This window comes from Tigriopus californicus, chromosome 5, assembly GCF_007210705.1.
Source record: "Tigriopus californicus strain San Diego chromosome 5, Tcal_SD_v2.1, whole genome shotgun sequence".
NCBI lineage: Eukaryota > Metazoa > Arthropoda > Copepoda > Harpacticoida > Harpacticidae > Tigriopus > Tigriopus californicus.
The window spans coordinates 7058536-7127420 of record NC_081444.1 but is presented as its reverse complement, the minus strand read 5'-3'; the positions used below and the strand labels follow the sequence as shown (position 1 = coordinate 7127420).

Below are 68885 nucleotides of genomic sequence, written 5' to 3'. Positions count from 1 at the left end.
ACGATATTTTTCCTTCCGTTCCTAGTCCATATGTCTACAAGTCCGTGGTAAGTGTATGTAAATTGGTTCCTGTTGTTTCCTTGGCTTTTTGGGGGTCACAAGTGCACCTGAATCGGTTGTTGGCCGTTGGCCGTTGGCCGTTGGTAAATTCATTAATGTTTTAGCGATGCCATTGGGCGAGCTCGCAGTCCAAGATTGTACGATGAACTGGTACCTAAATAATCCCATCATTAAGTTGAATGGGATGTGGTAGAAATTTGTCTTAGGGGGAAAGATGAAAAAGAGGGATTTAAAAACTTGTTTAGCAAGAATACAAGAGTAGTTTGGATGAGCTTGTTGATGGAGAACAATATCGGTGGTCGCATTCCCCAATTTCAAGTAACGACAAACAATTGTAGTTAAAACAACAAATTCCAGTTTTTGACAAGGGACAAATGATAAAAATTTCGATTGTAAAGCTAACATTACGAATGACTGACATTGTGATTGGCTGACAAAAATATTTCGTACCAAAGCCCTAGCGATAAATTTGTTCTGCTTGACGTTGGCCCTCATATTAATGCTGCAATCAGAGTGATTAATTCAATCTAAATCTAAACACTTGTTTCATGATCGTGAACTGCTAATATTCTTTAAACCTCTCCTATTAGTTCGATATGCTAAAATTCTTATTCAATTTCTATTGACCTCAGTATTTGTGCATTGCCAATGTCTTACTCAAAGTAAAAAAATCGACCCGCTTTTACATGAGGGGGGAGTGGCATGGAAACATCCTCAAAGTAAAGCTTTTCGATAATGTGCCCTATTTTTTTTTAACCTTCCTGCTTCATCAATATCAAGCACCATGAGAGAAGGGTCTAGAATACTGTACATTGCAAATCGGAATCGAGAACTGCTCCAAAACTTATGAAATAACATACAATCGAAATTCGATTAACGATGTTTTTGCTGCTTGCCAAATACTATATACTGTATACTTCACAGCAAGCTTTGATTTACCGGTATGCTCGTACGAGCGTATTACAACCTTGATTTGCATGCAAAGACAAATTGCTCACAATAAACGAGCGGCTGACTTCTCTTTATTGGATCAAAGGACTTTAAAAAAGACCCAGATTATCCGTAAGAGGCACAATTGGATGTGCAGGACTGAAATACAAAATCGAATCAATTTCACATGACTAACAAGCAATAGTGTCATGCGGACATTGTGAGTGAAATGAGAGTAAACAAAACTGGTATCATAAGGATGCCAAATTTCATTCGCAATTAACAGTTTTGTTTTCCCCTGTGGCCGCAAAGCTAAGGAATTTACCTGTTGCACTGTCTATTAGTCTAATAAGATATAAAACAAAATGAGCGAATAAATTTCAATTTGTAGATGGCTCTTTTGCTCCACACGTTTGGCAAGGGTAATTTGGAAAATTAGGTGCTATTGAATTTTTTTTCCGAGCTATTATCTGCTGAAGACATACTCTTTGAAGAGAAAGATGCTTTGATAACTCTGAGAATCTCGACAAATCTGCATCCACCCAATGCTCTACGACGTTAATAAGATGGATGGATTTGCGTTGCAAAAGTTGATGAAAGGCGCTGATGATCGATGAAGATTTCAATCGAACCAAGCTCCGACCAGCTTTTACGTGAATCCTCTGAAGAATTGACTTTGGCAAGGCATCCCAAAAATGCAACGCTAATATCTCAAGTGATACTCCCAATTTACATTTTAAGCAAGCAAGAATGTCAAATTACTAATTGCAACTGAGACCGCCTGAGCTAAATCTAGGCCCAACTGAAAAGGTGAGCCAATCTTGCCGTACGGAAATGGCACGCAAACTTATTGTATTCACTTCATTTGACCGAACCTTGACCATGATATTTTGTATGAAATACACGCAGAGGGTATACGTTGTGGGAACAGGAAGCCTTTTGAGTGCAGGGTATCTTTTATCCGGGGAAAATGGCTAATCATCAGACGGATGTACGGTACAGCAGATACGTTGTGGGAACAGGAAGCCTTTTGAGTGCAGGGTATCTTTTATCCGGGGAAAATGGCTAATCATCAGATGACAATTGACTCTTCATGGCCGATTCTGCGTCTGGTTTGTTAAAGGTCAAAGCAGCATTGTTTTATACCATCTCTAATCGCTCAAAAATTATCATCTTTTTGACAAGAATCTATATATTGCTTTGATCGTTTCTTTTATCTCAATTTGCGAGGGAGATCAATCGATAGAAAACGCTTCGTCATTCACACATTTGTTAGCTTCAATGCCATTCCCCGCCACCTAACGCCACAAAGGTTTGGTCAAGATTTCAAAAGATTGAAAGGACCTTTCCTTTTTGCCTCTTGATCGATCAATGAACAAATTTATTGATTAATCCATGCAATCGATCTACCTTCGATCTAGCTTGGATCGACTCCCAAACTACTTGATCATTAGTGTCATCATAAATATGCCGGTTTTAAACCTCTGGGAGGGACTGAAAGCATCTTTGTACACATCTGGTGGCAATTTCATCTAGATTGAAGCGAGTCTTGGACCAGATTGGTTGATACGTATTTCTTTTAATCAGCTTTCATATTTCCAGAATGCGGGGCTTTGTGATGAAAACTCCCGACATGAAACGAAAAATGAAGCGGAATGCCACCCGGTTTGACCAAGATCTTTAATGGTGATGCCTCTCTGTGCGACGATGCCATCCTAAGACACTTGCTTGGTGCTGCTGAGAGTGAAGGCTATTTAGAATCCAGATGCAACGATATGAGAGCAAAGATGGATTAGAGGGCCGATCATCTTTTCATCCGTCTGACACGCGCTCAAGTCTCCACTGCAATGTGATCCTCTGCTTTTGTTTATTAACTTTCACTTGTTTAATGAGACAGAGCTTTAAGACGATATGATAAAGCACGAATACATTTTTGAATTTGAGTTCAACAGGTTTATAAATACCTAAACCGAAAAGTTCCAATACACATAAATTTCTACAATTCCTGTAAGTCTCGATGTGTGTGCAGCAATATGTATTCGATGTTTGGTGTACAGTTTGGGTCATAGCCTTATCCTAACCGTCAAATGGTCATAGAGTTCAGTTCAGTTTCTGCACGAGTAAAATGAAGTTCTTATTATTTAATAGCTCGCATGGGTGTTGCCCTTGGTTTCATTTACGTGTAAGAAAAAAAATTAGATGCTACAGTTTACTTCACTGTCCTCTCCTGTTTAAATTTGCTTTGTGTCTCCTTGATTCCAGGATTTTTTGACCACTCTAGAATGGTTAAAGAGGATAAAACAGCGCCCCAACTTTATAACGCAATTTCTGTTAAATATACGTACATTTACACGTTGCTGAAGGAATAACAATTCTTTCCTGTTTTTGGAAGAGAAGCCGTCTCACTGTATGTATGTAATAAGATTGATATTCTGCTGGCACTAAGTCAACAGCACTGAACTCTTCCGATTCGTTCTTTGCTTATTGTAATGGTCCTTGAAATTTGATTGTTTTTATGTAACGTCAGTAGATTAGTTCCATTTTGTAACAAGAGGCAATTCTTATCGGAGGGTGGTAGGTTGGGAGTGATGAACATCGCCAGGCCAGCAAAGCCAGCCATCACAGTATGCAAACTTTTTCCCGATAGGCAGTAAAAAGGCAGTAACCAGGGCTTGACCCGTTACCGAGAAAAAAACTCCGTTATCATTACCGTTACTTTCCAAAACTCCAATACTTTATCGTTACCGATCCCGGTAATGATGTTGATTCATTTGTTTTCCTCGGAGACAGAATTGATTTTATGAAATTCCCCAATACGATCTTCACATTATTAAGGTTTGACAGAATGGGCATTACAATCATATAAAAAGAGATGAGATAGAATGTAAGTTTCATAATATTCACATTGATTTTCCTTTCTTCTTGACCTTCTAGACAACCAAAAGCTTTTCGTTGTTAGGAAGAAGTTGTCCTCTCTATTTTAAAAGGTTAGAGAATTTAAGGTGGTTGCATCGAAGCGAGGAATTGTGCTACTTAATTTGAAGATTCGTGACGGTTTGAACTAAATTTCCTAACATTTGCTTTCACTTTTTCTACTGGCAGCAGAGGAAAAAGAACGCATTTAGCCTATATGAATCAATGATTAACTTTAAGTTACAAAAAATATTGAATTTTAATACATCGCAAATTAAACGTAATTGATATCTAAATAGAAAAGACTAGTTTAAGCAAACTTCATTGCTTTTCAAATAAATGAGATATAGACGAAACGGTAGCATTTAATCGCTTTAACAAAAGGAGAAGTCTCCTTACGTCATACGTACAAAGACTAATTTGTATGTTAGAATGTCAATCGTACAAATTCATTGAGAAATATGCTCTGCCCTCTGCAAGCAATACCTAGCTTTGAAAAGGCCCAAACTTAAAGATAAGATCCACCTCACCAGTCTCACGATAATCTCGGGGTTTTCACTCTATCTCCGTAAGCCGTCATTTATGGAACTGAATGACGTTGGCTTTTTCAATCAAACTCGATATGCCCTTTTTATAATGTTGGTGGATTAACGATTACATGTGGCTAAGAAGGCATTTGAGGAGTTTATGAGGCGTGGGTATTTAAGATAAAGTAATATCAAGTAAAGGGAAAATTAACTCAATTTACACTCTGTCTAGCCACAGCCACAACACGATTTTTGCTACTTTGTGACCAAAAGTACAGACATTTGGTTGTTTGGTAATGAGAATGTCTTGTTTTTTTACAAGTAGAGACGGCCAAAATATGTATAAACAATTCAATTTTATGCCATAAGTTATAAATGAAAACTGGTCAAAATAGGCACTTTAATATGCATTTAAACCCAAATTATGCGCTTCAATATGCATTTAAACCCAAAATGTGGGCTTGTTGGTTGCGGTTGGTTTTTATTTTGGAAAACAGGCAGAAAGCGGCATGACTCTAGTCTTGATTTTGAGACCAGTCTTTTTGTTTGAAAAAGGTCAAAAAAAAATAACTTCAATTCATTTTGGTTAAAAACTGTTTACAATGCAAATAAAAGTGGAAATAAAATGAAACACGTCAAATATATACAAAAACTGAAAAATAGCCAATTATGCAAAAAAACAATCTGCAACTTTTGCACATTCTTAGTCATTACATGACTCTACCCAATAAGAAGGATTTAGCCTTTTTTGGTAAGTGATTACCAGAAGAGGGCTAAACCATTCATTCTATGTACAGTTACGTAGTGAGATTTGAGAGGGCATAACTTTTGGCCGATTCGTTCAAATTATGCTTTCTCTAATGGTCACAATTATCTTTGGCGAATTGGTTCTTTCCAGAATTTGATTCACGTCCATCCACGCCCATATTCGATCATGTCTCTTGTTATGGAATTCTTCCGATTGCTTTGTTGTTCAATAATATACTGATTATAACTTGAGACGGCTAAAATATGCGTTATCCATTTTATGACATAAAACAGGTTTATTCGCGTGTATTGCATACTTTGTATTTTCATACATATTTTTAAGCATACTTCAGGTTTTTCGCTTCAGCAAATTTGGTTTTGCCCATTACTGGTAACATCCATCGGGGGAACAAACCCCTGTCAAGACACGCCCCAGTCCTGTCTCATCTGGACACTAGCCTAATACGACAAGCCTCTATACAGCCGCATCCTTGTTCCAACACGCAAGGGAAGTGATGTTAGACGGAGACCAACAACCATTCGAGCACAGATTCTTTTCTTTATGATTAAACCTTGGGTAAGTCCCTAGGGGCCCTCAGTAAGAGAACCAACCTACTTTGCAAATGGATTTGATGGAAGTGAAATCAATCATTCCTTAAATACTTTTGAGTTAGGCAAAATAGGATAGAAAACGACAGAAACTACATGTGAACGTGTGTGGAGTGGTATGAGTTGTCAAAATTAGGTAAAAATTGCATTTGAGTAAAGTTTTCCAATTCAAACCCTTCCCATTTAACATATGTGTAGTGGGCGTCATTTTAATCTAGATTCCAGTGGTCTATAGATTTTTCAATGGAATTTTGATTTGGTGAAATAAATACTTAAATCAAGGTTACCGTTCAAAAATTCTGCTATTTGTCATTCTTGTTAGTTTCAAAATAGTTTTTATAACTGTTTGAAAATCATACTTTGAAGCATCCTGAAATCATGGTCCAGATGAGTGGTCCCTAAAATCGATACCATCATTGCGTGAGAATCTAAAGCAATTGGATGCAAAAACTTACGTTATATTACGTAGAAAAAGTAAAATACACCTTGAGTTACCTATCAGTGCCTATCAATACATGTATTGTTAGGAAGAGATGATCAAACTAAAGCAATTTGTAAAAAAATTGAAACACAACAAACACGTGATGAATATAAATGTTTTTTGTAAGAACCATGATAGGGGATGTATAAGGAACCTATTTGCAACGTCAGACAGCCCGAATAAAACGGGAAGACGCACGGTAGATTGCTAAACAAACCACTTGTGACGTGCCATGAAAGATATTCATTTTCCGGGCATTATGTGACCAAGGACATCATTTATACAGAAGATTTTGAAAGGATTAGCCAAAAAACAACACAAACGCATTATAATTCTATATAGAGGAATCAGCCCAATCGGCCCGTTATTTGGTAGAGGCTGACTCACAAAGCGACCTCTTGTCCCTCAAAGAATCGCACCCACCAATGGTTCGAGGATGGACACCTAAAAGCACTCGACATCTTGCCAGTCTTCAGCAGGCCCTTAGTTTCGGTTCTGACATTAAGACTGCTCACTTACGTTTTCGAGCATTGTTTTGGTGGCAATGAATGGGAGGGCTACTAATCGGCTTAAGGCTAAAATTAGCCCGTTTGCAGTCTAGCACTACCAAGCACTACTTTATATGTTCAATATTTCCTCTTAATGAAAGCTTGGGGTTTAAGGTCAAATAAACCTTTGGGCGGGAGCAAACATTGTCAGACACGGCCAAAGTAGCCCTGATTTCTTACTAGCCAATATATCTTGTAAATTTCGCCTAAACATGACTCAAACTCTTAAATTTCCTCGTAAATCCTCGGTTTGAGGTTATTTTAGGGTTAAAATTCGTGAAAAAAAATTTTTTTTTTGCACCAAAATGGTTAAAATCGTTAAAACCTTTATTTGACTTTATCTTTCCGATCCCAGTCATAACGAACCATTTTTAAACACTGGTTACGCATTCTCTTGCCAAATGTACCCCAATAGTATAACGGAAAATTTAGAAACTGTTGAAATGAACCTCCCGACCAGAAATTGAAAAAACTCTTAGTCACGCTATCCAAGCCATGCAGATTCACTCGCCATAGACATTCAAAATTATAGGGTGTAACATGACAAGTTTTACCCTGTAGCTCAAGGAGGTTGTATTTAAAAGAATTCTCGTCACCGGTTTTTTTCCTATAATTCAAATTTTCAGTAGTCCAAGTTGAGGGTAAGCTAAACGGGTGATACAAAATGGACGAACAAAGAAATTTGTCTTGCGTGAATAAAAATTACGAGTGAGAGGAATTCGTGGAAAGTTCCAAAACATATTTGATGCCAGTGGTTGCCAAAAACATCCAAGCACTCTTTGACAGTGAGTGAAAGGTGTTTTGACCACTACTGAGCGAAAAGGAGGCAACTATTCCACGATCCTTGAATTCCAATGTCAATAATCTCAATAATCCGATGTCAATAATAGTCAATAAAAAAAAAACAGTACAAAAAGTGAAAACTGGAGCGCAATGGCTGGAAATGATCAGCAGTAGCCTCGTTGAAAGGATGGTGAAAACAGATCCAAGGTAAGGCCTAAATCACCGTTTTAGTCCCGTTTCTTCATGGGATCAAACCCTACCGAGGTATCCTACTACAATTGGAAAGACCTGCAGGTAAATTGAGACCTGCTTCAACTGCATGTTTGCCTTTGCCGTTCTGGTCTTCTGCCGAAGATATTGCTTGCGTAGTTTATAGCACTTTCGAATTGCCCGCTTTGTCTTGATTTTAAGCTCGGGGTTGATGGTGTGAGTAGAGCTTCCTTGTCCCTTTAGGGGCGTGTCTGTCCAGGGAGCCTCCAATGAACCCGTTGTGACATTCACATTCTCGCAGGCATCTAGGTATTCTCAGGGTTGTATGGCGAGATCCAGCTTAAGCGCATTCAAGTCTACACGTTTGTAGTTCCTCGTCACATCTCTCAAGCTCTGTTTATTACAAACCGGTTTATTGTACTGTTTAGCCAACCGAGTGGTCGGTCGTCCGACATCCAGCGTCTAGAAATCTATGATTTAGGCAAGCGCTGGCACCAGCAAACAAACTTGCCTGCCAATGCCAGTGATGCAAAACTGGCATTCCTAACTGGTTTTAACGAGCTGACCTTGCCTCATATAGCAATGCGAAAGAAGGGTCAGCTTATCAAAAATGTTTCTGAAGCCCCCAAACTTGCATCACCGAGACTGGTACCAGGAAACAAACGAACCTGCTAGAGCTTGTCTAAACGTCCCCATACCCACCAGTATTTGATAAACCAACGTTGATTGTGATAAATATATCTTGAACCTTAAATCGCACTTAAAAAAGTCATTAATTCGACCAGAGCGTGCCAGAAAAAGTTTGACAATCAAAAGCACTAGAGAAAACCTCAAACATGTAGTCACGGCAAGTTCTCAGGGGTTAGGGTCAATTTCTAGCATTGGGATTGGCCATTAAATTGGCCTTCCACCAATGAAATTGCATGTTGCAAGATATTACTGTGGTCACCACAGTAGCTCAAAAATTTTGGCATCAGCTTAGAAGAAAGTGCAGTTTTCTAGTAGTAATTGTATTGGAAAAGGAATAGTTTATCTTATTGCAATTCAAGTGTGTGCTAACAAAACCTCGTGGTGGTACCTTGTTTCAAAGTCTGGAAACCTAGGATCGCAAGCGGAAAGCTGAAGTAATAATTTGGCTTGAGGCCACTGATTCTAATACTACGCATAGAACTAACTGTGATCCAGCAATCCCAGCCTCTCTCAGATTTTGTCTTAAAAACATGTTTTTGATCAGTCTTCTTGTAAACAATCGAAGCTATTTAATCTGTTGTGTGACGCCTATTTTGGACCGAGTGAAGACATCTCGTTTGAATATCTTACTTATGGATGTTTTATTTCAGGATCTTACTATTTTACCGATTTTACCTAATCTCAATTCAAATTTATAATCACGCAACCTCATAATGTTAATCAATGAAGTAAATGGGAGCTTAGCCCAACATTAAAGCAATGTGAGACGAAAATAAAACCTCGAAGAAAGGAGTCGTTCTTTTGCATGATGTTTGGAACTTATCATCTAGAAATATCAAAGTGTCGATAACACGTATCCTCTCTCTGGACGAAGAGTGGTCTTGTTTGCACTCGTGATTGTCATGTGGCAAGCCTTTTGCCCAAGCTCCGAGAGAGGATTTCGTGTTGGTAAAACATTAGAAGACAATATCGTCTTCTCCCTTCTTTGAAGCAATGGCCCATGTTTTATTGCACGTTCCTTTTCCGAATGAGGCAACCAGAGCACCCACCAGCCAGTTGTAGAGTCCCTTCAGCTCCAGAACGGCCGAACCTCTGCCAAGAACCAACGCAGCCCCTTTTCCAACCAACTCATGGGAGGAGGGGAAAGAGAGTGATAAGGATAAGGCCATGCACACTGAGCAAACACATTCATATAGTATAGCGCCTTTCTTGAGGGCCCAAGGCCGCCAACCCCACAATTCTCGCTGCCCAATGCAAACACGAATGAGTGAACCAGTGTGTCAAGGTCGAGTTGATGATCCGAACGAGACAGAGGGAGAAAGAGCATGTAAGTGAAAGTTGTGATAAAATTTACTCACTTACCCAGACAATCTTGGACATTTATGTGAGTTGCTAGACATTTATTCTGGCCTCTCGGCTTGAGTGAACATGATTTGAGGCCTCAGCCCTATTGAACTATTGAGATTGGTGTTATCAGCTTCATGGATGTTGTTTGGGGGTTGGCTAAATTAAATTGCTACTCCTCATTCGACAAGTTTTTTCGGAAAAGCTTCTATAATGTTGTGCTTTTCCCTCAAGTCAAGGTGTAATTTGATTTATTGCCAAAAAGGTTGGTTGTTAAATGTAAGCATTGTAATTCGAAATGAAGAGTTTAATTGAATCTTGCTTTCGTCGGCAGTTTTGTAGCTTTCAGGTCAAAGCCTAAAAGATTGTGTTCAAGCAAGTATTAAGCAAAAAGGTCATTTGCAGAGGGACAGGAGACATCTCCCCAAGAGTTGAACCCATTAGCCTTTTGCCGTTGCATTGTTATTTCTAGAGAAAGCCATGCTAAATTTGCCTTGTCCTCCCTGTTGCTCTTTCTCTCTTGCATTTCTTCTCCAGCCGTTCTCAAACTTTGCGATTTCCCCCTCTCTCTCTTTCTCCAAGAAACGAACAAAAAACTTCCTTGCCTGACATTTTTACGTGAGGATATGTTGCATACCTCATTATCAGAGTATCTCTCCTTCGTATCTACTTTTGTCCTGATCATGCATTGGGGTAAATGGACGGGCAAAGAAGAGTGGGTGGGAAAGTAATATGGGGACACTGGTCCTGTTTGAAAATCTTACCGCATCTATGTTCAGCAGACAATATATACATTGACGTTGCTATTTTCCTTGTCCCTTTTTAACACATCACTGCATGCATTCATCCATTCGTGAAAGCTCATTTCAATGACAGATAATGAGTCGAAAACTACGCTCCATGAAAACCTCGCCGTGTTTTAACAACGATAGGATACATCACGAACTTCTAGAAATATGGACTGTGAACGGGCTTCCCTTCAAATTGGCTTGCTCCTGGTCAAAGCAATTCTGATTCACTTTTTGAACAAAAGCAATTCAATAAGAAATGTAGATATCCTCAATTAAGGGCAGGACATTTTTATATCATTTACTTGTAAAGTGGTTCGTTTCAAAGTTATGTTGTCAAATGCTTATGAAGTTGACCAAGAGCCGGCCGAAAATTTGAATTTGATTTAGTGATTACATACAACATTGGTCACATCTCCTGAGTACCCTAAGTATGGCTTTGGGCTCAAATTTGCCCAAATTCATCTCTTCAACACGTACTTACGATCCTATGGAATGCTATTTTAAATGAAGTGTCTAGCTCAGTAGATAAGAAATATTTGCTTCCGTTCGCAGTCCACATCTCTACGGCTTTTGGTCGGAAATTTGGTTCAACCAAGATCAGACCTTACACAAAATAATTTCATTTGCCTCCAAAACAGTAGATCAAACAGTTCCAGCTTGCTGAGTTTGTCACTGAAAAAAGTGGCTGATCAGCTTGCTTGAGAAAGCTTTCAAATAATGGAAAGTTCGATGAGCATATCCAATTGAAGGTGGGTAAAGCTTTTCAAATGTGTGGTTGGAAATATCGCACGTTTAAGTCCAAAGATAGCATCACGATGGTAACTCTGTACAAGTCGATTGTCCAGCCACATCTTGAATATGCCTCGCCCATTTGGGCTCCAATTAGTTCAGCAGGTTTGCAAAAGCTTGAGCATGTCCAAAGATGTTTTACCAGGAACATTGAGGATATGAGAGAGCTCTCGCATTGGGAGAGGTTAGAAAGGTTGGGATTGTACAGTACTCAGAGAAGGTACGAGAGGTATCTGATATTTTACGCCTTCAAAAGCATTCATGAGCTTTGTCCCAACCCAGGATTTAGGGTCAATTGTAGTGACCGTAGAGGCTTAATGTGCGTTTTGAGAGCACCTTCAAGCCCTCGAGAATCCAGGCCTAGTTAAAACAATGAAGTCCACCTCTCTTCTTTCTCGGGCTCCTTCATTGTTCAATTTGCTGCCCTCAAACATTCGTAGGGTTTATATAGGGGTTGATCCAGTAGCAGGATTTAAGTCAGACTTGGACAAGTTTTTGACTAAAATTCCGGATCAACCTTATATTCAAGGATTAGCCAGATCAGCCAAGTTCAATTCATTGGTCGATCAAATAATATATATAAATAAAAGTCAAGTAAAATGAATAATCTTCTCGTCTTGAACTGCTGGGATTCCAATCCGGTAGCGGTAAGGAAGTCCGCAAAAAAAAGAAAAATAATCATGGATAATGCATATATTGATATCCTATAAAAATTCCGTTGATTTTCAGATATGCCATGGAGTAAAAATTTCCCATTTTCTAAACCGTTCACTTTATTTCAAATAAGTACTTGAAACAACCAATAGATCTTGTTGAAGATAAGAACTTCGCCAAATTTGAGTCCAAAACTATGCTTAGGAAACTCAGGGGATACGTCCAAAGTTATGTAACTACATAAAACTCAAATTTTCGGCCTACTCTTTAAAAGTAAATAATATGGAAATGACCTGCCTTTAAATTAAAAGATATGCGTTTATTATTTTATTTCTTTGATTCGAAAAGTGGCTCAGAGTTGTTATGACCAAGAGCAAGCCGATTTGGGGGGAAGTATATTTGCTAAAGCCAAGATCTCAATTAGAACTCAATAAAAGGGACGAAAAACGTGGTGCAGTGAAATCAATTTGCCCAAAACATTGAAATAAAAAATGTAACTTGTCACACTTTTTTATTGCTATGGAATTTACAAACCCATTATTGTGCTCTCTTTAATCTAATTTAATAGTAATACCAAATGTTACTGACTCAATCGGTTTACTATTCAAGTGAGGTTCAAACTCATCGGCAAAAAGTCCAAATTTAGCAGAAGTTCATGATTGTAGTTAAGTCAGATCCATTGCTTAGTCCAAATTTAGCAGAAGTTCATGATTGTAGTTAAGTCAGATCCATTGCTTACTTTTCTTCTCTTTCCTAGTGTGCTTGCACTTATTTTGAGTTTAAAATCTCGTTGGGCCCGGCACTTGATCTAAATTCCAAACTGGGCCTTGAGCGAGCTGAACTAGTACACAGTAGCAGCCTCTATCTAAGTGAGATAAATGATTCAAGGTCCGAATGATGATTTTCCAATGATTTATATATCCATGGATAATCGAAAAAACTCTTATCTGCGACATTCACTTTTGCTCGAGAATAATAAGAAGCCAAAGAAGAAAATAGGAACCAACATCTTCGAAATTTCTTTTGTCTCATACTATCCTATTTGAAGCTGCATTGGGATAATTATAAACTTCCCGAAGTACGTTTGTACAAACCCGTACATCACGGGTACATCAATAATCATCTTTGTACACTTGTTTGCTCGTAGCAACTTGTTATGCGTTTTGGGACCAGATCAAACAATAACCCCACTGGAACTGAGATGCTACCTACTTCGTCTTGTGAACCAGTAGGAGTAATCCCATACAATGAGGCTATGAGAACGGTCAGGAAAGAAACTTTAAACAATAATCTGGCTTCGAGCTCTCGAGAACACTAGGATACACTTGACTGAATAACATTATGGGGTAAGTGCTGTTTGTACTAATTGCATGAGCGCCTTGTACTTAAAATTGAGTAGGTTGTTTGAGGCCTACAGATTCATGGTAGCGTAAGAATATGCCGAGTTGTGTTCGGGTTTCGTATTATTGAGTCACGTGCATATCTCAGGAATGATTCCCAACCAAACAGAAACTGTTTCCGTGGTATCGATTGGACCGATTTCGTATGTTGGGTATGATGAATGCAATGTCCCACATTGAAGGATCGCACTTATCTCGGTGAATGACCTAAATCTGTCTAGACGAACAAAGAAGAATGTCCATCACGAGCTACCAGCCGAGAGAAGGCTCATCATCATGAGAGCACCTTGCTCGTCATTTTACGATCAATTTAGTCAGTTCTCGAAAATAATGTGAAGGCCGGAACTCGGGAGATTCTACTCGCTTCTTTTAATACTGCCTAGGCCTGTTTGGAATGCAAGGCTTCCTAACACTAAGAAGAAAAAGAGGATCAGCCAACTACCTACTGACAGGATAGCTGAAATTTGCCACAAGTCCCCTTCCCCCCTCCCTTGTCCCCCAAAGACCTACGTGAGGCGTCAAAAGCTGCGAAGACCTCGTTTTTGATCCGGAAGGCGCCAGACGGATCGATAGAAGGGCTTCTCCTCTTTCTTGTTGCCCTACCTTCAGCCTCGTCGTGCCTTCTGTCTGGTTCCTGGGATAAAATTTGCAGTAGAAGCAATGCAGCTGAAACCGAGCAAGCCCTTTACTCGGTCTGTCTACCAAGTCTGCACATCGAACACAACTAGCACAGAGGCCATTGGCCTATTTTCCTTTTACCCGTGTCACTGATTGGGAAAACGTGGACCTTGGTCACATTCAACTACCATAAAGGTAGTATAAGTTAAAGGCTTCCTTCGGTTTTTGTTGTGCCAGCAGCCGTTTGCATTTGGAATGGAATGCATCATGACATGGTTGGATGTACGTACAAATAAGTATTTGATTGCTCAGGGACATCCCAACTGAGGACGTAATGCCAATGATTGAGACGAAAGGGAAAGAGATAGTGGTTCCCATTCAAAAATGGTGGGCAATCCAAAGATTCATGAAGCACCCAGGGCGCCTGTATTGACTGCAGATAATTTCAAACTATAAGTATTCCGAACTATGGCTCAACTTTGATGCTGCCAGTAGTTCGTACCAGTCAAGGCTGAGCTCAGCAAAGAACATAACGGCATACATCTGGATTCTGGAGTGTTCAAGTTGCTGAAGTGTACATTTAGGCCCTCGCATTTCACCGTCTCCATGCAGGATTCTCGGCCGAGTCGGAGAGTGCTGAGAGGGATATGGGAGAGAAACCAACTGAAAAAGAATGATACTGTACGAACTAGGGTGGTACGTGCTCGTATGTAAGTACAGTACGTCCGTCCTCGGCTTGGAACCTCGTGGTAAAGGCACTAGCAAAGGAATACGCATGGCCAGAGCTAGAGCCATGCCATGGCCTCTTGTTGTGTTCTCCAACCTCTCAGGCATTTGCCGGTCAGCGACGGATGGATGGAGGTCGGCTCTTTCAGACGCAAGTAGTATGTAGCAACAACCCACCTCCCTTGGCTCGCGCTGAACAAACTCTCAAACGCTTAGAATTGAGGCCGGCCTTTTGGTGTTCCGTATCTCAGTCGATGTCGTTATTCGATGTGAGCTCTAGTATTCACTGCATTTGCACTCCTCGGGAGGAGGGGAACACATGAAGGGACTGGAATGTTGGGGTGATTGCACTTTTCGAGTATGAGTGACAAAACGAGTATCAAAGTATCGTGAGTCGACGGGACGGGAGAATACTCGCCCTCATCAACACTTGCGAACTAAAAGTGGTGATTATGTCCCCGTGCTTCAAGAGGCCAACGTCAAGGTGATAAATAGAAGACAGCTTTAGATGACATTTGATCCAATATCCAACTCTTGTGGGCCAAGTGTTCAAGACAGGCTTGGAAACGAATCTGTGTATTCACCTGGTTGGAATTCAAGGGAACGTGTTCGCCCGTGCGTATGTAGACGAGATGTGTTAGAGGTATGAGACTTGTCTACTTATAATTGAACCCCGCTGGCTGAGCACCCAGCTCGTGCTCATAAATGCTTTCGGTGGAACAATATATCTCACGCCACGAATCTCATGAACAAAATCAATTGAAGAAAATCATATCCTACTGAGAAGAAAACTCGATGAGTGGGTGAAGAGCCCAGCAGCTCGTAACACATCAAAGAAGACAAAATGACCATTTGGCACGCAAGTACAGACACGCCAACCCCGGCCAGAAAGGTCTCACCGAGGCCAAGCAATTTGACCTACTTGTCATCCGGCCTCGTGGTGAGTTTATGTCGAAGAGACCTCATCTTGGCCTTGGTCTCGGCTGGATGCAGCCATTTGGCCATATCCATTTTCCAGTACCTCGATTCAGCCTCACTTCTGGCTTGCTCGCTAGTCTGCGTCGATTGGCAGCGATTGCTTTTAGCCTCGATTTACACGACCTCCAAGTTCAGGAGAAAAGTACGACAGGCCATTTTTGAAGGCAGGCCCATTCAATCGGAATTGACCCTTTCTCTGGATATGACCCGAGCTGCTGTGGTGGATGTGGCATTGGATGATGACTTCAACATCTTTGCTTTGGCAGTCCTCGGAGGAAGACCCCATGTGATGTCATGCTCGCTTTTTGGTTTGGGCAAGAAACGTTGGATCCACAGGTTCTCAGAGCATTTCGAGTTGGCCAGCCTTAGCTGCATCGCTGCAGGCCAGTCTTTGGTGGCTCTGGGGTCAAAGGACGGCAAGATTAGGCTTTACGAATCCAACCACCAATTGCGAAACCTGAAACTGATAGCCGTGCTAGCTTACCACAAAGGTGCCGTGCATAGCATCAAATTCTCGGACACCAATTACATCGTCTCTTGCTCGGATGATATGACCTTGGGCATCGTCTCAATCCCAGCCAATGGCTCTCTGATTCTCTCCAAACGCCTCCATGGGCACGTGTCCAGAGTTCGGTCCATTGATGTACAAAATGGAAAGGTCATATCTGGTTCCGACGACAGATCCGTCAAACTATGGTCCCTCAAGGAGAGCTCCAAAGCGAAGGGCTCCTTGGCCTCCGAGAAGCCTTTGACCACGATGACGGGTCACTCTGGACCCGTGACAGGCGTTCAATTGTCTCTTCCCTTTGCCTTGAGTGTGGCTGGATCCACGGTTCGGTTATGGAATGTGTTGCAAGGCACATGTTTGAAGCTGTTACAACATGATGAAGATAGCCCGGTGACGACGATGACTTGGATATCCACCTTCAAGGGAATAGCCACCGTGGACACCCGAGGAAAGCTGCGATGCTTTGATCTCTTCGACTTGGAAACTTCAAAACAAGAGATAATTTGTGCTAGTGCCATCACGGACATGCATCAACACGATAATGCTGTTCAACACTACTCTCCCAAACAAAATTCCAAGTTCTATGGCTCCAGAGATCCGCGCGTGTTATCACCATGGCCCGAAAATGCCATCTTCAAATTGGAATCAATTCCTCATCATTTTGCGGCATTTTCTTTGAGTAAAGTACCACTGCCCACGATTACAGTGCACTGCCTTGATTATATTCATTGATCAAATCATCCTTGCCTGGAGAGAATTTAGTCCTCGATTGAGAACTGCTTCTCCTGAGAAATGAGACACCACTGCCCAGACGTTGGCGTGAAACAAGAAGAAACCAAAAAACTCGTCCCTCATTCCCGCTTTTTCTAGGGGACTTTCAAAGACAACATTAAATATGACTGTATTTACACATCACCCACGACATAGTTATAATTGAGGATGTGCAAAAAAGTGCAAATATATGTGACCAATTATGCAAATAAGAATGCGTTAAAAATTGCCAGTAATGGAAAAAACAACATGCAGAAAACATTCAATCTGCAAATGCTTAATCGAATCACAATGTGTGACAAGGACCAAGCGCCAGGACACAAGCCCAGCAAACGAGCAAAGGTTGCAATGGAGAGTTTTGTTTTGCTTATTGTAAGGGCGGCTTTACACTAGGATGGAAAACCGAGATTGAATCCGGTTTGAGGATGGAAGTGGAACTAGTGCTGAGGCGAGTCTTTGCTGTATGGGTCCTTTTGTTCGACTTGAGTACAGTGAAAGACTGGAGTCCTCCGCTGGACTCAAGTATTTTGCCGAACTCGCCCCAGCACTAACTCCAACTTCAATCCTCAAACCGGATTCAATCCTGTGTTTTTCATCCTGGTGTGAAGCCGCCCTAACACCTTGATGAGCTCCGGGGGCAGATAGATGACTTACGGTATCTTGTGAAAGGAGAAGGACGTTGATGACTAAATGTAGAGGTCAGTGGGTGTGGTAGCTGACTAAAAGAAATGATTTTTTCACTTTTACACCAAATCCTCTGTTATTGGTGGGTTGTTTTTGTTTCGGAAAACAGCCAGAGAGTCGTGTTCCAGTTGATTTTATTTGGTGCCTAGCTTTTTGGCTGAAAATCCATCGAGGTCGTAAAGACATTTCTTATTCATTTTTGGTCAAAAATTGCAGGTAATGCCTATAATATCGTCAAATATTTATCAAAATTGGCCATTTTGCAAGAAATATATTTGCTTCTGTGCGCATCCTTGGTTGTAACTATCAATCTTTGTGTGCTTTGGAACCGTTATGGAAACACTCATATTCCAAAAGATTTATTATGAACCATTCGAAATCAGGATTTTGATAACAATAACTGAATAAATATGAGTTATAATGAGTTGTTATGAGTTTGATGCTTGTTGCTGCAAAGCTGGACCGGCCGCTGTCAAGGGTTGATTATAGGGCGTTTACCATGGCTTCTAATCCAGCAAAAGCTTCTTGGGTAACATTCCTAATTTGAATAGCAGGGAGTAAGAAACCATAACGCCCAGCATCGGGTAACTCGATGGTGTAGGAGTACTCAATGCCGGCTCCTCCCTTGGCCCAATCGTCGCTGCCGCCTGAAATACCAACACATTTATTGAGTGACTCTGATCCAAACAATTTTCTTGTTCTTTTTGGTATGAGGCTCGACTTGATCTAGTTGAAGTATCTAAAAAAATATTTCCTAGTTTACAGAATGCGGGCTTCTGCAAAGTTGGCAAGAAATTTCCACTTTCTGTTCATCGTATGTTTTTGGGTTGTTGACAAGAATTGTTCTTCGAATCAGTAGTATATAAATGCCGATTCAAACACAATTGAACCTTTTTGATGGTGGGGGCTGTATAAAATTCATCAAAGTTCCATTTTCCATCACATTAATTATGATTTTACTTAATTGTTGTTCTCGTCTCTGATGTTTTAGTCTCTGTAGTCGTCGTCTCTGTTCTCGTCTTCTGTGTTTTGGTCCTAACTTGTGAAGCGTTGGACCAGTCTGTGGCAGAGGTTGAGGAAGTGGATGAGGGGGCTTAAGATGACGAAGAGGAGGGTCAAAACAAGCAAGACGAGTGTAAGAAAAATGTCGGCAAAACTAAGCCGATTCCGTCTGGGACGGTCACACATTTTCAAATGACAGCGACAAACAGGAAAAAGAGAGCAGCTGACGCGACGCCTTGATGTAGCATTGCCAGACGTTGGATCGACGAATTTGTCAGATTACTACATAGGGGCCTTTTCCATTTAGCCAGAATAGGAGTTTTACTTCATAAAATCTGGCAAATTATTGGGAAACTTTTGGCGAATTTCTGTCAGTTTTGCAGTCGGTCCTTTTTGATTGGAGTGTTAGTACAGATGAGCCAAGTAAACCTCCAACAATATTAGTACGTAATGTTGTAAAAAAAATGTGTTAGAAATTGAAAAAAGACATCATTTCTAACACAATTATACAACTCAGTTAAAGATGGATTATCTCGTAATTACAGCTATTATATTACAACTATATATTACAACTATTATAAAATAGACAAAATTTCTCAAGGATACTATTATGTAAGAAATTCCTAGAATTCTTTTATTAATCAAAACCAATTACAATATGAACACAATACAAATATTAATAAAAGTGAGTCATATGTAAGTAAAGTAACTGAAATAAGATCTATGAGAACTAGTATTAATTATAAATTTATTATTTCAAAGTTTACAGAATCATACATTGAAGATCTTATGGGAATATTTCTTCAAGAAAAGGTATTGAAACAAAAATTAAGTACTATCAACATTATGGATCATTTACATTACATACTGATTTAATAGTAAGATTTGTGAAAGAAACAGAAAATGAACCTTTATATATTGATCATGGTTTTGTTGAGCCCAAACACCCTCCATTCACAGATGTTTCAATGATAAATGATTATCTAAAAGAGATAAGTAAAGACTTTGCAAATAGAATTGAAGAACATGAAGGTAGAGGATCTGGTCTACAATATCATGCTTGTCTCCAAATAACCATGAAACTAAGACGTTTTGATCCTTCAACAAGTGTTACAAACAAAAGGGGATTCTCTTTTATTAAACTTCACAAACAACTTTGTGACCAAAAACCTTATGTTAATGTTAAAAATACTGATGATCAATGTTTTAAGTATGCAATGATATCTGATCTACATCGTGCCAAGCATAATACTGACCGAATATCGCATTACAAACCCTATTTTAATAGAATAGATTGGTCAGCACTAACTTTTCCAATAAGGTTAAATAAAAAAGATTTTGAAAAATTTGAGCAAACTAATCCATCTTTGCCTCCAATAAATATTCATGTATGAGAAAAATATACACATGCATTACCGGGACCATTTTATTGCTCAGTAAAAATGTTACTGAACAAAATGCCATTAAAATAATGTACTTTCAGAAAAATGAGAATACCATGAGAAACATAGAGGATAATGGACATTATGTTTGGATTAAAAATTTGTCAAGAGCGTTGTCTTCCTTGACACGACATGGACATCAAATATTTGTATGTGCAAGATGCCATACTCCTTATACTTCAAGAAAAAGATTAGATATTCATAATGATAAATGTTCCAAAGATGGTAAAGCACTAATTAAGAAAATGCCACATTGTAGAAAACATACTTTCAATATGAAAACATGTATAGATTGTATAGAAGCTAGAACAAGAAAAAGATTTTCAAAGCTGGCAGAAGCTCCCTGTAGTGATCTATTTTGATTGTGAAGCATTAAATAGAAAAGTGAATTTCCCCGAAGCGCCCGCATTATCCGTGGTGGGTAAAACCAAAGTAATTACAGATCAAGACATAATAATGTCTGTTGGGTGTTATTTTAGTGTTGCTGACTACTACAAACCATATTTTCCTGAATATGTTAATAATTACAAAGAATTTGTAGGAGAGACTGCAGTCATTGATTTCATCAAAACATTAAAAAAGGATGTAGAAAATATTAATGAAATGATACAAAGTTATTGTAAGACAATTGAAAATTATGTTCGTGGAGGGATTCGTGGAGGTGTTTCTTATATTGCAACCAAGTATGCAAAAGCCAACAATAAGGAAATGAAAGTTTTGTATGATCCTGACAGGCCATCAAGTTACATTTCTTACATTGACATGAATAATTTGTATGTTGGTGGGGTAATGATGCAACCTCTGCCAATTGGGGATTTCAAATGGTTAGAATCAAAACTGAACAAACAAACAAAAACAAAAAGATTTAATTTTATTTATGAAGTTGATTAGAAGTATCCCGAAAAGCTACATGATGACCATAATTACTTCCCTCTGGCTCCTGAAGTTTTTACTCCATCAGGAAGTAAACATGAAAAGGTGGTTCCTCATCTTGGAATTAGAAAAAACTATATTGTTTCAGCAGATAACCTTAATTACTACTTATCAAAAGGAGTTCATTTTGAAAAAATACACAAGGTTTTGAGGTATCGGCAAGAGGCATGGTTAAAACCATACATAGAATTGAATACAAAACTAAGATCTCAAGCTAGAAATGAATTTGAGAAGGATTTCTTCAAATTAATGAACAATGCTGTTTATGGAGCAACATTAATGGATGTTACAAAATTTAGTGATTTTGAACTTGTTAACAATCAAACTAGATATCATTGTGTTCATAGAAAATATTACAGGATAAAAAAAAGAAATTTTATATTCGCAATGTCAAAAGTGTCAAGAACTTGATTCTGACCGCAAAGCGGATGCTGAAGGTCCAAGCATATGTCATGACTATGATGAAGATGAAAACTGTTTGGTAGGAATAGAATAATTAAACGTAAGGTTTGTTAGAATCGTCCAATATAAATTTTCAGATCATGAAAACAGTGTATTTGACAATATAGTTAAAGTTTTAACTGAAACTAAACTTCAATCAAACAAACTCAAACTCACATAGAACAAGCACAGACCTCATTGTCTAACACTGATGATAAGCGAGTTTGGATAGGAAAAACCCAGAAGTATGAAGATTTTGGTACTAAATTGGCATGGGGACATTATACTGTAGATCAAATACAACGTCAATATTACGTGAGGGGTAAAAGGAAGCGCAGGATTGCCGAAGGTGATGCCGCGTGAGTCGCAGCCGAGCATATTAAAACCCAAAGTCTCGTTGAACGAGACTTGAAAGAGTGAAATTTAAAAAGGTGAAATACCTTTTTCAAATGATTAATTACAAAATCATTAACAATTATAAAATGTAATGGAAATTTTATGAATTTAATACAGATCCCTACATCAGAAAGATTCAATTGTGTTTGAATCGGCATTTATATTCTACTTGAACCCAATGAGTATTCTATTCCGTTAACATCTAATTCGGGCTTAAAGTATATGCTAAAACATATCCATTATCTTTAAAGATCAACGTACCTGCAGCGGGATATAGGAGTTTGGCAGCTGATCCCACTGAGTAAGAATGTCCGTTCTTTTTGAACATGGCTTGAGCCCCGATTTGGCCAATGCGGTGAAGGTCCCTCCAATTTGAGGGCTCATCGTTAGCTGTATATCCCCATGGATATAGAATGTATTGTCCGTAACTGTGAAATGTGAGGAACATCTGAAACAAAGGATACATAAATCAATCGGACTAATTGATTTTGCTTGACATGACCTCGTTGAGGGCCCCCGAGGAAGGCGGCACAGACAAAAAAATGTGTTTGTTCTCTAGTGTTTAGTACATGGATGAATCAAGCCTGTAGTAGTCTGCCTTGCTCTCGGACATTGAACTCCAGTGTTCCACTCTCTCTAGGGGGTACTTTTTATGGAGACCAATATTTTAGAGTGGAACGAGTTGCGCCTAATAGAACGTCCTACTTGCTTTCAAACAAACGGATAGAGAAAAAAAGAAAAGAGCGAGAGGCGCCAGAGAAAAAAAAGGGAAGGAGATGATTGGTTCAAAGTGCCGCACAACGGTGGCTCCTTCTTGGTTCGTCGTCTTGTGATTCAAAGCCAAACAGATGTAACACTGGGCTCTCAAACTTACCTTCATGTTATGCGCTCTTTGAAGAATGAAATACGAGGCCGCTCTGGTTTCCCTGGCCGAGAAAGCGGACGGCCCTCTGTATGTTTCATCACAGGGATTAGGACTCGCGCCCTTTCCTCCGTACTTGTAGCCCCAATTTCGGTTGAGATCAGTTCCAATGCAAGAGGAATGGTGCGTGGGAGATCGAGCTTTTCGCCACAGGCGATCGTTGGTGTGTGTGTACTCGTATCTGGAACACGATGGAAACCAATATGAAAGGGTCCTGATTGCGGTAACGTTGGTCTACTTCGACTCGAAGCTTGAGGCTCTTAAGTGCACTAGCAGGAATGGATTCTTACCCATCGGGGTTCATTACTGGCATTATGTAAAATGAGTATTTGCTCAACAAATCTTGATGGTAGGCTGAATTTTCCACGAGCTCTGACAACATGTAGGTTACTGACGCGGGACTGATCCACTCTCGAGCGTGGATCCCGCCATCGATCCAAATGGCGGGTTTATTGCTGCCCTTGGGCTGAGATATTTCCATCACTTTCAAATGTTGTCCTCCGTCAGTTCAACCCAGATCATGGAGGGTGACCAACCCACTGTAACGCCGTGCCAAACAGGTCATGTAGCTCTGGATAACATACATGCGATGATATAGGTCCCATGAAAGACCCACTTCCCTCATACAAGCGCCTGTAAAGCCAGAGATGGATCATTGAATGGGACTTGTTTCAATATTGACTGAAGTGTGACAACAATGTACGTATTTTCAGCAAACTATATCTGCTCTCCAATCGCGAGGGACTCGCGTTTCTCACCACTGGAACTGGAGGACGAGGACGAGGACGAGGACGATGATTTTGGATAAGAGGAGGAAGAAGAAGGACTATGAATCGGGGATTGAGGTCGAGGTTCTGACTGGCTCTCATTGGCTTGGGCGGGTTTGTAATAGACGGGGCCGGGAGTAGGGAGGGCAGGTTGAGGTTGATTCGATTTGAAATATCGGCTCTGGCGGACAGATCGGGGTCGGTTGCGAAGGTATCGGGTGCCTGATGTCTCGGTTTCAAAACCAAACAGATTACGAACCAGGTCAGTGAACAGGTTGGCTCGTTTTGACCGAGTTTTACGATATTCTAGAAATTGAGTTAGTACCACTATAGTCATATTAACAACCCTTTCGAATAAGTTGTCCACGTAAGTGGTGTCTCAATCTTGTGGTTTCTGTTGAAAGTTACGTAGTTATGAACAATATTAAACAAACTACATAATCTAATACGTGTTATAGTAGTGTCAGATAAATCTCGCCTGGTCCCTTGGTCACCTGATCTTTGCTCGAATCCAACCGTATTTGTACGCTAGGCTACATTTTGTGCGACTCCCGTTTTTCATGAAATCTTAGATGAAGAAATTTCTTCAAAATTAGCTCAATTGCCGCAAGGGTTTCATAAACCAATAGGTGAGGAAAAATTGGGTCATATTTCCTCAGTTTTGGTGACTAATCCCTCCTCATATTTAGTGATTAATCCCCTTGCCCAGAGTTGCGTTTCATTCAGTAACGCTTTATAGTCCCTTGGTGGGCTGATCGATTATTGCTCAGTTGTAAACTTGAACCGGGGTTTGGTTTGCTGTAGCCTACCTGTAATGTTACCTACTTCTCGCTAGAGAGCAAGGGTCAATGGTTCTTCAATTAATCCCTTAACCGTTACAGCCAGCCATTGGTGTTGTTTGTGAGTAAGAATTAAAAAAAAAGAGTCGTTCCCACCGAGTCTTAATATGTTTACCTTCATTCGCTGATCTCGTTACTGTATCGGTCACTTCGTTCTCCTCCTCTATGGCTCTTTGAATGTCATGGATAGCTATATCGTAGGGCACACCTGAGCACTTGAGAAATTTGGCCACATACGGTGCGTGCTTGGGTCCCACCAACATATCAATGCTCACTCCCTTCGTCACATTAGCGGGAACTGGACTCCACAAGTCCTGGACACCTATGATCAAAAACAATCCACCATGAAAGATGCTCTTTTACATTTGAGTGTTGTATCACAGGTGATCGATCATCCTCGTCGATAAATATCACTGGCATTCACATCAGTGTCAGCAAAACAAAAGAAATGATTGCAAGCAATGCAGGATCGGGCTCCTGTTCTGCTGATTATTTTTTCAAGGTTTGTGACGATCCCACAAAATGTGAGGGATACAATTCTACCCAGAGTGAGGGTACTTTCTTGGAGGATACTCGATTCACACCCATCCTACCCTTATCTTATTATTACCGTTAGCAATAAATCGGACAATGCCCAATTGTTCTTCAGTTTGAGGCTGAGCTCTAAACAATTGAAATTGGTTGTACATGCGTTTGCCCGAGATCGGGTCCATCTGTATCTCTTCTATTTCCTCATTCTTGTCAACATCCTCCAAATCGGCCTCAACAATTTTGATCTCGGGCTCGAGTGTGGTGGTTTCATCGAGAGTCGTCGTTTCGAGCTCAAGTGTCGTGGTTTCAACATCCTGGGCTCTAATCGCAAGCTCAAGATGCGACCAACAAAGCAGCACAATCAATATCGACACGTTGAAGCGGGACATGTTTAGCCTCCCAAAGCCAATAAGACACTAGCTTCAGCTAGACCAAGAAATCCGAGACGAGATTTGACCACTAACTTTCACCGGAGTTGATCTCGTTCACAAATAGAACCAGAGGTCACTTCTAATTTCTCTCTTAGTGACACTCGGACAAGAGAAGACGGAGCGAGACAACCCAAAGGAACAAAACACTCTCACAAGACGAAATGGCTCCGCTTCTCTTCCCCGGAGATCGCTTAGATGGTCACTAACCCAGTTGGAGGTGGATAACATTCAACAATGTAGGATTTGAGAGCTTCATCTCCAGACTCTCGTCCTCACTCACTCGCGTCGTACAATTCAAAGGAGATCAGCAAACTGTCGATCGGACGGACTTCTTTGGGCGTTCAAACGGTTCGAACGTTGTTCTGGAGTCGATATTCTAATACCAAACCACCATTGGTATAGGGTGCTAAAAACTGTGTACGGGTCTCCTCAGATCACGAGGCGGTCAAGTCACTTCAACGGGATTAGTACGCACAATATGTACCGTAATAGTACAAAAGCATCCGACGGACTGATAGAGGAGCACCTATTCGTTCATTTTGTCCATTTTAGCAAGACAACCAACCACAACAGGATCGAGGTGATGAGGACCGATAGAGGGGCCACTGAAATGCTTCCGGAGTGCCAACGCGCTTTATGCTGCCTTCCAAGGGGTGCTTAGGTTTGGTTAGGTATGTTTTGTAATACTGTATGTACCTCACTATGTGAATAGTCAGACCGTTGGGTTTGTTTTTTTACCGCGTGTCCTGTTTGATTAGGGATGATGAAGAGCTAGCACCCCTCCCCTCACATGGCGAATACGCTCACCTTACTAGTATGCCAAACCGGATTCGGATCCATGGAGATCGAGTTGTGGTATTCCATCAAAGACAATATGGCATTATTTATCGACTGTTCTGTTACAAAGCTTTACCTACGTTTGTAGCTCTCTTCCTTTTTTGGACCTTGACTACAATCCAATGTACTTTATCCTCCAATCAGTGGAGAGAAGCGTCAAGAGCTCAATGACCTTTCGTTATGAGCCAAGTAAGTCTTCCTCTTCTGTGTTAAGAGAGTTAACATAAAAGATTAATTTGCAATAGGATGATTACGAATATGCAAAAGACGATGACCCTAGAAGCGACTGTGGCTTACGGTTTGTTTTTGTAATCTAACGATGTGTGAGGTTCGCAAGGTTATAGTGATGTGGAAGCATAATGTAACATATATGATTAAAAAAATGTACTATTTTCAGATCGGTGTCTGTAAGGTCACGATGCTCTGCTGAGTTCAAATATCAGAAAAATTTGAGAAAAGAAGTGCCGATCATATGCGCATCGTCATTATCCGATATTGAACTATCCGTTTTCTCCCATGACGCATCATCGGAAAATCACCGTAAAACGAAAACGAACTTGCTCGTGAAAATCCTTGAATAATCAAATGATGAGGCATAACCTAAAGGTGATGTGCAGGTTGTCAAGACTTCAATGTAGGATTTTTGAGACATCACATCGCTTCCAATGTTGCAATTATGCCGACAGAATGATTAAATGCTCTCTAGCCGAATAGAATGGGATGCGCATACCAAATCAACTGAACTGCTTACATCAACGATTCTAGAGAGCTATGGCCTGAAGGAAAATGACATCATTTAATTTGCCATTTGTCGGAGCTTCAATATTCCTTGAAATGCAGTTCAATGCAAAATCGAGAAGTAGTTGTGAAGGGGATTCACAAGTCCCAACGTTTTATTTATAACGGTACACTCTATGTACATGTTCTGCAGAATTTACTGAAACTGCTCCCGTAAAGTTGCATCTCGTCAAAGTGTCGGGAACATTAAAACGGGTTCTTTTTCCCGCTCCATTCTAATGTAATGGTTATAAGTACATGAACTTCGGAGTTTGTGGTGGAAACAAAGGTATTAGGCTAGATATAACACTCCGTTCATCATCATTTTAAAAAAAATCTAGCATGCATTGAAATAGGCCATGGTGATCTCTGATCTTTGTCATTGCCTTTTGTTCATCATTTTGTATCTGTTGATAAAAACGAACCTAAGCCTGCATGATTCAAGCTATAAAGAATGGAAATGATAAATGTGAAACGAAGCACAAGTGGGATATGCTACACAAATTCATTTGAGTTGAGCGTTTTGCACCAACAGCATTGTCGTAACGTTTTTCTGCTTTGGATCTCATTTCATGCACATATCTGTTTTGTTGTTTACGTCTTTTGAACTGGAATAAGAGGTTGCGCCCAAAAATATCACCTCTTCCGCGTAAAAATAATATTCCACGTAGATTGTATCAGGAATATCAATGTCGTATGGGAGGTGGTGCAATGTATCACATTGGAATTCAGTGCGCTAATCATGGATTGTTGGTTGTCCGTTGATGAATTTGACAATTCCCCCAAAGAGCTCTTTATATGAACTATGTGCTCTGCAACAGAGGATAATGCGTTGGATCGGGGCTGACCAAAGGAACCTTATTTTGAGAAAATTTTAGGGTATTGTTAAAAAAAAGAGGATTTTCTTTCAGGAAAAGGAATCGTATTAAATCACTTCATCTTCTTCGTAGCCACACAACGGAAAAGGTTTGTAACTTCAACTACACATTTTTGCTCTTTCTTAACAAGGTGCGGTTTTGGAACGGGATCAAACCTTGGTCTGGATTCAAAGTGGTAACTAATCTTCAATGTTAATGCTAAAATTTTCAGTCTCATTCATATTGGTAACTTAAAAGCATAAATGTACACCCAGACATTTGACTTCCTCAAAATAATATTCAATTGAAGCCATGAGGAGTACAATTGAGGTAAAGCGGTTTGTAATTACCAAGGATCGAAGAAATGTTTTTGAGGGCTAAATAACCAGTAAATGAATCTAAATGCAGGAAATACTTTTTTCTGCAAAAAGATATCCAAAGGTTTTTGACTTGATTTGATTTGAATGTATCTATTAGTACAAATACTTTTTTTAAGGCGAGGTCATCTTTGGCACATGGTACACAGATCAGGCTTGGATTAGTGACTAGTGCATGAAAATTGAGATAACATATCACAGGGGATAAATGGGCAGCGACTGATTGATGGCGGACTTGAAAGAGCTAATTTTTGGACAGTTAGAGATTTAACGTAGTATTCATGTAGAATTGTATCAAAAGGGCATGTTAACAGATTACATGAAACCAATGACATTACCTTTCAAGAAATATCAATTTCCTGCCCAATTTGTCGAATTTTCAAAAACTATTTCAAGTCCCCAAATGAGGTAAAAAAACCATTAAAAGCCTCATCTTTAGGAATTAGGCAAAACCTGGGAACTCGTGAATTCAATTTATGGTGCTACGAAACGATTTTTTAGGAAGATTCGTCTTGTTTTGCTTAATGCTTCTTTTTTATTAGGTAATTTGGGGCTTGCTCTTGCGCCATAATCTTAACTTTTGTCTACATTTACATCTTTGATCATAAAACTTGTTAGAAACCTTTTGGAGTGTAAGAATCTATCTCGGAACTCTGTTTTGGCATTCTAGCCTTTATTAGGGCCAAATAAATCTATCCCATTCTAGTGTTTTCGCGAAATGGTCTTATATGGTCTCCTTACTGCCTTTTATTTATAGACGCTAGCTGATACTTTCAAAAATACAGAAAAGACGAAGAATCAGCTTTGTATTGTCTTGTTATTGGAAAGTTTTTGAGAAGCCCAAAAGCCGAATCGTATCTTGGGTAGTTTTTTTTTTATTTGAATGTCTCCAGAAATCCATTTTGGCCAGAAAAAAATTAAATTGATGTTTTTTAAATGACTTGGCCAGGTTAGGAATTGCAATCAAAACCGAAAGTCTAGTATGAAACTCTTGAATGAATCGTTTTTTCCTCTTTTATTGAAGATGCGTAGAATGGGCGTACATCAGCCAAGGAACCTAAGTCTAGATCGAATTGGTAGCGATTTTACTATTATTTTTGTTTATGTCAAAGACTTGAATTGCGACAATCTGTCGCTTTTATTTACGGTAACTTACGAGTGTGAATATGGGGCAATCAGATAATATGTTTCTTGATGCGAATGACTTTTATAAAATGCAAATTAATTTAAAGTTAATTCTCGAACTTGCTCGAACTTTTGGGGGTTGGATGCAGAAGTATCTTACGAGGAAAAAAATCTGAGGGAGCCATCATGTTATTTAAAAGATGAGAATCTCTTAAAATTTTAGACGACTGCTGGTTCTTATGTCAAAGCATAAACTACTTGTAAGACTCGTTTGGAAAGCTGTTTGTACTGTGACGTGATACTGCGTGTGTTATTGATGGTTGCTCATTATTTACCAAGGGGCTTATACTATATGCAGCTCTATACGTGTAGATTGTTAGACGGACGAACTATCGTTTTCTGTCAACCAGCGCATGCATCTTTTTAGCCCACCATTTGAACATTGTGGTTTATTTCATACCTTTCCATCGACTATCTTTTGTCAATCACGTACAAGATCGACTAAAGTTATTAAGATTTTAAAGGCCTAAGATTGTTGCTGGTTATTTGTACATTGACATTTCTCCCAAACTCGCTCCATTGTTCATATATTCAGCTGGATGGCAGATATTCCCTTCATGACTGTCTCCAATTTCTTCCCATTCCGAAATATTAAAGCAGCTTTCCTTAAGCCGATCGGACGAAAGCTAAGCTCCATTTTCGAAGATCTTAAGAGGAGCCTTTGGGTGATCAAGCAAGCAAGCAAACTCGAGCCCATTCCGTTCTTTTCCCACCAAGACCCACTACGTGAGATAGAAAACTGAAGAATAAACGGAAAATACCCACGGTAAGAACCAAAATGTGTTCAGACTGACAAGTCTGTCAATACCACCAGGTCTCCAAGATATTACAAATATTCTCTTTCGACGTGAGGGAGAGTTAGAGTACGGAAGAAAATGGTGATTTTGAACAGAAACGATATCTGTGTAAGATATTTTCAAAATATAAACGAAAGATAATTGAAAACGCTACATGTTTGAGATTCATTGTCAAATGATGGCCTTAAAATTAGTTGTTGTTTTTTTTCTTTCTTCGAACAAAATTAGGAAAGCCTTAATTTGTTCGTCTCTTCAAGTACTACGTTTTGCTTTGACTTTCAATTTGCCGTGCCAGCCAAATAGTCATTCGTTTTTTCGGACTTCCTTAATTCAATAACGTTTAATAATAACCTCAATAAAATTCTATACGGATCAATATTCGACCCAAAGTCATGTGTTATTCATTTTGTATTTGTCAAAATGTTGATAACGAAAATCACCAGATTTGACCAACTATGCTTAAAAAACCCTTTAGTTTTAGCCCTAAAATATATACAAACGCAGTTAAAAATAAGCTAAAACATAAAACGATGCTCTAGAAACTGAAGTATGAATAAAAGTTGGTTCAAATATGAAAAAAAATCTCTAAAACAAAATATGATAATAAAGCCATTTTCAAATTTTATTATTTGTAGATTCTAAGATCGGTCGGAGCTATAGGCCTTGCCGCGGCAATCAAAGTCTGCCATCACATTGCCTGATTTCTCCGATTGACAATGGCATTGTTCGATATCAGATTGATTCTTTGTCGGTGGGTGATGGTGTTAGCATCTAAAGTTTGCTTAAGAAAGGTCAGTTAAGAGAATCAAAACGGGGCCCTTTCTGTTAGTACGCAATTGCGCCAACCATTACACATCTCCCCCAAAACGTTAATATGCAACATGGGATTTGCATTCGAACCATCTATGAAGAAGGTCCTAATCTCATTTGGGCTGCTTTTTATTTGCACTTTCTCCATTTTTGCAAAAATATAGAGAAACGAAATTCGCTCCTGCCGAAACCAAAATATCATAAAAATGAAATGAAAAATGGAACTAACCGCTTCTTCTAGACATAAGACGGAAAATGCATATTATGGCCGTCTCTAGTAATCACCTATTTTTCTGCTGCCTAGCGATAATATTTGTTTTTCCACACGGATTGTATGCATGGCCCAATTAATACTGTATGTATGATGTGTCTACAGTATTGAGTTGAAATGAGGCTCGCCGTGGCCCCGACTCCCGACCCCAATCTGAAGATTACATGCATTTGCTCGGTCGGTCATTTCCGAGTCTTTACGCTGGGAAGCTTTCCATTCACGAAGCGAAGGAAATCGAATGGGGCGGGCCAAATCGGACGAATTCTTAGTTATTGCGGGACCAGAAAGAGGGGGGCTCTTATCCAATTGAGGCTTTTGGATCACAATTGTCAAACTCACCGACCGTTCATTGTCCCGCATATTCTAAAATGACAAAAAAATCGATAGTTTTTATGGTTTAGCAATGGCATAAGTAGATCCTCGCATTTGTTTTTGAAGCCCGTAGGCCAGTTGTTAAGCTGTTCAACGTGTCTAGTTGAGTATAGTAGAGCATACTTTAAATAAGTACACTGGAGTGTGCGCTTCAGAAAATAAATTTACTGCAATGTACTCTTATGATATCATAACTGCAATGTGCTCCGAGTATAAATAAACTCAAACCAAGTGACTCAAGGTTTAAACAAATCTAGGCTACTCCTGTGGTTAACTCTGTTACGAGTCCTGTCTGATGGGAGGTTGTTGTGCATTTAGAATGTCTGCTGATGCCTCAAGCATTCGAATTACGGTTAGAATATGCATATATGCCCCTAACTCCAAGCACAATGAATGTATTGGGACATTAAAGCAGGAAAGGAAGATGATGACGTCGTCAAATTATAAGAGGTCACACGTACTTTTTACGAACAATTGATCTATCAATATTCAAAGCAATAAGATATGTCATCGCAAAAATCATGTTACTTCTAGAAACTTACAAGCTTATTATATGTTAGTAAGATTTCACAAGGAAGAGGTCTTTGTACAGTATTTTGTTGTGCATCCCATATACAACCAAACACTTTTTGTATGTCGTCAAATTACAAGATTTAACAATACTGTTACACAAATATATCTAGCAGGAAAATAAATCAATGAACTTTGTTTATTATTTTAAACTGTATAAGCAACTTCTTTTGAAAATGGAATGAAGGTAAAATTGTAAGGGCCATAGTTTGGCATGCCAATGTCATTGTAAGATGATACTTTGCTCTTTGCAAATTCAAAGTGCCACTTAACTTGAACAATAATTAGTAAACATTATTTTGGCTTGCTTCCCTGTTGTTTCTTGTGTTCACACATTGCCTCAAAAGAACCTAGTTACTGAATCATGACCCTTTCAAGCGTCAACTAGGTATATAACAGAAGACTCAGAGACAATGACCTACTTTTCTGTTTTGAAGTCACGGGACCCGTGTTTACTTTGAACGGTGACGTCAGGGAGGTGAAGCACTATAAACGGATGGACTATTTATGTTATGTTTACAATCTTACATATCATAAGTCAGGGAGGCCAGTTTTTTTCGGCCGGAGATGCTAGCTCAAGCCAAATCAATGCTAGAAAAGTCCCCAATGCCATTCAAATAATGCTAGTTTGATGTTAAAAGACAGACCAATTAACTTCTTTTTCAAGAATTAGCATCAAACAAGGCCGCTTGGCCACCCTGTGATGAGTATTGTTGAGGGGAACTCGTTCAGGCTTTCCATGTTAGCATCAGTTGCAAATTTGGCTTAAAACAAAGCACTCTATGATAAGCAAGCAGCGTTCATAGGCAATGATGATATTCTTTTGCGTTTTTATGCGCCGATTTCGGCTAGGCTCCTACGAGTATAATGGCAAGCATGCTCACACTTATGCCACTGTGCTCAGTTTTAGAATGAAGAAACCTTCAAGGCGAGAAAAACCACTTACACTTGGTTTTCCAGATATTACAATGAATGACAAGTTTAGCGGATGACTAGACGTCGAAAAAAGGCAAAAATAAATCGGCAAAAAGGTGACTAAGGGGTTCCATAATTTGTCACTGAAGTGATTCTGAATGAAGTATTAAACTAAGCAGTGTCACGACACTACCTTGACTCAATCAAAGAAAGAATAAATGCAATCATGCCCCAAGTTTTCAACTGCGTCAAAATGAATAATTTATTTTGAGTACAATAATGGACAGTTTTTAGGCCAGGGTGTAAATGGAATCCACTAGATTTGGATGAAAAGTTTCAGATTTTAAAACAAGATGCCTAAGTCAAATGAATTGATACCTTCTTCTGTTTTGTTAGTGACAAAGTCAGATGGCAGTTCTCTCTTGCTCGGCCATTGCTATTTGCTATTTTTGCATTGCTATTGAGGGATATTCCCGATGATGTGTGTCTCCAATAGGGCATATCAAGTGAAGGAAGTTCAAAGAAAAATATGGTCCGGCACCCTGACTTTGGGCGTTTCATTGAGGGAGAACTAAGACAAACATCACAGTCAATTCGCACTATCCGCCCATTCATTTTTCAATAATTGAGTGATTTTGAGTGAGCTGTGTTAGAAAACCCAACAAAATGAACATGTTTGGTGTTAATCAGTGAATGCACTATCAAATTGGATCAATACCACAATACTATTGCTTAGACAAGCAAGTAAAATGAAATAAATGTCAAAATTCATTCAATGCACAGTGCAGTTTGGCTGGGTATGTTGTCTTCGATTTTACTCCATGGAATAACGTCAGTTGTTCATGAACGCGTTCACTTGACAAGCCCTATTGAGGGAGTTTCCCGGTCCGTCGTCACAACCAACATTAATCATTACCTCACCCTCGGGAATGACCGCAAACTCGTCCAATTAAGGTGCAAAAGCAGCACTTTATGTTGTAATTTAAATACAGCTGCAAAGAGGCTTGGGCTCGGCTAGCCTGGGATCGAACCAGGATTCGCAAATGAGAGAGCGGGTGCTCTACCAACACGGAACCCCAGCAAGCCTGTAATGAAATGATACCACTTGAACAAATGCATCTTGCTCTTTTACGAATTTTTTTGTTTGAGACGTGGAAAAAGATTAGTGTAGTTAGTGTTTTTGCTTCAGGGCGAGATAAGAATAGATATTAAGAAAAGAAAAAAGTCCCACATTTTTTTCATCAATAGAGATTAAATTGACGACCTTACAATATACTGTATTATCTAAAGTTTTTTAAGATATATTCAGAAGTTGCTGGCAAATTAGTTGCAAAAAACGGCCACGGCCAACAAACAACATTTTAATCCAGGCCATTTTTGTGTTGGCACGAGCATGGGGACGTTTAGGCAATCTCTGGCAGGTTCGTTTGTTTGCTGGTACGAGAGTTAGCGTTGCAAGTTTGGGGCTTCAAACACATTTTTGAGAAGCTGACCCTTTTTTTACATTGCTATATGAGGAAAGGTCAGCTTCGTTAAAACCAGTTTGAAACGCCAATTTTGCATCACTGGCATTGGCAGGCAAGTTTGTTTGCTGGTACCAGCCCTTGCCTAAATGTCCGAATACCTAAAAGGTACGCTAAGGCAATTAATTTCCCCCCAAAAATGAATTTTTGGTAGCTTGTTAATCCTTTTACAAAAATGCTAAAAACGTACTATTGATGATCACGTAGACTCCGACAAAATATGTTTTTACGTTGTACAGAAGTTGCAGAAATTTGATTGTTCAGATGTGCAAAAGAGCTGAACCAAGGCATTGGAAAGAAAGCCGGTTAGTGTAACCCTCTCAAATTTCTGCTCGACATATGAACATTATGTTTTGTCGGAGTCTGATTGATCAGATATTAAAACGACCTGCTTTTTGCACTTATATGCATTAATTATAGACGGTGCTACTTTTGGTTGTCCAAAAAAAGAGAAAAAGAATTCCCCTGAGTTATCGTCTCACACTCACTCCATCTACAAACTTGGGCTCAGATCGGATTAGAGAAATGCTATTCCCACATTTTTTTCTTTACACGTACTACACTTTTTATGAACAAATGTACAACTGAACAACTAATTGGAAATAATGTCCATGCCCAAGACACAATAATCTTCATAAGTCATTTTCCTCGTTGTCCATTCTCTACTCTATGTGGTAGTGAAGTCATTGGGACATGAACAACTATCCAACGGATTGTGAGGCATCGTTGGAGTCAGCATTTATGACCAGATTGCTCAAGTCCAAGAAGATCATCATACTTTCTCGTTGGCCACCGTTCATCGCTATTCAATCAGAATCTAAACGCAAGGTCAGACCGACGCTCAGCCTTCATCTGGGTGAGCGAGTTCTTCTTCGAAGCCAAGGCTGAGAATTGGAACCATCTGCTCCATGCACCATCCGGGTTGGCCTTGGCTCATAATTGAGTCCATGTAGTTTGTGGCAGAACAGGAGGACGAAGGCTGCTCTACCTACGTTCCAGAACTACGCTAGACAAGGAGGCTTTGAAGTGAATGGCTCCAAAGACAAGTCCATCCAGGATCCCGAGTGATCTCAAGAGAAAAGAAGATTGTAATTTATTGCCTCTTCGGGGTTACCCTTGGTTTGCTGAGTCATTCTTGTCCTAGCGGTCCTTATTGTTTCTGGCGGCCTTGCCAATATTCAAAACAGAGGTAGAGCCTGACTCTTTTTCCCTCTAAAAACGAATATGATGTGCCTCAGTGGGTAGATTACATCCTCCGAGATAAAGCGTAATAAAATACCCAGGAAACTGACAACTTAAACCTACCTTTTGCTTATCTAGAAACACTTCATCGTTCTTGTACAAATCCTTCATGTCTTCTTTATGGTGATGAAACGATAAGATATCCGGTGGCCTGAATGTATGTACGTATAGTGTGTTTGTAGTATACCCATCAGTTCCTGGGCTTTTGTCACTCCAATGTCCGTGGCTATGGGTATGACATCTTGGTTTTGAAAAAAAGCTCAGAAATACCCCCCCCCCCCCCTTTCCTTCTTCTATCCTACTTTTCATGGGCCCAAAGTCCATCCATGGAGCAAGATCATCTCATCTATACATCTCAAATAAAAAAGGCCAGATGACTGACAGATAGCGAGCAGATACTAAGAAAATGAAAGCCAGACGTGCAGATACTAGTAGACACAGTGAAGAGGAGAGTCCTGTCAAGCGAAGAGGGAGAGCAAGAAGAAGAAAAAAGTGGAACTCTTCATTGACAGCCATGCAAGAAGGGAAAAAACTATTACGTAGCTCCATCCACGAAAGAGAGATACCCTGACGGTGGCAGAGGAGGGACATGGTAGGGGCCTTTGCTTCAACCGAGACAGACCGTTGAGGTGAATGAAGACCAAGCCGAGTGGATCTTTTTTTCCCTCGCATCAAAAAAGCCCCAATGAAGCCGTTCGTCCTCCAGTTTCACGTACCCATATTGGCTTCAGCCGAGGGTATCATCATTATCTAGCAGCCTCGTTCCAACACAGAGAGATCTGTGGGAGGGTGATCTTCGCCAAAGAGGCACAATATCGTGGCAAAAAAACGACAATGAGTAAAGATTTGGCCTGAGAAATGACTCCAAAAAGACCCCGATAGGAACGTTTTATGATGCTGGGACGACCTGGACCAGTTGGTTTACGATTCGCTTTTAAAGGGGACCCACGAGATCCTTGTCGATTGAGCTCAACTTTTCCAAGAAGAGCACGTTATATCCGCTATATATATATAAATTTATGCCCTATTTGACATCGAAGGAGCATGATAGTTTCGATCTGAGCAATGTTTGAGTTCTTGAGGACGAAAGCGATTCCAAACTAATCAGAAATTCATTTTGCTTGCCAGAAAATCTTTGAGCCGATCTCGGGAATCGTGGTCGGTCATTTAAAGTTTGCGGCGATTGCGAGCAGTGTTTTTTTGGGAATTGGAAATTGGAAAAGGAACTTGGCGAGAAGAATTTCTTTTGCCTTTCCTTTCTTTCGTCTCTACTTCTTCTTCATTGCGGCTATAAAGAAAAATATTGAGCATTGGTTGCCCTTGCAACGAATAGCAAGCAATCTTGTGAATGGACGCTATACTGTACGTGCAGCACGTGGTAGTGGTGCGGTGGTGGCGGTGCAAGGATGGGGCCAGGCCTTCGACAAAAGTTGCTATCCGGCAACTTTGCTGAGCCAGCAAGGACTATTCAAGTCCCAAGTATACAACACGGTTGCTACGGTCTTTGGACTTGAGACGATGGAATGAAGAAGCCCTGAGATTCCTGTTCACGCGTTGATATTCGGGTTGTCGTTGGTTGGTTGGTGGCTCGGGAGGTGACCTCCATCCCATCCCTTCCATTCACCTCGAATCCTTATAGTGGGTATGATACGTACATATCAAAGAGCGCGAAGAACCAAGGCAAAAAGGTCAGATGAAGCTCCAGAGGAAGCGAGAAGCAAATGAGCAAAGTTCGGCAACTATTCCCCATTCCGGCACGGAGCTTAGTCTTGTTTCAACATTAGTAGTGAAATGGCCCTCAGCGAGAGTGAATTTAAATGGACAAACACGTACATGTTCCTCCTCCTCTCTCTCTCTCTCTCTCTCTCTCTCTCTCTCTCTCTCTCTCTCTCTCTGTGTCTATGTATCTATCTATATATCTATCTTTCTGGCAGTTCGTCTTCATTCCGTACAAAGCTTACAAATCCGCCTCTCGCTCCAAAACTTTCGAATCTTCCAGCCAGACTTCCCGTCTAAAACCAGATGAAAGCAGGAGTACTAGGACAAAGTCATCCTTCCCATAAATGCGGAAGAAGGTTATAACTCACCACAACAAATGTGCCCCAATATCCTGAACCTCACTCAGCTTGAGAGTGCCCCTTCCCAAGAATGAGCGGGGACGGACGGAGGGACGGAGGCACCAACAAACTGCAGTAACGACATCAAATCATTTTCATCGTCTCATTTCGTCGTCGAGAGTTCTGATTCCTCTCACATTTTGTCTGGACTTGGTTCATCTCAGCGTCCCTTTTCAGTATCGTTCCGTCTCTCTTGGGAGGAGGCCTCTTCTTCTTCTCGACGTTCATGTTCTCGTCCTCGGCGTGGCGTTGTTTTTTTCCGTTTTCTTCCTCTTATTCTTTCTTTACTACTATCACTACTACTGCGACTACTACACTACTACTACAACTACTATAACTAGTACTCCCAAGAGGGCTCTGGCAATGACATTGCTACAGCAGGATTTTCCTCTCCACAATCCCGGTGGTAGGCTTGTGGTGGCGTGCACCCCCTCCTCGTGTCGAACAGTGTTCCAATGAGGACCCACTCAATGAAGAGAGTGAGTGGTACGGACCATAGCCACATAGCCAAGCATGCTGCTTCACGAACGAGAATACTACTTCTTAAACTTGGCTAACAGGGTCTAACTCAGATGTGCTAGTTCCATGTGGACCCAAGTGAAGAGTGGTCCTGGAAAGGACTGTATTGTTGAATTTCTGTATGTCTGTGATACGTTTCCCGCCTGACGAGCACTGATGACTTCTTCCAAGCCAGTCGACATCTTGGACATGTCATTTGTCATTTGTCTAACTCACGTCCGTGATCCACATGTCAAGCGAGAGACTTAAATCCGGAGCAGCCTATTTACCCAGAGCTGTTGGTGCTGGAGAAGAAGGCTCCGGAGAAGGGGACAAAACAGAGGGCTTGTTGAGACTAAGGAATCTCCGGGATTACTGGCGCCCACGTCCCTGAGAATATCCTTATGGCCACGGGTCTGCTACCTCCTGGGCTCATGTTGGACTCCAAAAGTGACAGTGAGGAACACTCGAGCCTTTGCAAAGTGGTCACCGATTGGCTACTCTTCTACATGACAGCCTTTTTCGTTCTTCTCACCATCTTCTCGATTTTGTCTTTAATATTCTTGGTTCCGTTTTTCATCGATCCGGCATGGTCGACCCTTCAGGCGGATTTTGAGCCCCAGGGGATACTCTGCACAACCATATCGGCTGAGTATAAAGAAGGTAGGATGAGAGCCACCAAAAAGAACACACCGACCACAGCTGCTTGAAACGAACATCCATATTTTAACCCTTGACATGACAGAGAAATATGGTCTAGTACTGACGCTACTCTTTAGTCCTCACTAAGTATGAACTCGTCTCTTTGAAGTGGCCAAATGAAGCTGTCGCAATCTTCTCGACTCTTGGTGGGGGAGCAAAAGTTTTTTATGGCGTTTTTTAAAGCTGCGAGCTAGGCTCAAGTAGAAAAACAATCTTTGGCACAAGTCTGGGTAACCTTATTAGGACCGGGTAACTTTGTTTTGGATTGTTCGACCTCCTCGGCCACTTAACAGCAAACCAAGCAAACAAGTAACTGTAAAACACACTATGTTGTTGATGGTTGGGAAATGAATTCCTTTGTTCTAAAAAACGATGAAAGGGGGGGTTGGGGGAGGAGAAAGAGTGAGAGAGGGAGAACTGGTGGTAAACTTACATACTGTATGTGGACTCCGAGAGCAACAAACCCTCTTGTAAATGAGGGGCCACGAAAACAGGACCAAGAGAAAGAGACATCATCAATTCCGTTCTAAAACATTCCCATTAGTTAAAGTGATGCTTAAATTGTCATCTGTACCATTTCCTGAAAGCCCTCTTGTCTCCAAAAAGGAGGGGGACGGAACTTGTCCACAAATTGGATTATACAGCCAGCCAAAGATGGCACAGGAGAACCGCTAGTATCTCTTTGTATTTCTCTCCCTCTCTCTCTCTCTCTCTTTCTCTCTCGTCTTTCCCTCTTTCTTGAACTCGTTTTTTATTCCACTAGCCATGTTCGTAAATTGTTAAAGGCTCTGACTGAAACCTGAAAAGCAATGGGTGATGTTCTTTTGCTATTTTATGCTCTTTTTTTACCACTACAGTGCCAGCTCTTTCTTGATCGCATACTTGCAACTGAAATGAACGAGAGTCTCCAAGATCCTATTCTAGTGCTCATGCACAAACACTAAGAAACTTGCTGACAAAGCTCCCTTTGCAATTGCCAACATGATTCATGAGAGGATCATTGCACTCCATCTTTGGGATTTGGCATTTCAGCCTCTCTGTCACAAAGAGCTTCTTTTTCCTGGCTTAGATAGGAGAATGTGAATCGCATGAGAATGAAAGATCAACGTGAGAGGAACTTCACGTACTGTACGTATATTCCTATCGATGCTAGGGTAACATGCTCGCTACGTGCAGTACAGTTAGGCAACCATCCAACCCGTCAAATTTTCCATCCATAACGGCCAAGCTCAGTTTGGAGCTCTGAGAATCACGCTATGACCTTCAAATAAAGGACTTCTGCTATCTGCAGCTGTCTGGAAGCTGTCACAGTGATGTTCTTTTGGGAATAAGAATAAGTTGGGGTCAATTATCTGGTATCACATCTTCTAATTCCTTTTGCCTACAGGCAAGTCCAATTGTGATTGGTCCTCCTGCGAAGAAGGTTGCACAAAGACCATTTACACCTGCTGGCAGATTCTTGTGGAGTACGAGAACATTTCGTCTTCTCACATTGGGACCTCGGAGGGCGAAGAAATTCTCAGTTCCTTGGATCTCTCTCACCAGCCATCTATTGGAGTGGGGAAACTTTTCCCGAACATTAAGGTGATTCAAATTCTTCCTCAAGTTTTATGGAAGGGTCCATTAAGAGGTTAGGTACTTGAATTTCAAGTATGCACACCACGAAAAGGCTTCTTTTGATCGTTCATCTCCGAAGAATGGAGAAAAGTTAGAGTTGGGAAAGAGGAAAACTTTCGTGATTTCGTGATCAAGATTATGTTTACTATGATTCCTTCTCAAAACCAGGGCTGTGGTTATCCTCCCAACACGATTTGCACGGATTTCGTGGACAAATACAAGCAGGAAGGTACCAGGTTCACTTGTTACGTGTCGAAGAAGATGCCGGATGTGGTTCTAGTGGACTTGGATCTGGACCATGTGCGATTAGAGCTCTTCTATTGCCTGGCTGTTCCCATTCCTTGCCTTTTCATATCTGTGGTATATCTTGTCGTTGCCTACTTCTACATTTACAATGATTCGCCCGTGGATGTAAGTACTAACTTATTGGCTTTTCGATTCTGAGTACTCTACATATACGGTAGTTCTATCAAGGTGTGTTGGATACACTAAATTCATTAATTTGCAGTTAAATACGTTAAAATAAAACTGAACAGTTAAAGGAGCTTCGGAAGAGTTTTGACCACGGTCTAATTCAACCTCTCTTAAATAGGTCAATTTTAAAATACCTACGAAAGTCTGTATCAGATTTAAAATTTGCACGGGAATATATTCATTGACGTATTCGTGGTTTGGTGAAGCCAAACCCAATAATCGAAGTTGAAATGGCTTTCACACGAATTGATGGGGATTGTCATTTAGATTATCCTCGTCAAATTGAGGCTTTCAGCCATAACTAAATATCGATCTAAAGAACGCTTTTAACTTTATCCTCTTTGTCAGCTTTATAAAGATCCAGCTTATGAGCTTTTCCCCGAAGAGTTTGAGAATTGAAGTGCCAATTTGTCACCAAAATGGTGTAAATTGAACTTTCTTCTTGATGGAACAAAAATCCAATATGACCTCTCAGCTAACCGCAAATAACATCTCTTTTTCGAGGATGTTTTTTTGAAAGTAATATTTTCCATAATCGCCCCTTTAAGGTGGTAGGTACCTGATTTGATATCGCTCACTTATTTGCTCTTTTAGAAAACATCTTTATAAAAATGTATCATGCAATGTGGCATGACCGCCAGAGGATTTTTACGTGTCATTATTTGATGCCTGTGTTTTTTCGCCCATTTCAAAACATTTTGCATGCAACAGTCTCATTCTCGAAAGTGATAAATAAATTGCAAAATCGAAAAATAATAAAGCTTGCGGCTAAAAAATGACGAAATAGATGTTCGAAAATGAATGAGTCTAGCTAGTGCCATTCAGAAAGATGCAAAATTGTCCTGAGAGTTCTTCGAACTTGAACCCGGGGCATTGGCAAAGTTTTTCACAACGTTGTTCGGATCGCATTGTCATGCCTCTTAATCTGAGAACTGGACCCGACGTCGGTACCACATGGTTCCACATTGTCCAGGGTTGATCCGTGGAACACTCTGTGTCATAGAGTGTGCCTTGATTATTTTCAGAGAACCAACACGTACCATCCCATGGCCATGTTGTCCTCGGCAGCCACTATGACGGCCCTCATTGATGTTGGCTCAAAAGACATGAATGAGCACGAGAGACAGAGGAAACGGCTTTTGCTGCAGGCACAGAGAGCCAAGCTTTTGGCTCAGGGTCGAAATCCTGGAACCACTGGACTTATGATTCGGTCGGCAATGCTCTCGAGTGCCACATCCGCGGTGTCATTGAGTGATGGGCTCCATCTCGGGAAGGCACCCGCTTTGTCCATCCCACTCAAAGAGGCGGCCACGAAGCTCAATGATCAAAAACTTAAGTACGATATCTATCCAATGATTTATTCTCCTTATAGATGGTATGTTTGGTGGGATTATTCGTGAATCTGATCATGACGACATATTGTGTTTTACAGCGAAATGGTGTGTGACATTGATCATTTGGAGAAAGTCAAAAAGGACCGACAAGAGTACAGTAAGGAGTAAGTTCATCAATCTCAGGGGATAAGGGAACACTACCAAGAGGGACTAAATCTGGAATGTTGTTCTTTTGCAGCCGCCAAGAAGTTTTCCATTACTACCATTATTATAACATGTACTGACCAACCTTGAAGAATATTTTGGAACGTGATTTTATACAAATAAATTGTTAGGTGATGAAATTACCTCGTTTCATGAAAATCCTCAAATGGAAAGTGTCAAGGAAGCCAAACATCAGTTTGGACCCTTTTCCTAAAAAATTTGCACATCACGCTTATTCCTGACAATCAATTACAAAATCTATTATCTTATGTGTCTATTATGTGAGCTTCGGGCAGATTTCATTCTAAAGCAAATATTGGGAATAATGTCATTTTTCGAAACTGAACGGTTTATTTGCTGTTATTCTATTTTTAGCGCGTGAAGAATTTTGTACCAATGGACTGTAATGTACGTACATGCTGTTTCTACATGCTCCAGGTAACTTGGCACGGTGGTTCCCACTACACTTGAAAAGATTATGCTCAAATGCCAAGACTTCTAGTTGCGTTTTTCATTGCATTGTTTAAACAACACAAGGACGAACTTTGAAAAACTGAGCATCATTAAAAGTAGCTCTTAGAAGAATATTAATCCACTGAAAACCTATTAGAAGATCGTATTTTAAAAATCGTTATCAAAAGACATGGTGAGCATTCTTAGTTACGCCTTCAATCAAAATTTCCTAAAAAATCCATGGAACAAACTGACATATTGCCTTTCAAAAGTTCTAATTTGCACCGAATTTGGCTGCAAAATGCTCATTTTTTGCCTTATAGAAATTGCCAAGAAATATGATGTGCTTTTTCAATGTCCTAAAAATAAATAAAAATGTTCCACTTTTCAAAAGTATGCAGAAAAAGCAAAAAGCAAAAAATACCTTATAATATCACTTAAAAATTACTTAAAATAAACAATTCGTAACCTTAGCATCATAATCGTTAATCATGAGTTCATTTGTTTGTGATTTTGAAGTTTAGGGCATTTTTATTACCATTTGATGAATAAGTTTTTGGTACGTAGAAAATAATCTGAGCAAAAAGTGACAGGTTTGAAAATTCAACTGGCAAATGTACCTTTGTAAAATTTCAACCACATGATAGGCCAGTCTAGCTTTCAAAGTTTAAGAAAAGGAATTGGAAATTTCAAGTCCTGAGTAGATTTTAGGTGCCAATATCAATTAATTTTAGGTGTTAGGGAAACAATTATGAAAATGAAAGAATATAATTTATTTTCATGCTGCCATAAAAGCACATCATTTGCTTTTTGCAATTAACTAAAGAAGGTTTATGTCATTTTTCGATCTATTTTACAGCAAAATGCTACTTTCAAAGTGTCATAACTAATCATCTGCGAAATAGATATTGATGAAATTTTATGTCAGTGCATAACTAAGAGTTCTGATAACATTGTTTGACTAGGCTTTGCACTACGAAAATGTAGTTTAAGTGCATTAATATACTAATATGAACTACTTTAAAAGATGATTATTGTACAAAAATTGTTCCTTTTGTTTCTTTGGCACAGAAAATGGCAACTAGAAGTCTTGGCATTTGCGCAAGCACTTAATCAGAAATTATAACCACCGTGCACGGTGGTACCCATAACAATGATGAAGTTTTTTTGCAAATGCAAGACTTCTAGTAACGATTTTCGTTGTTATTGAAACTCAAGGAATAACTTTTGTTAAATATCATCTCGTATTTTAGCTGAGATTAGTATATTGATCCACTTAAAACCCCCAAAAAGATAATATTTTTCAAAACGTGATCAATAAATGTCAAAAGTAACCTTACTTGCGTTTCCAAGTACACTTCTATCCAAATTAATTGAATAAACGATAAGAAATCACACTTTCAAAGACTGCACTTGCATCAAATTTGGCTACAAATTGCTCCGGTTATAACTTAAAGCAGTTGCCAAGAAATTTAATGTTCTCTTTCTACGCCTAAAATATAAATGAATATATTTAACTTTTTTGAAACAGGAAGAAAAACCCGAAAATAGTTTGCAATATAACATATTTCACAATTGTGATGCCATACTTGTAAATCGCACTTTAATCAAGCTTGATCTTGATTTTTGTACGCAGAAATTATTTATTGCAAAAAGTGACAAATTTGAAAATTAAACTGTCACATGTTTCGTTCAAATACTTTAGGAACATGATAGAATGGGGTAGCCTGGGAGGAATATCCAAGTTGTGGCTGGACAATCGACTTGTACAGAGTTAGCATTGTGGTACTATCTCTGGACTTCAACGGGCGATATATCCCAACTCATGTTTGAAAAGCTTTGCCAACCCTCAACTGGATATGCTCATCAATGGAAATAAACGAGACTCGTCTATCTATAACTAGTTCTTCAATAACCTTGATCTTTGTGCGGTCTTTTTTGGAAATTTAAAATGCACGTTCAGATTAAACCCTTTTAGGGGCTAATTGTCCTTCGATGGACTAAAGTTATCAAATCTCTGACTAGGCCTTCTATTTTAAAAAAATCCTGCTTTTCAACAAAAATCATCGAAGGTGGAGGGTGAGAAAACCTGTGAGGAGAAGGTAAAAGAGAGGTAGAAGGGACTCTGATCGCCACCTGAGCATAGGATTTAATGGTGTCCAGAGAATGGGGTGGGGTTACAAGGTTTGGGTAAGAGAGAGTTGAAGGGAATTGAGGATGTCGGCGAGGGGCGGGAAGGGAACAAAGAGAGAGGAAAGGGGTGTGATAAGTCTGTTGAGAGACTTGACAACGAGGGTGAGACAACTGCTGTCTCTTCCTCCTAGTGCTCCTCAGATGGGCCTTTGTGCATCTAAAATTGAGGCATTCCTTATGCCTCAAGAATTTGATGCCCATGAATGGGTGAAAATAGCTACACTCCTGCTGAGAACAACCCTTCTCATTGACCTTGAGAAGGCAAACTCCCAAAGTTTGGGACACCACTCTGGGTGAGCCAATTCACAACCTCTCACTGCCTTTTTGCACCTTTGTCGTTTATGGACATCGCAAAATTTGAGGGCATTTTCCACAATGCTCTCTATGCCGTTTTGCCCACACTTTACTGGTTCTCTTAACCTCAAAACAATCTATTTGGATAAAAATAATGAACTACTTTTCCAATCCCTAATTATGAGCTTATTTTTGGCTGAGATAATTTAGTTGTCCGTGGATCTGAATGATAATTTGATGAAAAATCTCCTTTTGGAAGGACGATAGGATATTTCAAGGTTTTTGAGATAGATTCTCCAAGATGAGATTTTGTCCTTACTTGAATAACTTCATACTTCGTATCTCAAAATGCATTCAAATGTTTTGATGGGGATTTAGCCCGGCAAGTAGTGGCTTTGGATAATATGCCCCTTTTTAGCTCGAAAAGTTAGCTTCGAAAATGGATTTCCTGTATCCCTCTTATGTGTCTTCCCTGGGCTTTGTCCCATTCATTTTCATTTGAGTATTGAATCTCCCTTAGTTCAAATCCCCTTCATTATCACCGATGCGTTGTTCCAGTCTGGAGCAAACTGATTTTCGAGAGGCAATGGGAATGGAATAGCATTTCTTCTCCATAAATGCATTGAGCGACTTCACGTTAAGATAGTAGAATTTGCAAGCCTTCTTGTTAAGACAGCACCCCGAAGAAAGAGTTTAGCTTGGGGAATTTGGAGGCTAAAAATTCGAGACCCAAATCCTCCTGATCCCCGCTTTCATTCACTAACTGTTTGCTTATTTTTGCAATGCACGAGCATCTGTACCGTTGCAGAAATNTTTGCAATGCACGAGCATCTGTACCGTTGCAGAAATATCAAGTTGTGCAATTTGTTTGGACATGTATAGTATAAATCTTGATATGTGTTTGTATTGAGCGACTTCACGTTAAGATAGTAGAATTTGCAAGCCTTCTTGTTAAGACAGCACCCCGAAGAAAGAGTTTAGCTTGGGGAATTTGGAGGCCAAAAATTCGAGACCCAAATCCTCCTGATCCCCGCTTTCATTCACTAACTGTTTGCTTATTTTTGCAATGCACGAGCATCTGTACCGTTGCAGAAATATCAAGTTGTGCAATTTGTTTGGACATGTATAGTATAAATCTTGATATGTGTTTGTATTAAGTAAAGGAATCTTGAATGACAGGAGGGACCTGTGTAGGGGTAAGGCTGTAAGGCTCTTCCATATCAACATTTATGTTACCTTGGGGTGGAATTAGAAGTCATCAGAGGTATCACTAGATTCCAATTTGTTGTTTTTTTTTGACCATATCGTCCGTTTTTCTTCTAATCTGGTATCTCTTTTTTTCTTTTTTTGATTTCCTTGAATTAGTCCAGCTACAATGCGCAATGCAATCATTTCCCGAAAACTCCTCCACATCACAATATCTGGATCCCAAATTAAAATTCCTTGTTTCTAAAGACCAAATATTCCTTGAGTGACCCAGAGCACCGCCACCAGTATTCACCAAATGGGTGAAGATGTCTAGGCCAAGCACAATGTGTTATCTAAGGCTGAGAGAACTACGGTTATGATCGAGTTACAAAGAGTGCAATTTTGACAATATTTGGCAAATATACCAGCTACCACTATCGGTGGTGGAAACACTCAACAGCTATGGAATGGCAAGAGACTAGTTCAAACTTTCATCCAGAGATGTCACACTTAACTCGACTGTGGATTTCAGTTTTGTCTCAAAGAAAAGACCTCCTTTTCAACAGCTTTTCTTACTCCAATAAACAAGTACGAGAAATAAATCGTCGGAACAAGGTTCCGTGAGACATATTTTAAAGAATTGCGAATTCTTAAGTTTGACAAGTCAATAGCCCTCTTACAGCACATGAAAAGCTACACTTTTCAGAACTTGCAAACCAGCCTCTATCAAAAGTAATGGTAATTTCAGGAATTCGTTAAAATATGATCAGTATTTGGACACACTCCTTTCTTCCTTCCTGCAGTTGCAAAAAGTACATATTTTGCTTGATCTTAAAATCCAAGAAAAGTTTGATTGGGTTAAGATGGAAGAAACGTGTCAAATTTGGAAAATTACGTAAGGGCCAAAGTCTCATTAAAAATTATGACATTTAAAAAAAAAAAAAATCTGCAAAGCCATTTGATAAACACGTCAGTTTCAGAGCATTTTTATTTGAGAAAATGTCTCATAATGTGTAACGTTGTTGAAAGTGGCGGATTTTTGTCCCAGATTGGCGGGAAATTAGAAAATGTCCAGATTTTGGTGGAAAGTTATGACAGTTTTATTTATTTTTAGGCAGCTTCACAACCAAACGTCTGCCCTCCCCCCCTGGTTACGATGTCCTTGATTTCGTCCTTGTTTTAATTGCTGTGCGATAACTAGGACACAATCTCTGCTTTCGGTTTGCGTCCAAATAACTACTACGTCGGCTGAGTTGTTGGCAGCTTGAGTGTGATGAAAATCACACCATCTCACATGACTGCCTCACTCATACCAATGGAATCAAATTCGTATGAACTAGACAGGCTCACATTTTTCAGCACTCAAAAAGCATTAATTTGGTTCAAGGCTCATACCTCGGATAATATATTTGCATCCGGCCATCACATGGCTACTTGACAGTCTGAAAATGATGTACCATCATCACTCATCATTCCGTCACCCTGATGGAAATCTCTCCAAGCCCGAAAAAGTTGTCAAACAGAGCCAACCATCTGATGGATTGAGTTGGTCTCCTTTCATTCAGTCGACGTTTCTGGACCATGGACTGAATCCCCCTGGGTCTACCCACAATCATGGCCAGTAGCAAACTCCAAGGACTGACCCAATTCTGGCAAGCCTTCGACCTACCCTCGGTTCAAGGCCAATTAGACGAAGTGGCCACGGACATCACGGCCCGCCAAGATGCCAGTGATGTCTCGAAGAAATCCCTCATCGATCTCACCCGTGAATTCAAGAAGAGCAACGACGAAGAGACCCGATCCGCCGTGGCGCCCTTGATTAAAAGCTTTCAAAACGAAGTGGATGCCCTGTCCAAGCGCAGCAAGGCCGCGGAAAAGGCCTTTTTCGACTTGTACAAGAAGCTAGCCGATGTGGCCGATCCGGTACCGGTTTTAGAACACACGCTAGAAGCTCAGAAAAGCCTGTCCAAGTTGCAGGATTATGAGATCGAGACGAAACAGTTGCGCGAGACCATTCAGGATTACAATAAAGAGATCCAGGATTACAAGGTCAAGGAGAAGAAGCTGACTGAGCTGCAGGCCAAGGTGGAGGCGTATGATCGGAATATCGATCAAACCTTGCAAGAACGCATCAAGGATGTGTCGGAGCGAATGTTGGAAGAATATAATGGAAAGCTTCGCCGGGTAGAAGAAGATAAGGCCATTTTGGCGGCTAGAAATGAGGAAACCTCCCAGAAGTATCACCAAACTCAGAGACAGCTCAATGAGGTGCAAACCGAATTGTTCGAAGCTTTGAGTAAACGAGAAGAGTCAAGAAATGCAAAAAGTGAGGAAGTGGACATCCTCATGAATGACCTGGAAACCTGTCAGATCCGAGCCAATACGGCCGAACGAGAAATTGATCATTTGCGGGACGAATTGAAGCACTTGAAGAAAGAGTTGAGCGATAGAGAACAACACATGCCGGAAGAGAAGATCAATCCGGATCTGATGGAAGAGCTCGAGTCCAAGAAAGCCGAGGTGAAGCAACTGATGGACGAAACGAATCATTTGAAAGAAGAAAAAGAACGGGACAAGGTCAAATGGGGCGACATGATTGAGGAGCATCAAATCGAAATTCACCGTTTGAGGTCCTCAGTCGAATCCATGAGCGAGGCCTTGTCCTCACAATCCGATTATGAGAGCATCAAACGTGACTTAGAAATCTTGCAGTCCCACGAGTTTCCCAATGAAAACCTGAATCTGAGCACCAAACGCCCATTGGAGGTAATGATCTTGGAAAAGTCGAAAGTACTTCAAGCTGAGAATGCCAACTTGAGGATCGATCGCGACAAAATCGCCAATGAGCTGGAGCTCCTGAGGAATCGCCTCGAAGAGACTTCCAAGGAAGCTGAGACCAAAGGCAAGCTCGCTTCCGAACTTGAGGAGCACGTGGCCCGACTTCAACAAATCTCGACTGTGAATCGGGGAGAGGCTGAGGGGCGATCATCGGCGGACATTCTGGTCGACGCCCTCGACCTTGGTTCTGACCTTGATTATCCTCCAAGCTCGACGACGCCTTTGGACGGGGAATACGATTCGTCCGTGGCTTTACTTCCAATCGTGCAAGCTCAAAGAGAGCGATATCGTCAACGGAACGAAGAGTTGGAGGAGAGCTTTTCCAAGCAATCCCAGCAACTCGTTCTCCTTCAGAATCAGGTTCAAGACCTCCAGAGTGATAATGTGAAGCTATATGAGAAAATACGATATCTCCAAGGCTATGGGGGTCATAGAGATGCATTGAATAATCAGGCGACCGGGTCCGTGGAATCTCGCTACAAGACGCAATACGACCAAAAGATGGACCCATTCTCGAGTTTCTCGCAGCAAGAAAAACAGAAACGTTATGGGCAGCTCAATGTCTTTGAGAAAATCATATTGTCATTTGTTCAAATCATCCTGTCGAACAAAACCGCCCGACTCTTCGTGTTTGCTTATTCGATGCTTCTCCATGGCCTTGTGTTCATGGTCTTGATGAAATTGGCTTACAGTGACGCCAATCGACGCGATTTGGCAGCCGAGTGGCATGAGAAGTACATGAACCATATGGAAGACGTCCATGGTCACCAGGATAATCACGGATAATTTGTTCATAATTTCCCACATTTCCAAAGCCAGATTTTAACCCTTGGTCAATGCCGCACGCGTGGTTCCAGTACTTTTGTGGCCTTTATGCACTTTACCTGTTTATGATGCAGTGTGAGATGTTCAGTTTCCATTATTGAATAGAAATATATATTTTGGCCAACAAAAGCCATGACTACATAAGATTTTCAAATAGCTTTGAAACAAGATTCTCTCCTGGCTCGATCTACTGATACTATACAATGAGAGAGGCTACTGTGATGATATGGCCTTTGAATATGTGAAAAATCTACCCAAATGGAAAGGCGCTCTACACTTGTTTTCCCAGAGTCTTCTCTTCAATTGCATTTATTCACAATATGGCAATCAAAATTTCTATTTCTATTAATTTTGGGTTACCACGAGTGACGATTTAACGTCTCGAGCATACATTTGCGTTAAATAGCATTGGTCAATAAAGAATGGCACACCCTTAGTACTTATTAGGAGAGGACCATGTTAACGAAGCTATGTTTCAAGTAAAAGATAGATAGCCAAGAACCAGACAACTCAGAGTTTGTATGTTAAAAGTCGATCTATTTTTATCAATGACAGGCGGCTTTGAGATGTTTTTCCTTGAGCTTTATTTTACATTACCCACCACCGGAATTTTGGGGAGGTAAAAGTCTACAGACTGTGATAAGAAAGGCTCGGAGAAAATGATTTTTTAAATCAACTTTAAATTTCCTTTTTTCAACAATTGACGAATAACGATCGCTCACTTGCTGTTTGAAGATTCAGTGGAACAAAAAAAAAAAATACATAGGGAGCGAAAATTGGCAAAAACTATAAAAATCTTATGGCGAAAATAGAACGTCATCAAATTAAAAGCCGTAGGACTAGCATTCAAAGTAGCTACAGGCACGTCTCATGCGTCACATATGTACGTAAGTGGTGATCTTCAGAAGACAAAAACAACGACTTAAAAAGCTAGTTTGGCAAAAATCTTATGACAGATCAATCGTTTAAGGATCTACCCACTCGCAATGTCCATCATTATTTGCACCCTTTTATATCTTAGAATTCGCATTTTTACTACATTTTGCGTACAATTATGTGCGAAATGAGAGTGCATGCCTTGGAGTGGGACGTGAGAGAGTTTTTAAGGCAACAGTTTATTCACTATCCATCGGGGTATGATATCTTTTTTGAGCAAGGTACCCTTAAGGATCCTCGTGGGATTAAGTTTGCGAAGAGATTAGAATCCCACCAAAAAATGAAATTCTATTGGAAAAAACCCTCAATCAAATATAACCTATAGGAATAATCAGCAGCCAATGAGACTGATGATAATAAAAATCTTGAAAGCCTCACAATACACTCAATATCATTCAAAATAGCTTTCTATCTCTCCCGAAAGCCCCTACCAATGTAAGCACGGCTTGCTAAAGTTTTACTCGTCTTCCTCGTCTATCATTAATCATCATTCTATGTGGAACACTGTCGTTAGTTGGTTGATTGTTAATTGTTAGTGAGGTGAGTAACTTAAACTCTCCGTTCATTGACTAATTTGCTTTTGTGGTCCGATAAAATGTAAGCCTCATTACTTTTCAAAATCATGTTCGACTTCGATGGTTTCCCTTGTAACGCGGCGATTTCGTTTCTGATGAATAGATATACATTAATTGCAATGCGAATGTATCATGCTCAATAATGCAATTAGGAAAGAGATGCTAATTGTAAATTTTAGGACGATTTAGAAAAGATCAAAGTTTGGTATCAGATTGCAGAGCCATTCTACAATCAATCAATCGTATTTCTTCCACGTGAAAGAACTGAAACGCGATCAACACATCAAAAAAACATTCGAATCTAGTTGGGTTAACAGATCAGAGACTTTTCGTTTGCTTGATTATGTTGCCAAAGGCCCGATTTACTGATGCTCGTTGCCGGAATCTATCAATTTCGGACTTGCATGAATGCTTTTCAAGTATTAGATTGCAGCTGAGCTGAAAGCACGATATATCCACATCACAGTCAAAAAATCGAGGGTTTCAATGATGACATGAACTGTATACTAAATTTGGCTGATACGATTGTCTGAGGAACATGATCTTTCATAATTAGAGCCCAGAAAAGTATTATCTGAAAATATGAACCCGTGCATTAAAACTGCATTTTGTACAGCCAGGAAAAGTTAGAACCCACTATTGTGCAGATGTTGCGCGAAATAGTTGTGAAACATAAAAAAAGAACATTTTTTGTTTGATGTGAATATTTAACTTACCCTACAAGTAGAATCAAAGCCAAACCTCAATGCCTTACTTTTTTCGTTAACCAGATATTTTTTTTTCTTTTTATTTGAGGCAGAACTTTAAACGTGTAAATGAGCTAATCGAACGAAAAAGACAACAAAATTAAAAGAATGAATTATTCATGGTCTTTTGTCTTCTATTAGATTGTTTTCATTACATTTATTTTAGAGCTTTGATACGTTGGGCCAAAGCTAGAATAGGAACAAAAATACATTGATATATCAAGAAAGCAAAAATATTGTATAATTGGCTATCATTATAAAAATAATGAGCTTTTGTACCCGATCGGTCTAGGGGCTGCACGAACATTGCCTGTGCATACCCCTCTGCCTAACGTTACCGAACGTAAACCGTTTAAAGCGCCTGTGTAGCTGAGAGTGCTTACTCTTCTCCCCAGGTGCCGTGAAGTTACCCGTGGGAGTAGACCTGGCGTAATGTTTAGCCCAGCTTCCTAGCCTGAGATGGTCTTATTTGATTCTCCTCCCCGACCTTTATAAAATATTTTCCTGCAAAGCAATTGGAAGATCCAAATGGCTACTTGTCGCCGGCAAAGAAATTTTCCACAGAAGAAAAAGCTATGCTCTTTTTTTTTAACAGGAAACTTTTAGACGCTAAACGCACCCGCAGACGGGGAACCATACTGATACGGGCAAGAACCTACCTATTGGGATAAATTGGACGATGCGATGACCGGCTTCGTTGGCTCAAGCCTCCAACCAGCAACAGCAACAAAAATGCAAAGGCTATCTAACTAAGAACCCTTAGTGTACGGTTAGAGAATCTGCTTTCCATCATGCTACCCTTGGTTCAATCCCAGGTTAGGCGAGTCTAAGCTTCTTTGTGGTATTTAAATCATGAGTTGCTACTTTAACAGACTAAATGAGCAAACCTGCGGTCATTCCCGAGGGCGAGGTAATAATTAATGATGGTTGCTATTACGGAGCCGAAATATCTCTTCATTGGGACACCCATCATCAGATAGCAGGCCCAGCAAGATAGCTTCCACGTGTCTCCATAATATACAAACAAACGCCTCATAGTGCATCGTTCGGCATCGTTTCATTTTGCTTCTTTGCTTCTTTTGTTTCCTACCGGTCAAAAACAAAAGTTTTTTTTTGTTCTTGTTTTAGATATGCTTGTCAGATTTGGAAGTCCCGTTCTTTCCTCTAGGTCGTGAAGCTTGAATCCAATTCATTGGGTCATGATGGTCTAAAAAATAAGAGCTTGAAGATGAAAACTCGAGATATGAAACAAATTCAAGTTCTGAGAGAATTTTTCGTCTTCAGCGCCATGGGCAATGGAGGCCGTTGACTACGTAATTGTTAGATTGACTGACTGTATATGGAATCAGCAAAACTTGTGGAAGGCCTATCGTTCTTGGGTTTCTTTGTTGTCAGGGCAACCATTATTGGAGGGGTAAGTGTACAATTTACGTGTACATAAATACGGTCAAGTGAGCCATGAACGCCCTAGAGCAAAGAGTATTATCGTCATTTCACCGAAATAAATGCGTTAATTTTTTAATCACAAAGCAACTTGATGGTTTCTCTCGGATCTTGAACCGAAATAATGAGCTCTCCTCCCCTATTAAACCCTGAAGTCTACCTATACACTGAACCTTGCAGATAGCTCAATCGTGAGTTAAAGCTCGGCAAAAAGCTCGGTGAGACTTTATTGACTTCATTGGTCAATCAATGAGAAAATCTTGCTAAAGAATCGTGCTTCATGCGGTCAACTTCATGGCTCTATGCGTCAATTTTGCCGCTCCAAAGACTATTATTTTGACAATTTGTATGACAATATCAGCCATCATATCCACTCCTTAGCATGAAATACAACGCACGAGTAATTCATGTTCAAATATTTTACTGAGTATGTAGCTTTTTTCATTCCCCCGATTTGAACATCTAACGCTCGAAGCCCGTAGATGTTGATTTGCATGGTGATTAAAGATTCTTATGGGTAATTAAAAGAGTATTAGAAAAATAATGGAATAATCTCCGGCAGTTGTATTGTGGTAAGGTTGGACGGACAGAACAATATCATAGGGTAATTCAAAAGAAAAATCTGCTTATTAACCCCTATAGGTATTTTTTTCATTTTATTATAGAGGTAATTTGAAAGCACAATCCACTACTTTGCAAATTTTGGTAGTAACTCCTCCGCCCGAATTTTTTTTTTATGAATTCTAGCTTAAAACGATACTTAATACTAGATTAAGCTTTATAATTAAAATTTGTGGCTAAGAAATATACATTTCCCCCACCTCTCGTATTATGTATTTCACTTTTGCCTATTGAGACCCAGGCTGTACGAAGCAATTTGAAAGGAGCAAAATCAATTGTTTGGATCTTTCAGGATGTGATTAATTGATTAGCCGCTAGTGCACTCATTGATGAACGATGCTTTTTATAGCACACACGCCAACCGAGTACAAATTGCCGACGTGTCCGCCAAAGTTAATGAATAGGTAGTGTAATTCATTTTCGCCATTGAATTCCTCCGATCTAAAGTTATCGAATGGGCTCTAATAATTGCCAAGCCTTCCACTTATGTTTTTATGGATGGCTAACGGCACTGATGCTTATCCATCGAATGAACACAATTTTTCTAAGCATGAATCTCTTCCAGTAATCCAATTTGATCTCGAGCATTGAATCATGAGGTGCAACTTTTTAAAGTGAAAAAGTGAAGCTCCTGATCTTCGTGACTTGAGATGTTGAGAATGAGCGAAAATGAAGTTTGTTCTTCAGTGAAAACTTTCAGGGAGGAAAGATTTTGGAAGCAAAAAGGGCTCGACTAGGTAATAATAGGTGGGTAGCTGCTAGTATCTGCGGCAACCCGGACTAGAACTGACCGTCGCCGAACTGGGATCATAAAATTGCTTATAAAGAACACCATTATTTAGGGTCTGGACTGGAGCTCGGGGAATGTTTTGAACTTGGTGCTTCCGTGCTGTGCGTTGTTATACGTATACAAACTCCGAGCAACACTGTCTCAAGATGATGGAAACAAGATAAGTAGCCGTTGGGCTCGGTTCGGCCTGACTTTCGTTCCAAGAGTTCTCAATAAAGAGAACATCAACGAGATAACCAACATCTATCTGGTTTTGGTCAGTATTCACCACGCGATAGTCCGATCGTAGAGAGGGGGACACAATAATAACCCTTGCTGAACGCCTTTTTTGTCTTTATTGAGACTGACACTTTCATGATATCCCGTCACTAGAATTTTGAGGTGGTGGTCTTTCTGCATTCGATCTCAAGGCATTTCAAGCTCTCTACGAATGTCGACCAGTTTTGAACCCTTGAGTGAGGAGAAATGTTGGATGAACTGAGATGAGAAATTCTTGGAGAAGCTCCTCTTCGGTGTCAAACCAAGTCATCTTTCTTTCTTTCCAAGCCAAGCGCCTCCAAATCAGACCGGTTTCCAGCATGCTGCATATGTACATATGTCTGTAGATGGATGAATACATGGTTGAATTCAAGATTACGGAGAAAAGCCCGGAAAAGATTCTCTAACCATCCAACCCCTGGCTCAACTAACTCTTCTTGAAACAGAAAAAGTTGTTAAAAAATAGCGGAAATTGCAACTCATTACTAATTTCTGGCAAGAGGCAATAAACGAATGACGCGTTCAGTTGGGTTTAATAGCTACAGAGCAAGTAAGTTGGTATTTATAGGCTTGAAATGGGACGGGGGGTTGGTCTGTCTGTGTCTGGTTCTACCTTTTTGAGACCCATTGATCATAACCGGGCATTGATGGTGATAACAAAAGTCAAATCTTTTTGGGAAATCTAACATCATGTTCTCCCTGGGGAGTGTGTTCTGAAGCTAATCATCTGCATCTTTTTTGGATGTGCACGATTGAGTGCCAGATTTCCTTCCCTCAGAATGCAAGGCATCATTAATCAACGACTAGCGGCCGTTGATGTAGATAGAAAATAATCAAACATGGAAGAGTCCTCACCCAATTTCAAAATAGGCCTGAATTTGATCCAAAGCCATCTCAAATCAGAATTGATATTCTCGCCACGGGTTCTCATTACAGGAGGGCTATATATACAAGAGTGATAAATCATAGCTTTGGTTGCTAAGGGTCCCAATAGTCAATCCCAAAGCCAACGATTTCGGTAGGTTTCCCCATCTCAGCTAAGATCTAAAATTACGTCTAGATTTGACTTTGACGGACAGATAGTTTCACTGAAGTTTTGTCCAAATTGGTATTCACAAGAGAAATGTGCTTTGTGAGGCCGGGTAACTCTGTCAGGATAGACAAAGGTACGTTCTTGGTGCTAATCTTTATTCAGCAATGCGTAGGTTCATCAACAGGGGATCAAAAAACACCATGTTGTGGGCATTTTTAATTTGTCCCAAAGTCCAAAAGCACCTTAGGGAAAAAGCCCAAATCAATTTTGAGCTCGTCACTATTCCCGGGATGCTTTCAAAATGAAAGAGACTTCATTGGTTGGCTCCAGTCCGAAATGATGGTCCCAATCTGAAATCAATCCTTTTGCTTGCAATTTGACTTGCTCAGTTCGCCAATAATGTAGTCGGATGAACCGGTTCTCTGCTGTTTTGCCTCAGGTATCCTAAGAATGAGATTTCGTTCCGTTCCCATTGTTTAAGATTGGAGAGTGGACAGGTCGAGAAGCGGACCTCTAAAATGCTGGACGAATTCAACGGTTTTTTTTCGTTAAGTAAAATTACGTGTTTTTCTTTTCCGTTTCCCATCATCTAGGACTGATATGAATATGGAACCAGCCTATATGTTTTTGTGCGCCCGTCACAACAAGATTTTGAATTTAGAAATGATTTGTTTTTTTTTGTTTCATTTTCTGATCCGCTAGTGTAAGGCTATGGTTGTAATATGCTAAATTTCAATCTTCCGTAACAACCATTCCACAAATAGTTTTTTTCTTATATAATTCTTAGTACTAGTCAACTTTCAGTATTGATAATGATTGATTTAATCCTCAACCAACCAGTGTAATAAAAAAGGGAAAGGCAAAATCACTTATAAATTACCCAGTTTGAGCAATTGTGCTAACTTGTTTACAATTGTCATTAGCACCTGGTATTAAACATTCCCAATCATACCTAGATTTTATAGGTTTAGATCATCGCAGGTTAAAGTGATGAGATATATCCATGAAGTATTCACTCCTCTTCGGTGTCCATCACTTCTTGTACTTCCTTATGTTTTTCAATGAGACTAGAGGAACTCGTGTTCACAAGGTAAATCGGAAGATGTAAATGATTTGGCTGGTCTTACTCACACATAATGTTATCTCAAACAATGCAAGCTTTGTTAGTATTGTACCCAGTTTTGAATGAGCCATGCCCTTAAATGAATGCAAATTTAATGATTTGGGTGTTATCAATCAAAAAACTCGTTTGGCACGAACCGTATTCGATTGACTCTGATTAAGCGAGAATGTTTTTTCCGGCCCCTTTTTTGGAATATTTCAATTACTACATTGGGAGCATCCTCGCCCATTGTTGTTTCAGCTCCGGTTTTATCTTTTGCAATATCATTTTTTTTTGCATTCATTTGAGCCAACATTCAACACCTTTCTTATCACTTTCCTTGCTAAACAGAGCGAGGCATACACTTTTTCGACATATTCTTCGACCCGAGCTTGTCCAAAAACCTTTTACGGTAACTCTAGCAGAATTACCTTCATGCCAAAGAGGAAGGTAAACTTTGAGTTTGCAAGCCTGGCATGAAAAAGATGGCGGTCGCATAAGAATACCAAATAACAAAAAGTCTAAGAAGGTGCTCCTCTTGCTCTGTCATGTTTTTTAACATGAACTCTCATAGTTATCGAGTAGGTAGTCGGAATTTGGAAGGTTTAAAATGTCGAACCTGTTTTACGACAAACAAGCAAAAGGACCAAGAATATAGGGATGATGGGAATCTCTTATGACCGGCTTTTGACCTGCCCCAGCCATTAGCGAATTCAGAGGATTCTAGGTCAAGAAAACGGGACTTTCTACACGGAACTCGCTCAAAATATGACATTGACCCCTGACTGAGGGTGAGATATCACGCAACCCACTGGAAGTGTCAACAAGTGGTAATGCTTGATTGTGAACTTTTTTTTGTCATCTTTATTCAAAACGAGACTCGAGCCTTTGTTTCAAAGCACAACGTGGCTTTGAATCGGTTTTTTTTGTTTGCTTTAATTTGATGTCGTTAACGTTGCCACAGTTACCGTTCGTTTGCTTGAGTGACGAGGGAATTGGAATGTGAAATGTTGAATTACGAAATAGTACCACTATAAACTCGATTCGTTCAAATTAGAATTAGCAGTGCTGTATTCTCGTGTGCTTACTGGCCCAAGGAGGAAGGAAGGGGGATTTCCAAGTGCATGGTAAGAATCAGATTCGCCCAAGTAGAACATTGAAAATGTACTCAAATAGCTCCCAATTTGTTGCCTCAAAGCGGAAAGATGCCATAGACTGTCATAAACAATCGCTCACTTAATGGCTTTGACAAGGTTCCAGACCAGCAACATGTTGCTTAATGGATTAGTTCGTTACTTGAATAAAGAAAGTCATTCGGCGTTTGTATTTTAGTGGTTGGTTCAATATCCCTCCCAGTCAAGTACCATTATCATTGACCATGTCTTCGTGAATACTCCCACCACCTGATGAGGCTTAAAGCAACTCAAGGGTCTCAACCGACCAATGGAACAAGAAGATAAATGGCATTATTCGAGGCTGAAGGGCTTTGCAAATACTTGTTTTGCGTGCACAATCTCTCTGGGTCATTAAACTCTTACCCAGGACCAGTTTCAAAGTGTGTTTGGAATACATTCGTGAACCCGTTTCAATTTCTAGCAATTAATCAGATCAGGGCCCAGAGCACAGACAGATCCATTAGCCATCAACAAATACTAACAGTGGAAGAAGTAGCAGTAGTAAAGCTTTGTCTTGTAGCCACCCATCATGCACAATCAATTCAATTATTCACTAACCACAGGCGATAGGGCCCCTTTTCTTCTCTTCCCCTCTAGCTCATCCTCAAAAGCGGCGTGTTTTCCCACAGTGGGGGCTGAATTGTGTGATATATACCCACAAGGTTTTCCTCACAGTGGCCAAATTTGAAGTCAAAGTAAGCAATATCTGGGAACCAAGCTGATCCGACAGTTGTCTCAATCAAAACCGAACATTTGGTTTACCACTAGAGCGATAGAGAAAGAGAGAAAGAGAGAGACCCCCTGAGTGTTTTTGAATTGTTCAGTAGTAGCATACACATCACCTCGAATTCTCGAGAGCATGTGTTTGTCCAATTTGAGAAGCACTGAATGAACTCGCAAAACTTGTGTTACACGTAGACGGTTGATTTGTGTCACTTGAGTGCACGCTCTGCCCACCGCCTAGTAGATGAAGAAAGTACTAATGCCTTCCTTAGTTAGTTGGTTAGTTGGTTGGTTGGTTGATTATCATTGTTATTATTACACGTCGGGCAAAAGTTCGGTAATCGTTTCAGAATAGTGCTCGAGAAACGTCTTCCCTCGAGCATGGAAGGAATACGGCAGATCAAGACGGCTCTCAAAATTCAGATCCGAGGGAGCCGAAGGCAGGAACTAATTTTGGGAAAGTTTTCCCGACGGTTTCAGCCGCAAATGTGCGAGTTCGTTCCCCTCCTAAAAGTAATTTAAAGTCCGGCCAAGCTGTTTAGTTGTCAATTAGGGGTGGCAGGAAGCAAATTCAGATTACGAATCTTTTGGACAATTTGGCCTGTTTACGATAAGAGTACAGTAAATGAAATGTTCTCTAACGGATGGACGAGAGCTGCTTCGAATTGCTTAAAACCAGCCTCACTCGGCCTCAACCAGCATTGGTGAGTGGGCGTTTGATCTGAGGCCAGATCTAATCGTCTATGACGAGAGACGTGAAATGATCATGTGAAAAGTGTCGAAAGTTTTAATATGTTAATGACCGGTATTTCAACTTCACTCCTCGCCAGAAGCCGTGACGGCAACAGCAACATCATCAACAACCGAACATACGAGCTCACGAAGTTTGAGGGGCTCGTTACACCCTGGTCATTAAGACCGACCATTGCCACCGACCACTAGGGCTTTTCTCACTCATGATGGTTCGTGCAACATAAACATACATGTGGGAGTACAACTCCTGTAACTCCCAATTGGTGTTCCTTTGGTCCTCATTCCGTTCACTTCATTCGGGGGAAAAGGTCTTTGAACGTTTGCCTTGGCTTAGCGTGAGAACCATCTGTTGATGGAAGTGTGCTGCTTGGTCGTTTAATCGCTCCATATGAAACTGTTGCACACCTTCCTTTGTAAGCAGGTAGGTAGGTATTCTCAGACCAACAACTGCCCCGCTCGTTTCCACTTGCTCTTTTTTCGTCCATAGCGTCTTCTGGCGTAATCATATTATTCCTTCCTGTCTTCCGTTCCACCCTACCCAACTTCCTTATGCTGTGATTGGCAACGATTCAACTGCCAGACGAAGGCTCTAATGTCAAAATGCTGGGGAAGCACCACAAAGCGTTCATACATGCCAATTGTACCTAGGGTTGATAAACTGGACAACAAAAACCAGCGCACAGGAAACCACTCATTTTTAGTGGTTCAAAGACGGATCCATTGGCCAACGGAAATCAAAGCCAGGGGTTGATTGACTTGATCGTGTCTTTTGGAAGCGAACGTCTTGTCTCTTGAAAGGGCCTTTGAATGTCACTCTTTTATCTTGGCCAATGATTTTTTGAATGGACAAATCTCGACACTCTGGGTGAAAAAATAGGCTTCTTATCGACCTCGACAATCTCTTTCTCTCCCTCTCTTTGGCTCGATCGGTCTTTCATTTCTTTTTATTCCCCCTCTATATGTACTATCTGTCGGCACTTACAGCATGGTATGTACCTTCTTCCTTTTGCCATAGATGGCTTCTGCTCTTGTTCGCGAAGATTCCTATGGCTCGAGGGCAATGATCGGCTTGTCCGTAAATATCTCCGATCTCTCTTACTCTTACTTGCCAGTTCTTGGCATTTTGACTGGCCGCATACGAGCTTCGCGCCCATGGCGTGCAACTGAACTTGTTGCCACAAACCAATACAGGCGAATCGAAATATGGGATTTTCAAAAGTTTTTGTCCATGCTTCAATGACCACATGAGGAAATTGTCTTGTTATGTTATGCTCTGTACTCATCGAACCGCCGCCACTACCACCACTACCACCACCACCACCAACATCATCATCACCATCAAGTGTACATACTAGCTCAGTACATCCAACCACTAGACTTCCACTGAGCTCCCCGTGCCTTTTGTCTCACCTCCCAGTATCAATGTGGCACGTCTTCTGTGAAGTATCAAGTAGTGGTAGTACCCCTACTGTAGTCATTGTACAGTAAACTGGAGAGGAAGAACTTTTCCAACTGTCAGTCATACCTTCTTCCTCCTCTCTCTAGTGAACGAGGCTCTTCAAAGACAGTACTTGCACATACACGTATGCCATGCATAAATATAGTATGGTAAGTGTGGGTTTGTGTACGTATGTGTGTGTGTGTCTGAGTGTTTGAAGGTGGTAAACGGGACAGTAAACTAGGTGGAGACTCGCCTGAACGCCCTCAAGGGAGACTGAATGTATGAATCAGAAAAATCCCTTTGTCAAGTATGCATCATCTTAATTAAGCGAGAATAACGGCCGCTGGACCATGGATGACAATTGAAAATTTTCTATATTTCTAGATTTTTGATAGAGCTATTATGTGCACGAGCTTTAAAGTAGAGCTGAGATTGTTTCGTTCTTTCGTTAATGCAATTAAGTAAATGGGTTGGTTTTTGTTGCAATAGATGTTGAAGATGATGAAGAGCAAGAAGCACGAGTACAGTGTGGTGAGGTGAGAGGGAATATTTTGACGTCCATCCACCGTTAAACCTCGACCACTTCTTGTAGACTGCCCATGCCTGTTGCCAGAAGGCAAATACTCTGATCTGGCTAACGTCGTTGATTTCTAGGGCTAATTACAGAGAGAAGCCGATTCATCTTCTTCTCTTTCGCTGTCGTCGTTGTCGTTGTGGTCTTCTCGTTCCTTAGCTGCTTTGAGGCTGGATTAAAGCGATGACGTGCCAAGAGTGGCTTCGGTTCGATCTTGGGAGCAATTGACAGCCAAACGAGTGCCCAATTGCTTCCGCACCCCTTCTTGGATCTCGACCTCGACCTCAGCACACAATCGCATCCACAACGAGGTCAGTTGGGTGAGTAAAGCATTTTCCTCTTGAGCTTCCTTCCGACGCTGTTGAAGGTCTGTCACTTTTTCCCGCAGATTGACCACGTATTGGCTTCGCTTGCGACGACTAGACCGGACGGCAGCCTGTAATAACAATAAAAAAACAACATGAAGATCAGACTTCCATTGGCTAGAAGAAGAAAAAAATCAAGTTCGATAGATCATGAGAATGATGTAGTTCGTCATGATTCTTTTTACGTCTTTTGTCATCACGAATTTCGAGAGCAGGGCCAGCGATTTTTTTTCTGCCTTTCAGAGCCACTGGTTTTGCACCTTCATTCGTCAAAATGAGACCAAAAAAAAGAGTCACCTGCTGTGAAAGTAGCCATGGCTGCCAAGAGGGCGCTCTCATACGTCTTTTCACACTGCCATGAGGTGTCACGAAAAAGGGCTGGTAATGAAGCGAGAAAAGGGCCCCTTTGATTTGGACCGGACATCTTGGTCGACTTTGCCCTAAAACTTGAGCAATCTCATGGAAGAGTGCCAACCTCAGTGGAATCGAGTTGATGTCCTATAAATGAGGTCATGGGGTGCATAGGTCGTCTCATATAGATTCCAATCTTGATGGGCTTTTCGCCAAGTTGTTTACCGTTCAGGTATCTTGATGCCCAACGATCGATTAGTTCGCATCAAATGCATGATCAGGTTTGGTGTTGGCTCATTTAAAATATGCTTCAGATCAATCACCCGAACGACTCTGATTGTAGCCTCGTGTTACAGGTCCAGCATAAAAAAGAAATGGATGTGGCCATGACTAGGTGAACTTTATGGAAGACACAGGGAACGAGGGAGGGAGGGAAAGAAAGAATGGAGCAACTAGTTAAGCGAGAGTGAGAGCACAATTGTTTGGTTTCTTTCCATCCAATTAGTATTCCCCCTCACAACTCGAAGAGCAACCAGCAGAGCTGCTCCCGAATCTGGTTCGTCATGCCTACTTGAAAAGCAGACCATCACTGCAGTACAGTAACTGAAGGCTCTCTCTCTCTCTCTCTCTCTCTCACCAAGTTACTCCGCAGTTCGAAGAATTCATTCCATGAAATGTAGTCATGTTTGGAGAAATCACGTAGCCTCTAAACAAACGAAGTGAGCATTGGCCACCAACCCAAAATCGATGACTGCCTCTACCATCGGCTCCACCTTCACCACAATCAGCACCACTTTAGGACTACTCATGTTTCATCTCATCGGTGTGTATGTACGAGAACACCCAGAGTAGAAGCCATTCATCCCTTGGCCATGACGAAGCTACCTTTTTGATAAAAACGGGCCTCTCCGATGTCTTCGGCACGAAATGAAATCAAATATTTGTAAAGCTTGTTCAATGGATTGTCAGGAATTTCGGGTGCGTATCCGAAGAAGGATAACGGCGATAGGGATCAATGAACCAAGAGCTCAGGGCAAGCACTCATGAACATACGTACGTCCGTAAAAGCCCTCAATTTTGGCTTATTGAAGTTTCAAAACCGCCCGAGATCGGTCGGTCCTCACCATACCAAGAAGTAATGGCAAATTGAGACGAGATAATGTGGATTTGAAGCTCTCTTTGTATACAATTTGGGCCTGAGACCTAAAGTTCTCTTTTTTTATATTGATCCAAGCCTGATCAATCATATCTGGTCTCTTTAAAGTTCAATGTGCTTCCATTGTTTTAGCATTCCGTTTCCACCCCTGAGCATTAACGATGACATCAAGAGCCGACAAACCTCTATTTCCCTGTGATCAACAAGTCGGTTTATATGCCCTTGGGCATAAGGAGGTATGGTGGGTAGGTACTTGGCAAGTACTGCATAGCTGATAGAGAGATCGACGACCGGACCGCTCACTTGTAATCTTCATCACCCAACAGCCCTGAGCATCAAAGGGCTTGCCTTCAGTAAACTCAAAGCCGAGCAAATAAATGTATCTTGAAATTTTGAAATGGGAGGAATTTGCTCTTCGCTTGAACTTGGGAAAATAACGCACAGTGCTCAGAACCAAGGTGGCTCGGATTCTCCTCGGAGCCCGTCATTTGTTGTCAATCTTGGCCAACGAACGACGGGTACATCTTTCGAAAGTTCTTGAAAAGTTATTTGTCGTCACGGACAAATTGATCACTGTCGGGAAAACACACATAAATCAGATGCCTGGGAAGATATCAGTTCTCACGTGAATGTAACCTAGACGAGGGTCTCACTACTAGGTTTGCTACAAGTTAATTAGAGGACCTAACGTGACAATTGCGCTCAGAGATTCCAACATGAGAGCAGTCATTATTAGGAAAAATGAATTGTGCAAGAGCGGACAACACACCTGATGGAATGATTGCCTGTCCCTATTTGTCTGTTTGGTTTCTTCTCCCAATTGAGTTCTGGAACGAGTACCTGCGGTCCGTCTCCATTTAAGGAATCGAATATCTTAGTGGTTGAATTGATCTTCGAGCAATCGTCGAATCTGCAATCTCACGCGACTAGCTATTCTGAAGTTCAATGCACTTGAGCCTTTGGCTTTGTTTGGACCCACCTGATATTTGGTCAACCGCAGCTCATAAAGACAAGTTAACTAATCCTCACGCAACTCGCATCGACAAAATAAGTGCTCGTGAATGGACCAATGGGCTCCAAGTCTACCTTACCGGACTCAAATAGGAATCCGTCTGGACAAGGTATGTTGCCAAGAGGAAAAAAACCAGCCTCAGATTGCATTCCGTCTGTTGCGAATTCATTTCTGATGAAGGCGCCGTGGGGTCACAAGCAAATTCATCTTTAGTATTTACCTTGTGTACCTTACGTGCAGTGTGTGCGGTAGGTACACAGGGGTCATTGGTGAACATTTTCGCCATTATATTCGAATTTGCCAGCATTGAGGCAATGCTAGTGCTGGTCGAAGATGGACGATGATAATTACAATATCTTAAGCGGAGACGGCAGGGCCCCATCTGTCAATGACCCAATCAAGAAGTTGGCTACGCTCTATTCATGTTTCATTGAAACGCTATCATGGGCCAAGTTAAGAGCTTCACTTCAATAGATCTCACCTCCTACTCAATTGAATGGGGACGGGTTACATTTGAAGCTATTGTCACTATGGCTGCTCAGAGTGTTCCTGCATGATGAATTTGGCTGATATTACAGAGGCAGAGACATATTGTAATTCATTGTGGTCCTGAAGCAAAAACGAGTCTGGAGAAATCGCTCCCCCAGAGTGAAAAAGTGCAACAGAGATAAGCTTCTCTGCCAAGCATTCTAAGGCCTGACCTTTCACTTGGCATCTTGAAGGGGCTCACGCAAGTCCTGCTGGTAATTCGGAGTCTTACGCCTTCTGTTCAGGTGGATTTGCTAAGGATAAGGTTGCAAATACTTCTACTACAGCTCTTTCCTGAAGCGCGAGACGGGACTGGCGATTATTCATCAAACGACCTGGCCATACTCGGAGCTTACAAAAACCCGCATTGAATATTGCAATTTTTTATGGGCCCATGCACACCATGTGGCTGGGCCAATGAAGATGAAAATTATCGTTGGCATTTATTTGCGATACATGAATGGCTTTTGGCTTCGCAGCTAGGAAAAATACAACGCTTGTGCTGGATGCGTTCAAAGTCGGAGAGGGTTCCAAGACTTCAGAGTAATGAAAAATGAGGAGGATGGCAACGTTTTCTCCTGATGTGACAACCTTTCTCCAGATTACCTCTACCGATTGCCCTCTATTCAGAAATCAAAAGCAATGGTTGATGGAGACCAGAGCGAGGACGGCATTGACCGAAACCTGTTTCGACAACAGTGTTGGCCTAGTTGTTCATTGGTCAAGCATGTGAACCTGGAGAGCGATTCTGTTGTCCCTCTGTGACTTAAGAGGATCACATACTAAGAGGATTGAGGGCCTCCAGGGTCCTACTCCCTTCCTGCCTCCCTCCCTTCATTCTTCTCCCTGCCCTTCTTGGCCAGCTTTAATCTCGTCATTGAGTCGAAGAAATTGGGCAGAAACCGTTGGTCGGTAGGTTGACTACCTACTATGATGTCAGAGTCAGGTTGTTGACCACAACCGGTTTAACAGAACTGGAATGTCTTATGAAGGGGGGGGGGGGGAGGAGGCGAGTGGGGGAGTAGGGAGTGAGAGGCCAATAAGGAGGCCGCATGCCCCTTTCAGTTGGTGCATCTTCCGCTTCATTTCTTCTTGGTCCGTGAGGCATGATTTAAACACGCAATGCAGCAACTCATGTCAACAATAGGATAAGAAGTGTTTTAGACGGATGAGACTTTAAAAGGCATGCACACATGTAAAGAAAGCCAACCTTTATGTCATCCGCTGGAAGCTTTTGTTCTCGAAACTCGGGAGTAGTGAGTTGGTCAAGAATGGGGAGACATTCAATACTAAGATAGCGAGTGGACTTACCGTATTCTTTTTTCGTCGTCGAATTTTGATGCAAAGCTGAACTTGCCAGTCACTCAAGCCTTTCGTCTCCATAGCCTTTTTCACATGAGTCAATGGAGGGCCGACAATCTCCTCCAACGTCATGTCAATTTTGGCCGCCACCAGGAGAGCTTCCAAGTCAGTTTGGCCCTCGGGGAGTGTTGTGAGTTGTGCTTTTAACGTTTCAATAGACACATTTTCCATTGATGCAAATATCGATTGGAGCGAGTCTTCCGGAATATTGGGACCACCCATCTCGTCGCTATCCGGATCGCTAAAGTCAAATGCATCGCTGAGTATGTCATTTTCCGAAACAGACTCGCACTTGTCGTGGAATTGTTGGCGATGCAGTTGTTGCTGTTGTTGGTAATGACGGTGCTGTTGCAGAAGAGGATCATCGTCGGCCACAATCACCGGCGAGGACAGGAAAATGTCCTCGGAACCAGCCGAGGACGTCCCCAAGGAAGAGGGGGATGATGAGCGAAGACTTAAACTGGGATCATGATTCTCGGGCGTATTGGGATTACTAAATGGAAGAATCACTTCGGCGGCCACGGAAACGGGCGATTCCCCCGTGGACGGCGGTTCCAGATTGGCTGAGAGTGCCCATTCTTCTTCTCGTTCATTTAACACAATGTCGGACAATTCTTGGGGTGGTGCATTGAAAAGAAACGATGTGTTGTTGGTACTTGAATCACTTTGATTAGGACTTGAAATGGCACCAAGTGGGGTGGTGGTTATGGGGACTATAGCGCATGACACTGCAGGTTTTGTGGCCAAATGGTTTCCGTCCTCATTGAGGGCGATGGTGGTGGCGCATGACGAAGAGAGTGAGGAAGTTGTTGGGGCATTTTGTACTCGCAATTGAACCACCGAACCGTCCGTAAGTGTTAAGGTATAGACGTCAGTTGGTTGTAGGGGAATGATGGAAGACAGAAGTCCGCCATCAGTAATACTTTTGGGGGGAAGAGTGGTGGCTTGATTGTCGTTGCTGTCGTCCCCGAGTGTCGTTACATTTTGTACCGGGAGAGTCAGACTCGACAGATTGGCTAATGTCGTGGCTGTAGGAGGGGCGTGTGAAAGCACTATAACCGGATCGAGGGATGTGATCACGGTGGGAGCACTGTCCCTGCCTAAGGACGGTGGATCCGTGATCTCATCTGAGGGGTACCCGTGACTTGTGCTGGTGACCTCTTCCGTCGTGGAGGAAGACGACGAGGCATACGAAGAACAAGAATT

General features: G+C 40.8%; 5 protein-coding genes and 1 long non-coding RNA gene across 7 annotated transcripts in view; 4 read left to right on the top strand and 2 right to left on the bottom strand.

Moving 5' to 3' along the window:
* Positions 1–2933, top strand: part of LOC131881286 (uncharacterized) — a 5519-nt gene extending 2586 nt beyond the window's left edge. The window contains exon 2 of the mRNA XM_059228113.1: positions 2593–2933. Coding sequence (XP_059084096.1) covers positions 2593–2674 — 82 coding nt within the window. The 3' untranslated portion in view covers positions 2675–2933. The remainder of the gene's footprint in view (positions 1–2592) is intronic.
* A 6321-nt stretch (positions 2934–9254) lies between these two features.
* On the top strand, positions 9255–27173 carry LOC131880900 (uncharacterized). Its single transcript, XR_009373304.1, has 4 exons — positions 9255–9825; positions 26018–26136; positions 26224–26491; positions 26700–27173. It is a non-coding gene; the product is annotated as an uncharacterized LOC131880900 (long non-coding RNA).
* Positions 18173–25742, bottom strand: LOC131880899 (carboxypeptidase B-like). Of its 2 annotated transcripts, XM_059227621.1 has the most exons (6): positions 25114–25642; positions 24619–24825; positions 23188–23530; positions 22850–23078; positions 22237–22423; positions 18173–18408 (listed from the first exon to the last, which is right to left on the bottom strand). In XM_059227621.1, exons 3-6 carry the CDS (start codon positions 23376–23378, stop codon positions 18245–18247), a joined length of 771 nt encoding a protein of 256 aa, XP_059083604.1. In that variant the 5' UTR covers positions 23379–23530; positions 24619–24825; positions 25114–25642; the 3' UTR covers positions 18173–18244. The 2 variants fall into 2 exon arrangements, with proteins under 2 accessions (XP_059083604.1, XP_059083603.1); XM_059227620.1 differs by lacking the exons at positions 18173–18408; positions 22237–22423; positions 22850–23078 and adding an exon at positions 23656–23970 and having other exon boundaries at positions 23388–23530; positions 25114–25742.
* Positions 27174–37899: 10726 nt separating the features above from the next.
* LOC131881144 (protein tipE-like) lies at positions 37900–43208 on the top strand. The gene is made up of 6 exons (XM_059227919.1): positions 37900–39276; positions 40703–40899; positions 41101–41343; positions 42432–42742; positions 42839–42904; positions 42979–43208. The coding sequence occupies exons 1-6, from the start codon at positions 39018–39020 to the stop codon at positions 43022–43024; spliced, it is 1122 nt and encodes a 373-aa protein (XP_059083902.1). The 5' UTR covers positions 37900–39017; the 3' UTR covers positions 43025–43208.
* Positions 43209–48562: 5354 nt separating this feature from the next.
* Positions 48563–50881, top strand: LOC131880569 (protein CASP-like). Its single transcript, XM_059227236.1, has one exon. It carries the CDS (start codon positions 48687–48689, stop codon positions 50694–50696), a length of 2010 nt encoding a protein of 669 aa, XP_059083219.1. The 5' UTR covers positions 48563–48686; the 3' UTR covers positions 50697–50881.
* An 11811-nt stretch (positions 50882–62692) lies between these two features.
* Positions 62693–68885, bottom strand: part of LOC131881168 (uncharacterized) — a 6907-nt gene continuing 714 nt past the window's right edge. The window contains exons 1-2 of the mRNA XM_059227948.1: positions 67629–68885; positions 62693–63341 (exon numbers count right to left, since the gene is read on the bottom strand). The exon at positions 67629–68885 is cut by the window's right edge and continues 714 nt beyond it. Coding sequence (XP_059083931.1) covers positions 63081–63341; positions 67629–68885 — 1518 coding nt within the window. The 3' untranslated portion in view covers positions 62693–63080. The remainder of the gene's footprint in view (positions 63342–67628) is intronic.

What these genes read in the sequence shown, in the direction of transcription:
- LOC131880899 (XM_059227620.1), bottom strand. Translation starts at nt 25,423, where the DNA reads ATGTCCCGCTTCAACGTGTCGATATTGATTGTGCTGCTTTGTTGGTCG. An exon ending in AACGAGATCAGCGAATGAAG is followed by an intron (nt 23,971 to 24,618) that starts GTAAACATATTA and finishes CTCAATTTCTAG; the next exon opens with AATATCGTAAAACTCGGTCA. An exon ending in CTCGTCCTCCAGTTCCAGTG is followed by an intron (nt 23,531 to 23,655) that starts GTGAGAAACGCG and finishes CTGGCTTTACAG; the next exon opens with GCGCTTGTATGAGGGAAGTG.
- LOC131881144 (XM_059227919.1), top strand. Translation starts at nt 39,018, where the DNA reads ATGGCCACGGGTCTGCTACCTCCTGGGCTCATGTTGGACTCCAAAAGT. An exon ending in ATCGGCTGAGTATAAAGAAG is followed by an intron (nt 39,277 to 40,702) that starts GTAGGATGAGAG and finishes TTTTGCCTACAG; the next exon opens with GCAAGTCCAATTGTGATTGG. An exon ending in CTCAATGATCAAAAACTTAA is followed by an intron (nt 42,743 to 42,838) that starts GTACGATATCTA and finishes TGTGTTTTACAG; the next exon opens with CGAAATGGTGTGTGACATTG.
- LOC131880569 (XM_059227236.1), top strand. Translation starts at nt 48,687, where the DNA reads ATGGCCAGTAGCAAACTCCAAGGACTGACCCAATTCTGGCAAGCCTTC.